The following is a 58802-nucleotide window of genomic DNA, read 5'->3' on the forward strand; positions in this document are numbered from 1 at the left end:
GCGAGGGGGGACCCCGAGGCGGCTGGGGGAGCGGTAAGGGTAACGTCGGCTCTCAGGGTTCAGCGTGTGGGGCTCGTTGCGCAGTTTGGGGGCGCTTTCTTCGGGCTATGAGCGCCTGCGCCGAGCGACAGCTCTTGTCCCTTGCAAACGTCTCGGAGCGGGGGGGAAGAGAAAGAGAGGCCTCCGCAGAGAGTTCTGTCGGCCCCACGCTGGCTTGCGCTTGCCCGCCTGTTTCATTCCTTAGAGCCTGCACGTTTTGTGTGTTAACGTAAAATAGTAGATTGTCTCCTTAAGACATTTTGGGGGCGTAAGTTATTGCAGTTGCTCTTACTTTGTACCTGATGTCTCCTGTTTTCCCTGCCCCTCTCCCACACTTCGTCATTTTTCCTCATCGTACCCATCACCCAACTGCTGTGGGCTGTGCCCTAGCTAAGTGAAATAAGGGGAAAAGTTGAGTTTCTGTACTGAAACTAAATTATGTGGGGTTTGCTCCTTTACCTTTACTGCGGTGTTAAGCAGCTGAGTTTCAGAAAAGAACAAATTTAATGAAGGTAAATTTTTTTAGAGAGTCTGGTGTACCTGTGTCTTGACAAATGCAAGAAGGTGAAAACGACCAAAGCGTGAAGTAGTCAAATTCCAAACGGATAATGAAACTAATTGCCAAAGGAAATAAGGGAAATAATGATGTATGGAATGGGGAAAAAAAAAATAAAAACCACCCAACTTTATAAATGACAAAAGCATTTAGAGCTGTCTTTGTTACTAAGCCTTAGAAATATTAAATCTCATGTTTCCAGGTTTAAAACATTCTGACTGATGCTGATGTGAATGTGTAGTGATTGCAGACGGTACAGAAGACACTCTGGGGTATTCAGACTGCTTTCAGAGATAAATGTTATCGCAAATACAATGGTCTTTTATGTTGGCATAATATACACAGGAAGTAAGAGGTCTTCATGAAGACATATCATACATAAGCACTTCTAACCCCCTATCTTCATGGTCGCTCTGTCATACTGAGGCGAGTCTCACTAGCCTTTTGGTTTAGTGGGAAGAGTTTATTCTAGGAGCTTGATCTGCAAGAAAGTACAGCAAGATTTGCACAGATTATTGGAAGGTGAAGACCACATAGCCCTCTTACTTGCTTATATTCACCTTTATTTCTCCTAATTATTTCTATCTTCTGCTCTAGACAATGATTGATTTCCAGCAAAAAATTTTAAGCTTTATGAAGTGTTTCAGAAGACAATGGCCTTTATTTTCAAACTCTGAGAGGACTACTGTATGTGGAGCAGACTCGATGCTGATGGTGTTACAACTGTCAATGGCTGAAGTCAATAAACAGGTTAGCATTCCTTCACCATTTCTTGGTGTTCAGGACTTCTCAAACTTGGTTCGCTTGCTGGACTTTTTGCTTAGGCACCTGCTCGAAATTTTGGCACTTTCATTGCTTTAGCTGTAGATCAGATACAGCAAGGCACTATAATATGTTTAAACACACTGTTAAATCAGGGCTTAGAAAGAGAACCGTAAGACAGATGGGAGGATGGAAGTGTCGTAGGTGTATTGCTGAGTTCTAAACATTAATAATAAATATTAGTGTATTTTTACTGATCAGATAGCTTCTATTTATTTTCATCAAATGTTTCCTCTGTGCTGTAGATCAGGGTCTGAGCTACATCTTTTCTGACAGTCATGCAAATGCTTTGGAAGTACACAAGAAGAGCATGTGTATAAAACTGATCTGGTACAGGCTGCATGAGTTGTGCTTGCAGCAGCCCATTGGCTGCTGTCTTTCCTGAAGCTTCAGCAGATGAAGACCTACCTATACATGCAAGTTGCGAGTGTGCACCCAGTACCAATAGGAAATACGTGGCCTTTGCATGCTCTTTCTTTTCCCTAGGGGTAACTAGTTTGTTCTACTTTCTCCTTTTTTTCTACTCCTTGTAAAATAATCTTTTCTTTCAGACATGATCTAACAAACATTAAAGGAATAATTTTCAACTCATTTGATTTGAAATATACTGCTTTTACTTCAAATCTGAAGAAAAACCAAGTCTTCAAAACCTAGGCTTTTTTTCTGATTATACTATTTGGTCCAGTAAGACGAATTAGCAGTATATATAAACCTTGTGTTGCATATGTTGATTAAAACTAATTTAACATTTGAATGTGCTGCCTCTGTAGTTCAATTTCTTCAGTTGGATGTCCATATAAATGTTTATGGTGTTATAGTAAAATATGGCTGGTTTACTTTGTTCAGTACTGAAACATCAAACTAAGATGCAGGTTATTGCAGCTGTAGGTGTGTCCCTTGTTAACTCCCATTCAAGTACAATTTTGTATCGTTAACATAACACCAGTAGAGTAGAAGTCTATGATGACAGTCAATTGCTACAGGAAAAATAATGATATTAACAAGCTATTGACTGGCTGGGTTGGAAAAAACCACACCACCCCAAACAACTGCCTTTTTTTCAGGAACTTGGACAATTTTAATGCATTTGATGTTTTTAACTTATTTTTATCTGCAGTAGGAATTAAAATTAACAAAGCTTTTCAGAGATATCTGGAACAATTTAAGTCTCATAATTTATTAGTTTTAAATTTCTCCAAGAATAAGGGTAGCAAATAGTGTGATAAACATTGATCAAATAGCAGGGATGACGGAGAAAACAAATCTGCTCTTTGAATTCCTCTGAAAATACTTCGGGTTGTAGCCATATGGCATAAAGACAAGTGGTCTATGGTCTGTGGTGAAAGTTAATAGCTTCTACCTGGACTGATTAGCGTAGATGTGAAATCTAGGAAAACTTTCAAGAAGAACCACTCTTAAGGATTGAAATAGAAATAATGATTTTCAGGTTGGAATTGAGATGAAGGTAATTGGTTTAAGTTGACTGTTTGCAGTTGTGGATCAGGAAGGGTAGAAGATAGGTTATCACAACAGATAATCACTTGTTTTAAGCTACTAGTCGGGGAAGTTGAGACATCAAATAAAAGAATTGTTTTTCCTGAGTCTGGGAGTTTCAGTTCTCAGACTTGTCTTTAATGTTTTGTAAACAAACATCCTAGCACTAGGACTGTGAGGCTGGAGACAAAGTGTCTCATTATTGATTTTAGAAATATGTTTTTATGTTTGTCTCTTTCTGATTCTGTATGAAATCACTTCTAGTGTGTGGTTTAGTTCTACCCTGTGCTTCCTTGAGTGTGTTTTGTACACCCTCTGAAGAATATCGTATTCTGCTCAGTATCCTGTATTTCTTGAAATGTTTTCTCAAATCATCTTGTAACCATGTTGGCAAATAAAGAAAAAGGCCAAGTTGCTTTACAGTGCTACACCCTTAAGCTGTTTTATCTGCCTCCCTTTCAGTAATGAGAGACTCTCACCAACTTTGTAGCAATTCTATATTACCTGTTGCTTGTAACATTCTGTAATGATGCTACTGAGAGATGTTGTCTTGGCTGCTTTTCACTAAGATTAATTTTTCACCGAATCACAGAGCAGTTGAGGTTGGAAAGGCATTCTGGAGGTCACCTCGTCTAACTCCTCTGCTAGTTTTCCAGGAATGTGTCCAGATGACTTTCAAATGTTTTCGAGGATGGAGACTCTGTAACCTCCCTGAGCAACCTGTGCCAGTGCTAAATCACTCTCACAGAAAAAAAAGTGTTTCCTGGTGTTCATAGGAAACCCCCTATGTTTCTTTCAGTTTGTGCCCATTGCCTCTAGTCCTGTCACTGGGCACCATATAAAAGAGGCTGTCTCAATCCTCTTTGTACCCTTCCGTCAGACATTTAGAACGGTCAGGGAAGATCTCATCAACATATATTCTCCAGCCTAAACAGCCCCAGCTTTATCAGCCTTTCCTCATGAGATGTTCCTGTCCATCATCTGTGGATGATTCACTGGACCTTGTGGGACTTTCCATATGTCAGTGTGTCTCCCTTGTACTGAGGAACCCAGAACTGGATATGTGGTCTCATCAGTGCTGAGTAGCCTTTTCTACAAGGGACATGCTCTTTATTAGAAAAAAGGCTGAAATTCTGTTAAAAAAAAAAAAAAAGTAATAGATATTTCATTGTTTTTTTTTAAAGGAAATAATATACTGAGGCTGTTTTACTGTCTTTCCTGTACCCTGTGCAACCAAGTCATAGGTAGTTAAGTTATTGTTTCTTGTATTTTTGAATGGCTTAAGAACTGTTGTTCTGACTGTGTTAAAGCTCCTGCTACTTGAGGCATCCTCCCTAGCTTAATGATAAGACTTTCTCTTATTTTCATTTTACTTCCCTTCTCTGTAGTGCTACAAGTTTATGTTTTGAGAGGTAGAAGGAGAAGCAAGAATATATTGTGTGGGGTTTTTTGTGTTCTTTTATTTTGTTTTTCTGTTGATGTTCTTTGTTGTTTTTTTTAACAAAGAGTGTGGTGAATTCTGTCTTTTTATTAACACTGTAGTGACAATAAAAGTTGATAGTGTTGATATTGTTGTCTTTAGAACGTAATAGTTTGTTGCTTGGATGAGCTCAGTTTTTACTTGTATATTTCAGGATCCTATTGTTGCAAAGAACTAACTGCTCTGCTGACCTATACATACTGTAGCTCTCCAGTCCTTCTTAAGGAGATCATACCTCTACTCTTTGTCCCTGGTCCTTTTCCCCTCAACACCATCTGCCCTATTCCCCCTCTTAGTGACCATTTCTTTGGAGAAGGCAGGAGAGAACATGATGGTGCTGAAATACAGATAACTTTCTGCTTTTAAAAATAATTTTCTGTCAAAATAGAAGCTGCTTTGCTATGTAGTTAGCCCTAGAAGGCTTGAAATACCTACAAAATATTTTAAAAAATAATAGTGTCTTTAGGCATGAAATGTTGCTATTGGACTTCAGAAGTTCTAAAATAAGAGTTCAAGGAAACGACATACTACGCTACCAAGAAGTGAAGATACTTTATAATACTTCATTGTTTCTCTGCCTGTGAAACCTAATACTTGCAGTGTCTATCATGGAATGAAAGTATGGAACTTTTTTATAAGCTATTAACTAGTTGGCCTATGCTTACTGCAAAACAACACATTATTTATTAATTTTAAAACTAGAGACTCTTGACAAATTGACTGCATGAGTAATAAAATAGACTGTCACAGTGAGTACCTGATCATGAAGATTATTGTCTGGAGTGCAATTTTATTTGAACTTAAAATATTTTTGCAGCACTAATATAAACTTTGCTAGTCTCTGCAGGTACTTGGTCTGGTGAGGAAAGGTTTTGATTTATTAGACACCATACTGAAGTTGTACTTTAACTGGGTACCCCTGGAGGATTTTATTTCAAAACAAAGTGAGAAAACAACTTTTTTTTTTCCTCCAACCTACTGCTGACATGTTTAAATTGGGTTATGATTATGTGTTTCATTTCAGCCCTCAAAAAATTAAAAATAAGTGCTTTTCAGAAAATAATATGCCATTTTAGTATTCTGGTAATCTGTGGAATAGCATGCAAGTTCATAGTGCTGAATTATTGTAAATTATGTGCAAAGTAGAAGTCGAAAAAGTGCTCCAAAAGTAATATGGATGAGCATGCTTTCATTTTTAATCCTAGTTCTTTTTCTAGACAACATCTAAATAGTTGATTTCCAGAACTTTGGAATGTATATTTAACCAGGTCTTTTGGGAAAGTTTTGTTACGTATGCTAGACCTTTAAATATGGATCTTTTGGGCTAGAACACTTTAACTGATTAACATTGCTCCTGACCTACTTCTCTATTCAGTTTTACATTTAGTTGCTAATAGCGTTTTTAATTGTTTTATCCAGATTAAAGTCGCTTAATGGAAACATGTGCTGAAATAAAATAAAACTTTTACTCTAGACTGGAGTTATCTGCTGTTATTGGCATAGCAAAGCAAGATTTGTCACTCAGTCCTAGGACAGTACCGTACGGTACTGTGGTTTTTTTCTTTAATTTTTTTTTTCCCCTAACATATACTGGGGAGTGCATTGTAGACTGAGAGTATAAACTCTGTTTCTTTGGTGAAAACTGGAAAATTTTGCTACAGTTGCAAAATTACTTGTGCATGTCTTCTGAAGTCTAATACATGGACCTCAGCTGAAAAAGTTTAACACCACAAGGTGAGGACTGGTACATAAATCAAAGAGCAGGATGGGGATGAAAGAGGAGCCTTGGTGTGAAAGAGGAGCGGATAAAAGCAACTGGTATGGAAGTCCCAGATTTCAGGGGAAGGAGGAAGTGGTGATGGGGATGATGTAGAGTATGGTAGTATGGATAAGTCTTCAACAGATGCGGCTAATACAATGGATGCTGCATAAGACACCAAGGTTTAGGAACAGGGTGGAAAAAAGCACAGAATATAATGATGTGTGTGTGTGTAGGGAGACTGGTAACTACTAGTTAGAATTTTGGAAAGGCAGGAAACAGTATAGAAGTGGAAGTCCAGGGTCAGTAGTCAAGAGATGAAAAAACAGGTTAACAAGTACTTAGTGACTAAAGGACCAAATTCTGAATTACAGAGGCCAGAAATATGCATGTAATCCTGCATCTCAAACCTTGTGTTTTCTGTCTGTTACCTTTAACTCAATCTAATTAGTAGCAGAAGTCTCTGCTAATATGTATTTTCTCACTTAAGCAAGTAGCATCTTAATGCAGTTCTTTCTTCCTGGGTATAGCTTGGTTTGCAGGGATTGAAATTGATTTTCTGGCGTCCACACTGTTGCAGTCTTTAACCATTGGCACTACATTCATCTCCTTAACTGGTAACCACAAGAGTCAGGCTCAGATTTTTTACAGTTCCTTGTACCCTCACGTTGAACTGGAAAACTTAATTAAAAAGTCTGATGCTCGGTGAGCTGATTTTGTCCTCCACCCCCTCTCCCTGCTGCCCCCATCCAACTGTGAATCACTTGGTTTGAAAAACAGTACTTCATTGACAGTAAAAAAAGACAATGTCGGAGATGAAACAAATAAGATTATGTATTGTACCTAATTATTTCTTTGAGTTCAGTAGTAATTGCTCTCTCTTCTATCTTCTTACTGACAGAACCGGATGGTAGCTGTCTTGCATCCTACTTCCTTCGGTAATACATCACTGTTTACGACTGAAATAATAGGGCTTTGTTACTTACGCAGCTTGTTTATAAATTTCTGTGAATTCCAGCTCAGCTGTCTGCTCCTGTCTGCTGTGACACTTTCACATTTTTGTCATTCGTCTCCTGCTAACGTACTTGTAACCTTCAACTGTGCCAGGTTTGCCAACAGCTTTGATTCTTTGGTTACTTCTGCTTCATAAATGAGATTACATATAGCATTGTAGACTACACATAGTCTTGCTCATTCTTAGTCTCTTCTGCTCTCCCATGTAGAGATAGCAAATAAATTTTTAAGAAAAGTTTTTTATCCTTCTGGTTTACACCTGCACAACAAAGCTTCAAGTTTATTGCTTTACAATTAAGTGTTCGCTCTTCCAAGAAGTGCTTAGGCAAGATTGCTTCATACACCCCTCCATATAAATAGTAATAGCAGATGTCTCCACTTGGATGTAAATCCTTTGAAGAAAACATGATAAACTAATATTTAAATTATATATGATTTTAGTCAACATTTTCTGCTACTGTTTGCCAGTGGTCAACAGAGCACTCATCTCAAGAGTTGGAAAGAAGAAAGGGACTTCTAACTGTGATACAAGCCTCTTAAGTTTGTCATAAATTTGAATTATTTTTTTTTTGTCTAAGATAGGGGAAGATTCTTCAGTTGCTACAAAATGCTGTTAGTTACTTTGCTACTTGTATTTGTTGTCATTTACCCATTTTATCTGCTCTTTAAAATTAACTCTGTTAATCTCTTAATTCTGCAAATTTTATGATAAGGGGTACTTTTCTTCCCTTTTTGGGAAGAAGGCAGAGGGACATGTGGAGTGTAATCTGATTGCAACAGGGAGAGTGGGCCAGAAGCTGCATATAAGATTGTAGCCTATCCTGTATAGTTAATGTTAGTTATGATGCTAGTAATGGATTGGTGTGCGTTGCTTCAGTGCATGTAGCAATGCTAGCAACATTATTCTAAAGTAACTGTACTAACACAGGAAAAGAGGTTTTTTTGTGGACATAGTGTACGTTTTCTCAGATTGCTGCGTGGAGCGATGTAATGGAGCTATATTTACCGTCTTCGGAATGTTAATGCCTGCCATGGTGAAAACAAATGCAAATAAACAACTTTATGTAGGCAGTAGTTCTGCGAAAGTCAATATGTCTTTTCTTGTGAGGAAACTTGGTATTTTAAAGATCAGGAATGAATACTGCATATAACAAAACTGAACTGTAAAGTCTGAGTGAGACTTTATAATAAATGTATATATTTAGATTATAACGTGTTGATTTTTTTAAAAAAATATACATATAACGCAGCTTATTTTAAAGCTATTCTTAAAGCTATGCTGAGTGAAAAACATAGTATTTTTTTCTTTTTTCTGTTCTACTAGCACCATGGAGATTTCACAGTATCACTTAGTGATGTATTGGAAACCTGGAAATATTTGTTACATGACAAACTGGAATTATCATATGACAACATGAAAGAACCTGAAAATTATGCTGACATAAAAAAAGCCTATCATGCCTTCTTGGCAAGAAGCAATATGTTAGATCTAATAGATATATGTCAGAAGTGCTATGGGCTTGGATTTGTATCTGAAGATGAATGCATAACCCCTGTAAGTATTTTGTTTGTTTGAACTCTGATATTGTTTTGATATATTTTTGGTTCATACTTGCTAGTATGTGCAGGAACTCTGAGTTATTCACAAGTTGCTTTGCTCTTCTGTTGGGGAAACAGATGAGTTTAAATTACTAAATCTTTTAAACAAATCTCAGAAATTATTTCTTCCATTGTCCTGCTGGATGGATGAGTCCCATAGCTCTTCTATGAGTATATCACTCTGCCAGAAAGGGAACTGCAAAAATGAAACTGCAGAGATTTGCTAAGACTGGAACAAAGCTAAACATGGTATAACACCTTACATGTTCTTCAAAACATAGGCAGCTACTTCTAGTGCAAGTGTATTATGTAACTGTTTGAGATCATAGAATCGTAGAACGGCCTAAGCTGGAAGGGACCTTAGAGATCATTTTAATCCGGCCTCCCTGCCGCCAGGGATGCCACCTCTCGACTAGATCAGGCAACACATGGGGACTAGACGGGAATCGAACCCACGACCTTAGTGTTGTTAGCGCCACGCTCAACTGACTGAGCTAACCGGCCCCCTTGCACATGATTTCTCTACTAAGACAGTTGTACTTTTGAAAACTAAAACCAAAAGTAGATTTTGAGGGCTGAGTTAACCTCAAAACACTAGTAAACTGGTGGAGGCATAGTTTCACCAGATTTTAACGCTATTTTTTGCTTTCTAGTCATGCTCATATTTAAGCTTATTCAAATCTTTTTGTGAAAGGTTCAGCTGATGGAATTTATTTCTGGCACAATGAATGCACAAGAAAATAATGGTTCTGTTCTTTCTACTTCTTCTACACCAGTCAACAGAAAGGACAAAGAGAACGTGAAGGTGGAAATTATTTCTTTTTCTTTTGTAATGTTTTGTATATATTGAAAAGATGAAATATAACATAGCTTCCTTTTCCAGTTGTTACTATTAAAATGTTTCTGGCTTAAAAAAAAAAGCAGAACATGTGTAGTCACATGCACACACCTACAATATAAAGTGCAGAAATTTGTGTTCTGGAAGATAGTCCTTTTATAGTAGGCACGTGGTATGGACTTAATCTACCTTGAAACAGCAAGGAATAAATTTTTCTACCAGTACACTATGACTCAAATGTTGTTTTGACTGAGAGTTAAACGACTTGCCCAGTGGTTCAAAGTGAAGTGAGTGAAGTAAACTTCTTCAATTTAATTTTATTAGCTCATACTCCATTACATATGGAAGAAATCTGAAATCTAGCTACTGTTGTGGTAGCTATAGCAAAACAAACAAGATTTGGCTGTCCCAGTAGAGGATTTGAGGACTTCCTGGGAATACTAGGATTTTCCCTTTACCCTTTCAACCCCCAAAACAAGAATCTCGGAATACTATATATAACAGTGCTTGAAATGCACAGTTCTGGGAGTGTTCTTAAAGGATCCAGAACAGTGCTGCAATATAAGCAGCAATCTATGTTTTGGTACTATGCAATTACAATCTATGTTTTGGATACTATGTTTTGGTTATGTTAGTGGATCTGAGTCACAATTTATGTCCAAACTGAATCAGTGGAGTTTCTGTGATTGAAACCTCCTAGGAGCTAAGGGAAAAAATACTGCATCTGGTGAGCTGTTGAAAATCTTAGCTAATTTGAAGTTAATGACAAATACTTATGTTGTTTAATAGAGCTCGTATTTTGCTTTAGAGTAGAAAAGGATCTGTGATGAGGTTTCTGAGTAGAAATTGATAACCAGTTTTCATAGCTGGAGATCCAACCCTCAAATATTTTGCGAATATTCAAGCACAGACTACTTAATTAATGTATTAATCATGCTTGCTGTTGTCAGTATTTCCAGAATTCCCATGCATAAAGTAACACTTTGAAATTATGCAAAGTGAAATTCTTAATCTTCCAAAACTCATAGCAGTATATTAGCTTTAAAATAACTTAAAAAAAATTGAACATAGTTTAGCAGTGGGTTGACCAGTTTGTGTGATACTTTCTTATACAGGTGGCAGTCCTGGCAAAGAAGTGTGTGTGTTCATATTTAAGCGTGTTGGTAAATTCTAAGGATGATCTGGCACTGGCTCATATTCTAAATGTTCCTGACCGAGGACTTGGTAGAGAAGCCTTCACCAGCCTGAAACATGCCTCACAGGAGAGAAATATGTCCATTTTCCTGGTATGTGTGTAAAGTGAAAATTGCTGTAGATTAAAGACAATGAAATACACCTATAAATGTTAAATTTTGCTTTAATCTTATATGCAAGATTGATATTTACAAGCCAATTCAAATAGCACCATAAACGTAGTTTCTAGGTTAAAAAAAGGAACAGATTCTATGTGAAGAAATGGATGTTTGCTTGGTCATCACATCTAAAGATGCCAGAAAAATAATTGTGTGCTTGTGTTAAAATGTGATATCATAAAAACATGCCTCGAGACTGTTCATTCCAAGCAGCTACTGAAATCCTGAAAAAGTTTACTGTCCTGAACATGGCTGTAAGATATGCTTTTTATTATTGCTCTTAATTTTGAAATCTTGGCAAATAATATGAAGTAAGATCATGAATGTGCATATTGAATCAGAAAGACGAAGAAAAGATGGCATTAGACTAGATGTTGTTGCTTATCGAGTACCTTTGAAAGCAACTGTGGTGGCTTTAACCTGTCTGGATGCCAGCTGTCCACCAAAGCTGCGCTATCACTCCTCTGCACAGCTGGACAGGGAAAGTATAATGGAAGACTTGTGAATTGTGGTAAGGACAGGGAGAAATCATTCAGCAATTACTCCCACAGGCAAAAAAGAATTAGTTTAATTTTTAATTAGAAATTAGTTTAATTTGTTAACAATCAAATCAGAGTAAGGTAATGAGAGATAAAACCAAATCTTAAAACACCTTCCTTTCCGATTTCTTTGTCTCTTCCGCACCAGCAGTGCAGAGAGACAGAGAATGAGGACTGTGGTCAGTTCATCACATGTTATTTCTGCTGCTCTTTCCACCTCAGAAGGCCTCCTCACATTCTTCTCCTGATCCAGTGTGGGGTCCCTCCCATGGGAGACAGTCCTCTACAATATGAGTCCTTCCCGTGGGCTGTGGTTCTTCATGAACTGCTCCAGTGTGGGCCTGCTTTTGGGACATCTCTTGTTTTCAGTGTCTTTATAGCATAAAAATATATATGGAAACTTCCAGAACTGGGTATCTGTGATGATGGAAGCCTTAACTGTTGTAATTTTTCAGAAGCTTTGAATATGCTTTTTTTCTTTTGCACCTCTGAAAATAAATGTACTACTGAAGTCAAGTTTTACATACTTATGTTAAAATTGTACTTGGGTTGTAGACAGCCCTCTGAACTTAAGAGTAGTTTTTGTGAGATCAGCATAAGCAGTTAAAGACCAGCAACAATGAAGTTCTATACAATATGTTAATAAAGGTGGTGTTTTGTTTTTTTTCTAAGCTGTTAAGAGGCCAATGTAAATATCAAATTAGCTGGGTCATTTTCACTTTGGCTTTTTTTTTGTTTTGAGTTTTTTATATAGTGCTGCACTATATAAAAATTGATGCTGCAAATATTAATACTGAAATGTAGAAAACTTGCCTTTAAGAGATATTCTGTTCATTTCAGTTAAACTATTTCTGCTGTCCACCAGCTGTTATACACTGTTTACAAATCTGTAGGAGAGGCCCACTTCAGCATGTGCACATTCTGCGTATTTCTACAGTATCATGTTTCTGAATGTTTCTCCTAATAGATGGCCACATCTTTTATCCGAACCATAGAACTTGAAGGACAAGGCCGTACATCTTCGTTATTTGATCCTTTAAAAGCGCATGTAAAGGGACTTTCAAACTTTGTTAATTTTATTGACAAGCTGCAAGAAATTGTTGGTGAAATCTTAAATCCAAGGTAATAGAATTTGTTACATTTTTGTCTTGTTGAGCACTTTTTTTTTCCTTGTGCACGTGTCTTGAGGAGGGTGAACAAAAGAAAATCTAACTGGTTACTACTTTAACAATTCAGGTTAAATTTTTGAGTTGTAAATGTTACTAGAAAATATTTGAAAAACTATGACAAGGTTATAGATTTTTGAGGTTATTCATTGTTTTAAGGTTTTATCAAATCAACGTGTATATGGCTATTTGGTTATTTCCCTAGCTGTAAATGAACTTCCAAAGATTTCAGTCTTGCGGGTCCGGTAGCTACATAACTTGTATGTACTGTCTTGCACATCAATTACTTCCTTTTAGTCATTTTTTTTTATATATATACCCTTATGTAAAGAAGTATTTATTGCTGAGTATATAAATGAGTATTTATTGCGAATAACATTGGTTATTTAGCCTTTTTTTTTTTTTTTTTTTTTGCTACAAAAGTGCAGCCTAAGAATTATTTCTTAGGAATGTGTTGGTGAAGTCGCTGATTTTTGAATGTTTTTGAAGACCTGAAACTAGTCTTTTGGGCAAGCTTATAAATATGGGATTCACTAGAGAGAAGTGTACATGTAACACAGGAATTTGATATGCTAAGTTCTGGCATTGGTACAAAGAGAAGAGAAATTTTCTTAAGCATTAAAGAAGTTAGTAAAGTTTTCATTTATAATCAGTAATATTTCTATACAAAACTTCAGCGAATCATCTGTAGTAGTTCTGTCCTTGATACTAAATAATCTTAATTTTTAGTTTGAATTGAGTCTAATCCACACAGTTGAAAATAAGCCATAAGCATTATTTAAATTACTGTTTAGTCATTGGAAGCGGGAAGTATTTCTGAAGTTGCTTTGTAGCTTTTGTTTTAGTTTTTAATTCAGCTTCCTTGTTCTTTCAACATCCTGGGTGCCATACACATGCTATCTGTACTGGTGATTAAAGATAACTTTTGACTCAATATCTAATGTATGCTTTTTGCTTTACTTGGCATTGTACACTTATCAAAATCTGAAATGGGAAAACATGTATGTGGATGAACTTTTTTAGGCTGGAAAGACCACTTTTTCAGGTATATGTGGTTTGGCAACTGTAACATAAAATGCTGTTATCTTGTTAATTACACCAGTTTAAGGCACGTGAGAAAAATTAGGTTGAGATAGTTGCTTGGAATTACCAGTTTCTACTTGGAAAAATTCTACAGAGCATGGGAAATCTTTTCAGCATTCAGATATTTATTCTGGGTTTTTTTTTTTCCTCCTTTACCTGCTGTCCTGTTTATTCTGGGATATAAATCTCATTAATCTCAAATTCTCGCATGTTTGTTAGGTTGCATGTGTGCATGTAGGTGGTATTGGTTGCATCACTTACCAAGAATGAAAGCTAGCAGTACTGTGGTTTTTCTAGTATCTATTGTACTCTATATATAACCTCATGATCCAAAATGCTACTGTTTATTGTATATGTGTTTACATAGTAGCTCACTGCTTACAGAAATATAACCATCATCTGACTGTGTTTGAAAGAATCTTCATTAGTATGCTGAAGTTCTGAAGTATTATAGGACCAGTATACAACTTAGAAACTGTAAGGGTCACCACACTGCTGAACAAAAAGGTGTTTTTCTTAGGTATGTGATAAGCCATAGGACTGTCTGTATGCCCTGCCTGTGATGTAACAGTTACTATGAATTCAAGAGGATGCAGTTTTACACGAGAAATCTCTCTAGTTCTGTTACTACTGCAATCCAAAGAGCAGAGGGAAAAAAACCAACAATGTAGCAAAAGCTTCAGTTTCTTAGTCTTTAGAAGCCTGCTGAGAACTCTAAGAGCAAACTGGGCAACTTAACTGTGGTATCGCTATTTCTCTAATATAGAGATTAGCCAAGCTGCAATAAACCGGCTCTCAGTATTTGCTATGCCACAACAAAAAATGCAGTGTTTTTATTGGTTTACTTAGTGATTAGAAGTCTGTTATTTCAGTTCCATGTTGTTGCAGTGGAGATCTCATGAAATTCGAACTTGCATAAAATAGAAGCTAGATAAATGCTGGGTCATTATGGAACATGTGTCAAAAAGAAGCTTTCTTCATCTGCCTGCATCAAGTTCTTTGCTTTGGAAACCAAGACAACAAACTGAAGATGTTCGTTGTGCTTAAGAGTATTTTGAACAGAGTAGGAGATACGGTGCAACCAAGTCCCTGCTAATTTATGGAGAACAACAATAATCCCAAGTCATTTGGCTAAGAAAGTGAACAGTAGATGAGATGAAGGAAGGGAAAGCTATCGGGTTGGAAATTTCCTGAAACTGGTGTTTTGAATCAAATATGGAACAAAATGTAAGTAGATCTGATAGCAGAAAAAGTGGAAAAATGTAACGAACTTTGGTAGTTTCAAGGTGTATTCACTGAGCAGAACAAATGTTCTTACAAATCTCTGTAATTTGAAATAGTTCAAGTTTGCCTCTCATCGTTCTCTAGATGTTTAAGATTAGAAGAAATAGCTAATCTTTCAAGAATCGATAGCTTTGAACATTCTTTAAAGTTTGGAGATGTTCTAACGCTTCTTATCCCAAAACTCTTTACAGATTAGACAATGTTTATGCAGTAAACAGAGATTGGATGTTCTACTTTTTGTGCCTGTTTCTTAACAGGCAACATATCCATGTTGTATTTCAATATATCAGTGTATGTCAGTGAAGTGGATAATAATTATACACTGGAAGACCTGAAAGCTTTTCTGTGGGTTTAATGAAAAAGTGCAGTACTAATCAATTTTTCTGGAAATCCTTATCTTTTAGTCTAGACAATAATGATTCCCATGTGTTGCCTGATCTAGTCGAGAGGTGGTGTCCCTGGCGGCAGGGAGGCTGGATTAAAATGATCAATAAGGTCCCTTCCAGCTTAGGCCATTCTATGATTCTATGATTCTTGTATCTGGAAAGAACTTACTTAATTCTATTGCTGGAATAATTTTTTTCAAGTTTGTAAAAGATGTGTGTAACTTAAAACTGAATTATGGAAAGGCATTCATCTTACTGGTTACTGCACTTGTTGGTTCATATATACGTGTAAGTACCCCCTGATTTTGTAGAGTAGCAAAGTTGGTACATGGGCAGTAAATTTTCTTCTTGAATTGGGCAGACTTTGCTGTAAGCACTCGCCACTAGGTGACAGTATTGCACAGCTCACATTAGTAGCTGTCTAAAGTTCGTTGTAGTGTTTCATTCAGCATGTTTGAGTGAGTGCGATGCTTTGGAGTGTGTCTTCATTTCAGGTCCCTGAGCATTTTTCTGCAGTCAATTGTAGAAGTTATACAGCCTGGCTTGATCACGAACGTGGATTAGTACATTGAGCTTTCCCTTGATTGGGAAAATGCTGTTTCTTATGTGTTGCCTTTGTGAACCTGTGATTGCATTTGGAGATGCAGTAGTATTTTGGAAGAGAAAGCATGTAAGATTTCATCTGGTTCTGTGCTAAATGTTTGAGATAATTATACAGCATTCATGCAGCCCTGGAGTTTTGTGTTCTAAAATTGCTAGAAAGTTATGCAAGCGCGTGCAAAACATGATCTATAGGACTCCTTGAACTTAGAATCATACAGTAATTCAGGTTGGAAGGAAGATCCAAAAGTTTTCAGTCCAACATCCTGCTCAAAGCAGGGTCAGTTATAGGGTCAGCCTAGACTAATCAAGGCTTTATCCACTCAAGCTTTTTGCAGTCTCCATCCTTGGAGGTTTCAGTCTCCTTCTTGGCACCCTTTTCCACTGCTTGAGTGTCCTTACAGTGAAAAGTTTTCAGTTTTTTTTCTTTTTTTCCTTGTATTGAGTTGGGGCCTCTCTTGTTTCAGTTTATGCCTTTTGTCTCTCTTCCTTCCACTAACTGCCAACATGAGGAGCCTGGCTCCATCTTCTTGATTATCTTCTTGTAGGTATTGGAAAGTGGTTAGTACATCCTGCTAAAAACTCCTCTCCTCCAGACTGAACAAGCTGTTCCCTTAGCTGCTTCTCAGAGGGCATGCCTGCCTGATCATCTTGGCAGCCCTCTGCTAAACTTGCTCCATTTTATCAGTGTCTTTCCCGGACTAGGGGGCCCAAAACTGGACACAGTGTTCTAAATTTGGTCCAAAGAGTACTGATTAGAGAGGAATAATCGCATTCCTCAGACTACTGGCTACGCTACTGTTGATGCAGCCAAGGATACTGTTGGCCTTCTTTGCTGCCAAGGCACACTCCTGGCTCACGGTTAGCTTGCTGAACATGCACCAAGGCTCCCAGGTTCTCTTGCACAGAGCTGCTCCCAAGCTTGTATCACTGCAAGGGGCTATCCCTTTCCAAGACTTTGCACATCCTGTTGAATTTCATGTGGTTCCTGTCAGCCCATTCTTCCCATTTATTTAGGTATCACTGCATGGCAGCTCTGCCCTCAAGCATATTGACTGTTCCATCCAATTCGGTGTCATCTGCAAACTTGATGAGCATGGATTTTTACCACTGAGTCACTGCCAAAGATACTTGAAAGAAAAAAACAGATTGCAGGATAGGCCCCTGTGGAACTCCATTTGTTACTGGCCTCCAGGTACAGTATATGTTTACTACCTTCTGAGCCAGATCATCCAACCAGTTTTTTAACTCCTTTAGCTGTCCATCCATCCAGACTGCAACATCCAAACTTTTATGTTAAGAGTATTTTCTGACAGTGTTGCTACCGTCAATGTACGTGGCATCCACTATTCTCATTTCAAAGGTGGTATAAAGTGGGCTTAGGAGGACACCAGCCATTTCTATTAGGGCTCTTAACTGCAGCTCATTTGGTTCTATGGACTTATATGGGCTCAATTCTGTCAAGTAAACCCTGACTTGATCTTTTTCCATTGCTGTCAGCTCTCCTCTGAAAAATTCTCTAATCAGAGGCCTGGGAGACCATGTTGGTGCAGACTGAGGTAAAGAAGGTGTTGTATCTGGGCCCACTGTTGCAATATCTCCTGCCTTTCAGCAAAGGTCCTTCATTTTCTTTGTTCAGCCTTTTAATACAAAAGCGTCAAGTGAAGCTACTTTAACATTCCTTGCAAGTCTCAGATCCAGCTGAGCTTTTGCTTTTCTGACAACATCCGTAAATGCCCAGGCAATATTTCTAGATTATATCCTTGTAACCTGCCCCTTCGTCATCCTGTGTGAAGCCTTTCTGCACTGAAACTCTGTTATCAGTTCACTGTTTAACCAAGCTGGTCTACTGATATTTCTTTGTTTTCCTGAGTATTGTGATGGACTGTTCTTGTGCTTGTAATGCTGTCATTAAAAACATGTCAGCTTTTCTGAGCTCCTTTGCCTTTTAGAAATTTCTCACATGGGTTTCCATGTACAAGTTCACTGAATAGGCTGAAATCTGCTAAAGTCACAGTCTATACTTGCTTTCCTCACTTGCCTGGGATCTTGAACTCCACTACTTCATAATTGCTACAGCCATTGATTTTATTTTATTTTTTCTCCACATCTCTGACCAATTCCTCCTTGTTAGTGAATAACAGACCCAGCCTGTGTATAACCCTATGTCGCTGCCCATCCAGGACACCTGACACCCTCTAGGGATCTTGACTACCTACATCCCATTGTGATACTCTTCCAGCAAATGCTGGGGTGGTGCTGGTGAAGTGCCCTGTAGGAACCAGGACCTGTGATACAGAGCCTGCTGGGAGTTGCTTTAAGAACACTTTGCCCCTTTCCTCAGGTGTGTTGGGTTGTCTATAACAAATTGACTCTGAATCACAAGCTGTCAATGAGCTGCTTCTTCATACAGAGGGCACTCCCCCTTGTCTTTTTGAGGAGCTTTTTGTATTCATCCTTTGCAGCAGTCCAGCTATCTGGGTTATTCCAATGGTAGTTCTGTAACCACGAGGAGCTTATTCCTTCTACTTGTTTTATTGGATAAATCTGTTTACATTGTTTTAGAGTATTTGCAATGTCCTGTTTCTCAGTAAAATATCGAGAACTTAGACATTCTAACCTTAGTTTCTCAACGTCATTGAAATGAAGAAAATCTTGATGTTTAAATATTTACACTGAAACTTACTGATTGTATAGAATGAACCAAATAAGACTGTATCACTGTTCTACCATGTTAACACTGTGCTTGTGACAAAATATTCTCACATTTTGAAGAAATAGAAAAATAACAGGACTTGCATTTGAGACTAGAATTAGATTTCTGCTCCCTTCATATAATTCTGAATAAAAAAAGGATAACTGTTCAGTTCTTATCAAGTTCTAAAGCAGCTTACTAAATCCATAACAAAGAAAAATGTGATCCTCTCCCACCCTATGATTACTAGGTGTTTGTAATCTAAGATTTGTTCTCACTATGTAAGTTAGATAGCAATATACTTGTCATCTATTTTTTTAACCTCTATTGGAGATGTTGAAATGACTGAATAAAAGTGTTGTCCTTAGTATAATAGAGTTTTATATATTCTTTTCTGTTACTGGAGTAGGCTTCCGGAGCTTGTTCTGCTTTTTATCAGGTTTTAAATATTGTCCGTATCCTCAACTCTTTTTTTTCCCCTCTTCTTTATGCAACTTCAGTGTTTTCCACAAAAGACGTGTTCCAAGACAATAAATAAAGGTGCTTCTGCATCATATTAACTTTGCACACTAAGGCTGCAGTTCTGTAAGAAGAGCTCTTGCTGATGTCATTTGAATTTTAGGTAAGCAGAGTAGCTTAAGTGATAATCTTGGTAGAAACAAAATAGATAAGGCATGTAATTTGTTTTTGTGAATTATTTACCTCAGCAAAAAAAAAGATCTGAGAGGTTTGATAAGGAAAATGAGATAGAAATAGATAGGCCTGGGACCCAGATGAGGTAAAGCAAAAGGGTGCAAGCAGGCACAAAATCTGAAAATATATTTTGTAGCAGCAACAAGTGATAGAAGATATAGTTTATACAATGCCTAGTTAACAGGCAGAGTTTTACATTGTGCTATTTGTTTTAAACTCCTGTTAGAAGCACTGGTGCAAATAAGGCATTTTTAGCATGTGGTTCACTTTGTGTAGACGTCCGTGTTTCTCTGGCTACAAGACAGGTGAGATAAATCCAACCTGAACTGTCTACTCTTCTTTTAGGTTCATGCTAAAGATAAGCTATTCCTTCTGTTTGCTTATCTAAAATGATTTGGAACTTGTAATTTTATTTTTTTTTAAAAAAGTTAACTAAACATTGTCCATAAAACTAAGCACTTGGAGGCTGCCAGCAGTCTTGGTTCAGTCACCCGAGATGCATGCACTAACGTCGTCTTTAATTGTATGACTGCATGCTTTCCTTTCACCCACTCAACCAGCAGTCCTTCCTTTTGTGGATAAGAAGCAGTCTAAATAGAGACCGTGTAATGGAAGATGGTAGTGTTTGTTGGAACCTTTCCATCTGATGAGACAAATGAAGAATAGTGAAGAGAAAGGGTTCTTGCTTCTAGATTTCTTCCTCTAGGCACTTTTTACTTGCCAGACATGCTGATGATCACATCTGCACTTCACTGAGTCCATTCAGTGGAAGATCACGGCTGTTGGATCCAGGGGTTTGTGCCTGAACATTCTCTGATGGACAGTGGAAGGTGGTTTCTTTCAGTTCCTACCTTTTGAACAAAGAAATACTGTTGAATATGATTCTGAACAGAAGATCATACTGTTAGTATTTTTAAAAATGTAATTGCTAATTTATAACATATGTCATAGTGGTAATTGACAGATGTTTACTGCTAGCTGGATTTGATAAGAATTCGGCTTCAGTGTGATTTAGAAGACCATGGCTGCAAGACGGAAGAGCTTTATCCTAGAATATTTCATGTCACCCACCTATGATCTGAACAAAACATCAGAGAAAGCCTATTAGCAGGCACGCTGAATCAAAAGGAACAAGGTGTCTCCACTTTTCTGTCCTCCTAGATTAATGGCGTTGCTTTGTTGAAGATATCAAGTTTATTTTTTAATTCTATTAGGTTTCTTGCTCATTTTTCAGAATTAATAGCTAAAATTCTTAACTTCTGGTGCTATAAAAAATATTTGAAGGGAGATAACTTTACCCATGTAATTCCATGTTCAAAACAAATCTTTGCTGCCCTCCTAGCTGTAGGAACTATGAAGTGGATAACAGTTTTTAACCTTATATAAGTTGATAAATCTGAAGTTTATCAGCTAACATTTTTGGTCTTTTAAATACAACTATTATGTTTACTGTTGAATTAATTTACAGTTTCATATTGTGTTTTTTGAACTGATAGACAAAGTTAGTTAGGACTTTCTGTAGTGAGCTTTGAAATATTCATGAAATAGCACAAATGAAGTGGATTCAACATTTTATATTTATATTCAACATTAATAAAATACATCTCACAACATAAGTTTTGTTATATGCTGATGTAAAATGGCATAAGCTATGGCACTGTGTTTCAGTACTAATCTGTTCACATTAGATCAGCATTTATGTCTTGGCCTGTTTATATAAATTCTACTTGAAGTATGATTAATCTTTTCCTTTTCTTTGCTCCAGTTAGTACTGTGTATATCTGATGGGGGACTGGAACTCTTTCCTGGAAAAGCAGGAATATGGGGAGAAAAAGAGATTAAATGAACTTTACTTCTAATAGCAAATATCCTTAGTTGGCATTGGATAGTAGAGGCAAAAAAATAAACATGAATGTTTTTATCACAGTTTGGTTTTTTTTTTTTTTCCTCAGTAAAAAGCTATGAGGGAATAGAGTCATATACAGAATATAGTATATTTTAATTAAGGGCATTACTATCTGAATTAATTGATGTCCAGTGCTATATGTATAATATTACTTTTTCTTCCAGCATACATACATGTATATTTATGGAAATATGTGTGGAAATTATTGTGAGATAGATAAGCTCAAGATGGATATGGACAATGGCATTGAGTGCACCTTCAGCAAGTTTGCCGACAACACCAAGCTGTGTGGAGTGACTGACTCACTGGAGGGTAGGGATGCCATTCAGAGGCACCTTGACAGGCTGGAGAGGTGGGCCTGTGCCAACCTCGTGAAGTTCAACAAGACCAGGTGCAAGGTCCTCCATCTGGGTCAGGGCAATCCCAAGCACCAATATAGGCTGGGCAGTGACTGGCTTGAGAGCAGCCCTGAAGAAGAGGACTTGGACATGCTGGTGGATGAGAAGCTCAACATGAGCCATCTGTGTGCACTTGCAGCCCAGAAAGCCAATCATGTCCTGGGCTGCATCAAGAGATGCATAGCCAGCTTCTACTCCACTCTCATGAGACCCCACCTGGAGTACTGCATCCAGTTCTGGAGCCCCTGCTACAAGAAAGATATGGGTGTGCTGGAACACTACAAGAAAGATATGGGTGCTGGAACACTACAAGAAAGATATGTAGGTGCTGGAGCGTGTCCAGAGAAGGGCCATGAGGATGATCAGAGGGCTGGAGCACCTCTCCTATGAAGACAGACTGAAAGAGTTTGGGTTGTTCAGTCTGAAGAAGGCTTTGAGGAGACCTTATTGTGGCCTTCCAGTATCTTAAGGGGGCTTACAAGAAAGCTGATGAGGGATTTTTTAGGATGTTGGGTAATGGTAGGACTAGAGGGAATGGATTAGAACTAGAGATGGATTGATTCAGATTGGATGTTAGCAACAAGTTCTTCACCATGAGGGTGGTGAGACACTGGCACAGGTTGCCCAGAGAGGTGGTGGAAGCCCCATCCCTGGAAGTTTTTAAGGCCAGGCTGGGTGGGGCTCTGGGCAACCTGATCTAATGGGGGATGTCACTGCCCATGGCAGGGGGGTTGGAGCTAAAGGATCTTTAAGATCCCTTCCAACCCTGACAATTCTATGATTCTAAGATATCTGTACACAGAAAGGGCCAAACTTGGCTTTTAAAGACAACTTCAAGTCAATCCTTTCACCTGTTTGTTTGTTTTGGAGTTCTAGGTTTAGTACAGTATTTTTCTCTTTTGAGGGGATTATTTTGGAAAGTATCAGTTTAGGGCTGAGAAAGATAAAGCAGTTTGGCAAGAAACGTTAGGACACTTGGCTGCACTTCCTATATGTATCTATGAGAGAACTATTCTTCGTCAGTGCTCTCTTCTTACCTCTTGACAAGTTGCACTGGATGATATTTTTCCTCCCTTGAACTTCTCATTCTCTTGTGGTTAGATTGAATTGTGGGTTTTGGAGCAGAGGTACACCAGGATTTTTTTTTTTATTTTATTATTTAAACCCCCCTCCCCCAACTATTCTTTCTAATATCTGAATTTTTCTCGATCTATGTTCAGAGAGACTTCACATTGTGACTTTTCTTTTGGGTAAGTGTGCTTAAATTTCTGCAAAGCACAAGTTTTTGTGTTTAACCAAGCTTAAAAATCTAATGTTAATTGAGTAATCTTTAATCTGTAAAAGTTAAAACTGAGAATTGTGTGGAAATATTTGGGTTTAATCTGGAAAAAAGTCCCCAAATGTTTCAACTTCAGGGTTTTTAAGTTATTTACGGGAGTCTTGTTCAGCCAGAATAAGCCAAAACAGCAAGGTCTCTGGCCCAGTTCCCTCCCTGTATTTTAAGAGGAAACTATATAAACAAACTAGTTTTCCTCTGACTCAATTCCTATTCTTACTTAGCTCTGCCCATTATTTTATATTTTATATGAATGTAGAGTTTCATTTGATGAAGATTCTCCCAACTAGAATTCTAACATTCATTCAGGAAATCAGTCTCATAACTGAGCTTAGCATCTCAAGAATATCTAGCTTAATTGGAGTATTTTTGTCAAAAACATGGTGATTGGAAAACTGGGATTTTTTTTGCTTGCTTTGAGATAATAACACTGCAGAGAATCTACATTATTTTAAGGATATGAAATGTAATTTTACAACTCCAAAAGAAGGATCCACAAGCACAGTATCTTGTCTCCAACGCTGGCAATAAACACATGCCTTGTAAGAAGAGAAAAGGCTTGATGCTTCTTCTGAGTGCTGTCTCAATTTCTAATTTCAGTTTATTGTATTTTTGTGAACAGAGTTCTACCTATTTTTCCTGGCAAGAAGTTTTTTTAAAGAATGGGTCCTTTGTGCCTCTTGTTTTGTTTTTATTTCTTTATTCTTGCCTATGTTATCAGCTGGTATTCAATGGTGATAATAACTTAGTATATGAAAAAGTAAGAGGGGAGGGAACAAATTTAAAAATCTCAGCATATAAATTAGAGCTGAAAATGAAAAGGCTGAAGAAAACAAGCATAAAGAGAATGGAATTGAAGATGAACTTGGACAGGGAAATAATGAAGTCCTTATGTGATGTTAAAAAAAAGGTAAATGATTGTTTGGTGGTGTGAGGGGAATGGTGAATATAATAAATTTGGTCAATCTGGATGATGGGTTCATGTTCTGAGAAGTCTACAGAATTAGTGATAAAGTTTCCAAACTGCATGCAGCTTCAAAAAGATTTGGGAGGAGACGTATTATGATGTAGGAAAGTTGAGTGTTTCTTGTAAATTTGTGTGTGGGATTTTATTATTTTATTTGCCCAAAATCGAGCAATAGTAAAACATACAGTTTTTCACTTAATGTTTTGTGTAGGTACTAGGCAAAATTATTTAGCTTTTAATTCAAGGGCTTTATTCTGTCTTTCACTGAATCTTGATTAAAGTGATTAAGACACATTTGCAGTTTCAATATTGGATTTGATCATCTCTGAGATAAGATCTGTGATTCCATAACTAATTTATTTAACTTGGTTCATAGTCATAGTTCATAGTGCCTCAAGACTCAAGATTCCTGTGGTCATACATCCATGCGGCTTTTGCTCTTAACACACATCACACTTGCAAAATGAGCAATTCACTACTAACACTGTTAAGAGCAGCACTTTCAACCCCTGAGTGGAAAGATGCACTTATAAATGGTCAGTGGAATTCTTGGAATTGTAGCTGCTTCTTCGCATTCTCCATGTCTGGGTAAATCAAGGTGTACTGTCACTGTAGCCATTTTTCTGGACAGAAGATCTTTGAGTTTTCTTGTGATTCTTCAAGTATGGATGTTTTATTATTTTCTTTTTACGTTCTCAGTGTAACATGGTCTACTTGGCAGTCTGTTATATTTCTATTTTTATAGAATATGTGGATCTTGCAAGTCTGAAGGAGGAAGACATGGTGTAGTTCTCTCAGTACTGCCTATTGAAGCATCATCTGTCCAGCTATAACTGCTAATCACACAAGAGTTTCACTGTTGAGAGACCTGTTAGTTCTAATCTAAAAGTGATCCCAAAATACCCTATCATGCATGCAATGTGGGTAATTCATGGTATGGGACCACAAAATGAAATTAACAGTGTAAACATAGCTTAGGTGAGCTTAAAAATGCCTTATCTTCCATAAGAAGATTCAATTGATATTTTTTTATGTCAGACTGCATGAACATTTCACAGTTAAACTACCAAGTTATTTTCTGTAGGCTTTTTTTCTAGTTGATGAGAAAAGAGATTAATAGTGGAAGAGCCTTTATGGCAAACAGTGATGTTCATCTAGTTTAATTACTATGTATTTAAATAAAATTGAAAGCAGATTGATATTTTGAGGCACTTTCAATGAAGCACAAAGAACTCAAAAATCTAACACACTATTAAATCGGAATGCATGTCCCACTGAAACATTTTGTTTACAATTATCAGCTTATAAGCAAAACAGTAAAAATGGGTTTAAAAAAAAAATACTTCCTTTGAACTTTTATGGAGAAGTTGATTTTATGTTGCAGCTCAGAGTATTCCTAAGTGCTGAATTCATTACCTTTCCTTATAATCTCTCTTTTTTTTTTTTTTTTTTTTAGTAAACTATTATGTTGGACAATACTGCTACACTGCTGTTTGATTTAAAAGATCAAAGATGTTCTCTGAAGAGTTTTGATTAACTGTGAAGACTGGCTATGTTCAACACTAATAGGTATACTAAAGTACTGCCAAGATTAATGTAGAGATGACCCTGTGCCTATTTTCAGAATTGCAGGGGGGCGAATACTGTCAGCAGTGAAGATGCATTTGATAAAAGGCCGAAGCAATGGGGATTCTTTCTGTCAGGCAGTAGAAGAAGTTGTACAAGATTTGGATTTGAAGATTAAAAATATTATCGATTCACGACATGAAGTCTTGACTGCCAGCAGTACTGGAATCAGTCCAGCACGGGTAATTGCACTTCTTTTGTTCTTTGCACTATTTAGCTTTACAAGAAAGCAAATGTCTTTTGCCTGTTTTGTTTCTTTTTTATTTCTTGAAGGACTTTCTACAGAGAGTGTTATCTTTTCCTAACATTACAGAGTATTGTCATTTCATGTACACTGTGGTTTTAAACTTGGTGAAAGACTTATACTTGAGGATTATGGTGTGGATTTCAAAAAGCTGGTTTACACTTAAACTAAACTTCTTACCTCAAAATTGTAAATAAAATATTTTTTGAAATTTAATTTGTTCAGGCAGTTGTTACAGATGTAGATACTTATAACTGTCATGTTTGCCAATTTCAAGGCAATAACAAATTTCCAAACAAACAACCCTCACAGAAGTAGAATTAAGATTTGAGAACATGTGTCAGTAACTTTTATTAAAACACACAGGTTTTAATTAGTTCTGCATCGAGTATTTCTAAAGATAAGGCTTTCAAAATAAGGTTGAATATTCAAGCAGTCCAGAATATGACAATCAATGTCTAAGTTTTCTCTTTTAGTGTTTAAAGACACTAATGAAACTATTAATGGTTTTAGTTTCATGGAAGAAATCAGGATATTTAAAGTTCTTTGTCAAGTGTGGAAAGCAGAATACAGGCTTTCTATTTGTAGTTTCTGTAATTTGAATCTACTTGGGTTTATGTTATGATGTGTCTTCCTGTGATAAAAGCATCAACCAGCTTTAGTTACTTTATTTTACATTGTTGACACATAAAATATCTGATGTCATGGAGTGTTTTTGTCTAGGAAACTTTTTAAGAATTATAGACACTTTGAATGTGCGTACATTGTTAAATGCTTTTGTGAAGTCACTGAGATTTTCCTGTAGTCATATAAGATTTTTAATCAGATTTCCAATATGCATTTTCTTTTTTCTAGGAGGGCTAAACGCAGCCAGACCCTAGTGGCTAGTTAAACTGGTTTAAATGTGTGTTGCCACTAAGCAGTTGGAGTATATATCTCATTCTCATGTCCTGTTTCCCCTGAATCTTTCATCACTATATTTCTCGGTTTCCCTTTAGTATCTTTCTCTTTCTTTCTCTACTCCATTTGAAAAATTCATCACTGTTATCAGTCCTGTCTTTATTTAGCTACTTGTATTACTGATAATTTTTTTTTTTTTTTTTCAAAAAATAGGTCATTATAAGCCAGGTAAAACTGTTTTATTAGAACTTAATTCTTTTGAGAAATATTGAAAATTGGTGAGGTTTTGGCAAATTTCTTCCCTTGTTTCTCACTTTTCCTGCAAATACATGTTTTATGATAATCTGGAGCTCCAGGAAAAGCTATAATTTCATTGCAACAGGAAGTGCTACTTTGCACTGAAGCCTTCACGAGCGACTAACAGGAATTATGATTAATTTATTCCTGAGAAAATTACTACTGTAAATGGAACTTGGCTGGTATTTCTCAAACTAACCAGAATAGTCTAGAATAGCTAATGTTTGCTACACTTGAAAGACTGATCGACTATTTTCCTGAAAAACTAATTTTAATCATGTTTTTAAACTTAGTAATAAGATTTTTATGACAGATATTGTCTTGCCTGAAGTTCTTATTATGCCTTGGACAGTAGGATTTTAGTCCACGGTTAGCACACGAGTCACTGTTGAAGTACATGAGATTTCTGAAGGTCATATTTCGGCAGTTTGGAGTTTATGTTATATTCTAAAGATTATTTTTTCCTTTGTGTATAATCAGCTAGGATGATGGCAAATTTGTACTTTTCTCATTAAGACAAATTTACCATGACACCTATGACATCTTATAAAAATCTGTGATGTGGTGATGTAATGACTGAAGATGTTCAGAATAAATTTTTGAGGAAATTAAATGGTACTGAAATAGGACAATTCTGTAAAGCCAAGTAACAACCATTTCGGTAATTGCTATTTCTAGCTATTGATTATAACTTATAGTAACTGACTGACATGTGTTGCTATGGTTTCTTGAAAGCTACATACACTAATTGATGTAATCAAATATATAGAGAGAAATAGAATTTGATCTTTCAAGATTCTTTAAAAGCAGTCAGCTGATTGGATAAATGCAATTCTTTACTTGTCCTTCTGAGCAAAGTCAGGCTATTTGATATATGTATATATAAGAAAGCCTATATTAAAAAAAAAAATCTACTACTATATATTAAGCACTAAATTTCTCTGCAGAACTCCTGGTACTTTTAAAGAAAAATTTAGCAAACTTGCGATTCTTGCAGTCCCATAGTGGCTATGGAGTTCTACATCTATACTGCTGACCGTAGTATTGAGCACTTCCAGATGTGGATTATTATTTTGTTTAAGGAATTCTTTATTCTTGTGGAAAATTGTGAGGAATCCATCCTGCTTCAAACAAGAGGAGATTGTGCCAAGTACCTCTGTTGTCAAATCTTGATGAAATGCTCAGCAACTGCTTTAGCAGATCCAGTTAGTCAGAGGTGTTGGACTTCACCAGAATGTATTTGTGCACCCCGTAGCACTTGAACTGGTTGTAGAAAATAATATGCTAATTTCTGCTGTATGGTTTCATCACAGATTTGTACATTTATCTGTGACTTGCTCATCAGTGTATGCCTCTGGCTGGCAGTGAGCTACACTCTTAATAATTGCTTGGCACTAGGAAGAAACTTTCCTGTGGAAGTTCACCATAAATGCTTACTACAAAAAGGGAAGGAGGGGATTCTCACACCTTGTGTTGATATGGGTTGCTTTTGGAAGTGAGATATTGATCTAGCTTGTTGACCTTTCCTGATGTGCGTTCCTTTAAATTTTATTTACTTTCAGCCAAAATTGCATTCAATAAATCATGGCACTGTGTATTGTGGCAGAGATACTGTAAAAGTGTTACTAGTTCTTCTGGATGAAGAAGCTGTCAATCCTCCTACCCTGAACAAAGCAGATCTATTATATGATGATGAAATCTTAAACTTGTTTGGAGTCACCTCTGTTTTGACACTTTTCAGGTAAGTACTAGGAGGCTGTTTGTGTTGCATTTTTTTGTTTTTAAGAGAGTGGCTGACGAAGTTACTAAATAGGTGTAAAGGGAAAGCATTTTTAGAACAGTCTCGAGTTCTCAAAATATTCTGTCTCTGCATTCCTATTTTCTATATCTCCAAGATACTTTTGTACTGTGACCTTTTTAAGCTAGTACATTTCTGGGCTGCACAAAACCCATGAAGGAATATCACTGCAGCAACCTTCACTCACCTCTTAAGTTGTTTGAACTCCTAAGTTCAAATACTGTCTGTTCAGTAGCTAATTAGATTACTCTTCAATTTGAAGATGCTTCTTTGTCTAGCTATGTCAAGAGATTTTTGGATTATATTCTGCTTTCTTCCTAGCTAGCATTTACTTTGTGGAGCTGTTTTTTAAATAGTTAAATAGTTTTTTTGTATCATGATCCAACAATCAGGATAGTATTGCACAAAGGACATTGAAACAAATTCACGTGCATGAAGATTTTTTTAGTAAGGTTTGTAGCTGATTGCATACGTTGACTCTAATGGTGAAAGTTGCTTTTTGGGGAATAATAAAATCAAAAGAGGAGGGAGAGGAGAGGAAAGAGAAAACTATCTCTGGTGGCCAGCTGGGAAGTAAAATAGTCAGGATTCCCAGAGAGTTGTCCTCTGAAGTACTGTAGTTGGTTTCCCAACAATGCTTTTGCCAGGGTAACTATATTGTGTTCATGAGGAGGAGCTCAAACCCCTTGTTGGCTGTCCCTGTGCTTGGTGTCTGTCATGGTGATTGGAGCATTTGTTCATCAGGGCAGGGGCTGCATTACCAGTTGCTTATTAAACTCTATGCATGTATGTTCTGGAGTTCCCTGACATAAAAGAACTACAATGCTGGTGTCAGTCATTTCCCGTGAGAGCCCACCATAACAATGCTGTCGGAGCGTGCAGGTGCAAGGTTGTAAGGGTAACAGCAAAGAAAAAGTGATATGTCCTAAAGTGGAAGATGAATGATATAAAAATCCAAAGAATTTAAGGGTTCAATTTCATTTACCAATTGACCTCTTTTATGAAACCAAAGGAGCAAGCACGTTCTAATAAAAAGCTTTAAAAAATAGTTACATTAATAAGAAATTTAAATAAACCTGTAATTTTTAATATAAAAGGCATCTTACAACAACATATTGTGGAATATTTCTCTCACCTCTCACATATGTGGATAGCTGTAGTTAGACATTTCTATTTCATTACATAACAACCTTAAAATAAGATACTGAAAACAGGGTTATTTTTCCATTACTTCAGATTCAAGAAAATTCATACACATTACTTTTTAAATTGTTTCATTAATTTAATAAACTTCACCATGATTATATTCTTACCAGAATGAAAAGGAACTTAATCAGATATTGGTTAATGCTCTATCTGAATGGAATTAAGACCCACCTGAATTCTTCTGAATTAAACACTGCTGTTATTCAGAGCTAGAAATCTTGGCATTATTTTTCTGAAGTAACTCTTCAATTGAAAATGGGTTTTAAACCACTTATTTCTCAATAAAAGTGCTTTGATTTCACTTACCTCATTTGATTTTTCAGTTGAATTAATTTTCTTGCATTTTCTCCAAACAGATAAGACATTTGTTTAACAACTTTGTGTTGAAGGTGTAAGCCAATACTGGTCTCTGGGAATTTATGTTTATTTCTAGACATGTCTTTTCCTTTGTAATTCTTAGTGGTCAATTTGTTTCAGATTTTATTTTCCAGTATTCTTTTTCTTAAAATAATACCTGTGTACTTTGATTTAGAAATAATTGCTTCAAATTATTAAATTCATCATAGGATACCAGGTTGGAAGGGACCTCAGTGGTCATCTGTCCAGCCTTTCTTGGGAAAAGCATGATCTAGATAAGATGGCCTAGCACCCTGTCCAGCTGAATCTTAGAAGTGTTCAGTGTTGGGGAATCCACAACTATTGGGAGACTATTCTAGTGGCTGATAGTTCTCATTGTGAAAAATTTTTGTCTTTTCTACTTGACTTCTTGTAAGAAGGAAGTCTCCATCTTCTTTGCAGCAATCCTTTAAATACTGGAACACGGTGATAAGGTCTCCCCTAAGCCTTCTTTTCTCAAGGCTGAACAAACCCATTTCTCTCAGCCTTTCCTCATGTTACATACTTCCCCATCTTTGATCACTTTTGTGGTCCTTCTCTGGTCCCTCTCCAGCCTGTCCGCATCTTTTTTGTATAGTGGGGACCAGAGCTGAATACAGTATTGCAGGTGTGGCCTGACAAGCACTGAGCTGAATGGCGTAATTACTTCTTTACCTCTGCTGGCCATGTCTTTGTGGATGCAACGCAGCATCCTTTTGCCTTTCCTTGCTGCAGCAGCAGCACACTGTTTACTTATATTGAGCTTGTCCATCAGGACCCTCAGGTCCCTTTCTGCAGAGCTACTCCCCAGCCAGGTAGTTCCCAACCTGTGCTGCACTCCTGGATTATGTTTTCCCAGGTGCAAGACCTTACACTTGTCCTTGCTAAGCTTCCTAAAATTCTTGTTAGCCCATTCTTCCAGCCTGTCCAGGTCTTCTTGAAGGGGTGGCTCTGCCTTCCAAAATGTCTGCTTCCCCCACTCAGTTTGGTATCATTGGCAACCTTCATCAGGGTGTACTTGATCTCATCATTAAGATCACTTATGAAGATATTAAACAGCGTTGGACCCAGTATTGATCCCTGGAGGACCCTGTTTGTGACAGGTTTGCAGTTTGAAAAAGAGCTATTTACCACCACTCTCCAGGTGTGACCTGTCAGCCAGTTCCTCACCTACCACACAGGCTATTTATGATCTATCCTAAATGATTGGTTTAGGAATCAAAAACTTTGCAAAAAGCAGAAATGAAACTTGCAAGCAACATCTGTTCTGAATTTTTATCAAATATTTGTGTTCTGCATTTGTTTAGCAGATTTACTGTACAGTTCCAATTGCTTGAAGGATGCAGAGCACCTTATTCTACACAGGATAGTAGCGAAGGTGTCACTCTGGTTTGCTCCTATATACAGGCACCTCTATGTGTGACACTTCTTTGCTAATGCTTATGTCTCAAATATTTGCAGTCTTTTTGCCACTGTATTGTTAATAGTAAATCTGGAACAGTTTACCGCATAAATGGCAGTACCTTTGGCACTTGGCATCACTGCACTTCTCAGATTCTTGTTGCTAATCTGATTCTGTGTGTCAGATTGTTGGTTGCCTCCTACAATAGTTATTGTTTTATGGGTTTTGATTACATGGTAGTTCTTGTTTTGAGTTTTTTTAAAATACTTCTTGTTATTTCTAGAGATTTCATTAATGAAGGTTCCCAAGACATATTTAAAGTTTCTGAGTAGTTTTGTCTGGGTTCTGGTCAGTTTGAGAGCACTATTAATTTTCAGACGAAGACAGCTTAAATGAGAGCATTTCTTCTTCAAAACTTTAGCATTTTAGGAATTTTTCTTGCTTTGTTTTAGTCTTCTTTTAATAAAATTCTAGATCAGTTGAGTAGGCTGATTTCTCTGCACTGAAATCCTGCAAAAATGCTACTTCTGAGAAGCAGCTATTGTGTTATTTTTTTTGTTGGCTTTATTTAAAAATATTTTCATTGTAATTTGTGAAATGAATGTGTATTTGGCAACTGAAAATATAAGCATCAACTATACATCCTTGATATTTTAGAACATCCAAACTAAGCTGACCTGTTCTCTAGTACCTCTGTCATATATTATCCTTCTGTAAACAACTCATTTCAATCTTCTTGAAAATATTATTTTTAGAAATGCATTATAGAAGTTAAAATAAAATTCTCTTGATTTTCTTTTGTATTTTGAAACTGCATGCAAGGCAGAAGTCTGATGTTTTTCCCATAGTACTTGTAATTTTTTTAAGCAAACATAAAGATATAGTGATGATACTGAAACCAAAGTAAGGTGTTTCTGATATAATTAGTGATATTATTTATGGTGTAGACATAAATTCTGCATGACCATGGATTAAGTATTTTCAAATCTTTTTGCAGTAAAGATTCTTTTTCTCTGGTTCTGCATGTTCAACAAGTATTCAGGTTTTGTTTGCTGCTGTATTTTGTATCATCCCCATTACCTTCTTATCCTATTAATGCTAAAGCCAGTCATTGCTGCTTGCTCTTTTCTTGCTTTTTCGGATTTCCTGCTATTTAAGGAATACTCATGTTGATCTGGTGTACAAAACAAAGAATTTCTTGAAAACCCATTTCTGTGGGCACTGAAAAGGGAACTTACCTATCCATGCACTGGTGAAGCAGTGATGATTTAATCAGTAGCTTATCCTCAGGAATCAGCAGCTATTGGAAAAATGGGATGCTGAGAATTTTGTCATTTTGGGTTGCAAAGAGGACTCCAGCATGCTCCCATCTATGCTATTGTTCTGGTTCTAAAGCTACTTATTTTGGCAATTTAAATAGCAAAGCCATTGCAAGGTCCAGCGCAAACAAACAGAAATAAGTAAAATAAAGACCTGAATTAAATAAACTGTATTTGTGTTATAATTGAACAGAACAAGCTAAATAAGTAAAATAATGAGTTATTTTTGAAAAAAAACCTGTCCTCATATGCACACTGGCTGTGCCACAAATATAAAGAGAAGTAATTATTTACAGATGCACACGTTAATTCTTATTTCAAGACCTAAAATATCTTATATGTGTGAACTTTTTGCATTACATGCTAATATAAGTATCTGTTCACATACTGTAATATAGCAGATTGGAAGTGTCTCTACTGAGAATTCTATAAATATGAAGAAAATTACTTTGGATGTCAACCTCTTGGGGGGGTGTAAGTAGAATCACACATAATAATATTGCAGAACTACAGTATTGTAAACATACTGCAAAACAATACCAAAAATTGGAACTGTAGGCTTGGTTTCATTGTCCTATCTTCGGTTGTCACAGCACATGTGGTTACTTAGGAAGGGAGAAAACAAAGTAAGGCTTGGAAAGCAAAGATACTTGTCTTCCTGTTTCTGAGGAACTTGATATGGTAACTATTCTTCTTAGGTAATTGCTTTTACATGTTCTCTATACTTCTTATCTCTTTTTAAAATAGATCTCCAGCACAATCCAATGGATCTTCTCCAAAACCTCTTAGACAACGTATTCAGAAATGTATGGATGAAAAAAAAATGAAGGTACTGTGTAGGTATTCTTACGTGACTTTCAATGCACTGAAATAACAATGTTAAAATGAAAATAATGCTGTTAAAATTCTCAAATATTTGGCTGAAATGTATCCTATAGCTAAAGAGATGTAACTGTGATTAACTTATGGGAATTGGCCAGCTCAAACATTGTTGTAATATGAATGGAAGTATCTAAAACTCCAGAAGAGAAAGGCTTTAAACTTAAAAATACATCCTAATGAACATCTCTTAATGGAGATATACTGAATTCATTTATATCTCTTCATTTAACCATCTGTGTATTTCAGGACTGTAGAAATAAAACTGAAGCTATGTGAAAAAAAATAAAACTGAACACAGGAATGTGATTTCAGTTCTGATAGTAGAGGCATTCTAAAAGTGCAATAATGATAATAATTGCATTTTTGGGCAAGTTATTTTTATTTGTAACATTCTGAGGACATTTCCATAACATTGCTATGTGAACCATAAAATAAAGATGCTAGTGTTTGCTGTTTTGTAGGTGAAATGGAGCGTTAAAAGAGTATGTTGGTGTTGTGAGTGACACTGTTCAAAAGAACAGCTTCAGTGGTTTTAAAAATTACAGTCTTCTGGTGTATTGCATTTCACATAGTCTTTCTTTTTTTTTGAATATTGGGACTATGGAAAGAGGCAGAGCTTGTATCTTCCATGGCATTATGACAGTCAGCTAAATAAAAGTTATGACTTAAGATTTTTTACAAATTTAATCTTGACAACAGGTAAAACTATAAATGTAATTAGTATATAAGGAAGAGAACAGAGGTGCTTTAAGCCATCAGAAATAGTTCTAGAGCTGCACAATGGAAAATATCTTTCTGCCACAGGACACGAGGGGAATTTTGGTATAGGACATGTCTGAGAAGTAGAAAGTTATTAAAAGGAAGTAAAATGAAAAGCACTGTCAGTGTTTCCAGCATGTGTTTTAAATATACTGCAAATTCATTCTGAGTGCTTTTTTTGGAATGGGGGTGGGATGAATGATGGGCATTTTGGATACATGCACTACTTATGGTGAAATTTAGCTTAAAACTCATAGGCAAATTGAAAGATTAAAGCTGATAAAGGTTCTTCATTTATTAATTCTGTGATAAACACTGTATTTAAATTACAACTTTACTCATACAGCAAAAATGTGATATGCTGTTTGGATAATGCATTGAAGTAGATAGTTTTCCTATCTTAGTGGAGATTTTGTAACCTGATTCATGAACAGCTGTGTTCAGTGTCAAAGTACCAAAATTATTACCTAAAAGTAATTACTTGTCACCTTTGAGACCTTTACTGGAAACTCACAAGTTTTTTGACAGAAACAATCAAAAATATGAGTCTTTAGGCTGATTCATATTACAAAACTGTTCTAACTCTTTTTAGAAATAATGTTTTGCTAATCAAAAATACCAAATTATCTGTCATAATTTCTGTGTAAATAGTAGTTCTTTCAGAGGTTTCAGAGTAATTGAGTAAGCTATATTTTGGGAGTAGGAGTTGCATGCAAAGGTTCATCACGACACAGTCCTGTGCTGCTTTTGCAGTGTCTGACTAATAAGGATTCTGTGACTCCTATGATCTTTGATAATACAATACAAGAATCTAACTTCTGTGGGACTCTTGTTCTAGTCTTGCTTCACCATGGTTGCCAAAATAAAATGTACCTGTGGCAAAATAGCATGAAACATCTGGTGTTTTAGCCAAGTCTTGAGATTTTCAGTGAACCTCTAAAACTGATTTGGATGCTCAGCAGGTGCCTAGCATAATTGGGGATGACTATCTTGAAATGAAAATGACCTTTTGTCTTAAGAAAACCAAAATTCAAAGAGAACAAGCAATAAGTCTAAAATCTGTGCTTTACGCTTCTAAATTTTCTTTGGCGGCTTAGAATACTGTAAAACTTGCTTATAGCATTATCTTTTGTGGATTCAATTTGTAATGGTGAATTCCCTAATTTAGCAGTGTGGATGGCGACGTGACTAACATGTTAAACCAAATGGCTGCTTGGGGCTGTACAACTCATATCTTAGAGCAAAATTGAGGCTCCTAAACTGCCTCTAGAAATCTCAATCAGTCTTCTTTATGGCTTTCTTCCAGCGTATCCTATTGTACCAGAGAGACAAAGTGCAGCATGGAACTGAGGCCAAATATCTCAAGATGTTTTTCCATTTAAAAAATGAAAATAAAAATCATGCAGTTCAGAGTGTTAATGTTCCTCAATTAGGTATCAGCGTAGAGTCACGTTATATTTGCAATTCTCTTCTCTCTGTATCAGTCAAACATTGCCATCTAAGCTATATTGTATTATTGTGAAGGCTGGAATTACTGTTCTTGTATTCCTGTATTCACTTTAGCCTTACATCTCCTTCCAGTCAACTAAAATTGCTATTGGCAAACATAATGACTTCTCTAACTAAAACTCAGATAATTCTCTGCCATTCATCCTTGGTCTCTATCCTCTTACATAAAATCCTGATTTCTTGAAAACACTTATCTTTCACTTTATCTTTTTTCTGTTTTTCTTTCTACCTTGCTACCAATTTTTACAGAGTTTCTTTTGCCTGTTTCTACTCCTTCCTTTTCTTCCTTTTTCTGTGAAGACTATATGGGGCTCTGTCTGTCTCTTTTCCTGTACCTTCTTTGATAAAAGGTAGAATATTTCTACAAACAGAAGTTTGGCTGTCGTCTTTAAATGAGCAGTTCACAGATTTATATCCGACCTAAGTGTCCCTTCTGTCAAAACTGACATTTGTGTTAATTCTATACCATTCTGTGAATACCCAATTGTTGATCTTGAAGTGATATGTCTGTCTTTCCTGATATGTTTGACACTGAGGATGGTATCCCAAACTGTTAGTTTTTCACTCCATAACAGCCCTGGAATATATTCATCTCTATCCATGTGTCCACTCAAATATAATGTATTAAGTATCAATTTGCGGGTTTTGATGTGCTGCAGTGTATTTTGGGGGGCTTAAGAGTTGCAGCTTTAGCCTATCTTTCTTCACTAAGATTGCCATAGAAAAACCTGTTATCAAAGTGTTTAGATACTAGATACCATCCTTCTGTTTACATCTCATTCTGTTAATTTCAGTTGCAGTATGTATGAGCTTCTTGCTTTAATCTACCCCAACCCATTGATTATTTGTGATTTGCTGCTTTGAGATATCTGTTCTTGCTTACATTCAGCCTGCTATACCATTCTTCATTGTTTGTTATCTTCAGACTAGCTCTTTTGACTGTCTGCTTTATATTGTTTCTCTATGGCTGAAGCAGTATCTGCAGAACTCATTATCCTCCTTTTAGACCTTTCTCAGTACCTTTAAATCAACCTCTCTCCAAAAGTTAACAGGCCTCCACCTCAGCACAAAGTACTGTTACAATGACTAATTTCAGTTCCTTTCTCTGTGAATCCATATATTTAATGTCTTAGATTGTAATGTCTCTAGGTAGAAATAAATTTTGTTCTCTATTTACTGTGCAGCACATAGCACAATGAATTCATTGTCCATGACCATAGATCTCAAGTGCTGTACTAGTATTTATCATTATTATTTCATACAACTATCTTGAAATATGTACAGGTTGCTTGTAAAATTTACAGTTCTAAATTTTGTTGTGCATAATGCACTCATTTTAACAACTGACTCTGAAGAGATAATGTACTTTTTTTTTTCGAATAAGACAATAGGGACATGGTGTTTCTCAATGTCGATGATTCTTCTGAGTTTCTTATGCAGTATGCGTGATGATGGCAATAGTTTCATAAAACTGAGCCTTTTTTGCCATGCTGCCTCTCATAGGGTGGTTGGATGGTTAGCCTACAGTCCAAATGCACAATCACTCATGAGACAGAACTTGTTTGTAAAAGTCTCCTTTCCCGTGATATTTGAGAGGGGAAGAACCCCATGGTAGTGATTACTTTGGTTATATGCTGAGTCCCATCAAGATATATGTGTTGAATAAAGCAAATCTAGGAAAATCTAGACAGTCAAAGGAAAAAGACTTCTCTAAGTTAAAGGAAGAGAGAGGAAACAATAAAATTACTAGGCCCGCTCCTTCCTTAAGAGGAGCTGATCTCACCTTTGGCAGAATTACCTGGAGGAGTGCAGACTGATAATCTTTAGACCTAGAGCACAAACATCATGTGTATGTGTCTAGTATCTAAAAATATGGAGAGTGGATAAAGTGAACAGGTAGCTATGAACTGGAATTGGTGTTTTAGAATAAAATAAATTTGTGGGTATTTCCATTGTGCCAAAACAAATTACTGGCAACAGTGAAAGACAAAGAAATATTTCTGTCTTTCAGTCTTCATTAAGTACTGGGAGAGGTGCAGAAAGATCACCTAACTATAAAAGCATTTGTTAGGAGGCAAAGCTGTTGCTCTTATTCCTTGAGGAGGAAGTCTGGGGAACTAGCATGTTTCTTTTTTTTCATTCCTTCCAGCAGAAGCAGATAAGAGTAATTAATAATAAGACACTCAATCTTCCTTTGAGAGACAATTTAGAATTTTGAGTTTATATATTGTTTGTGAAGTGTCTTTTAGTGAATGGTTTCAGAAAGGTCTATGGAACATCTATTGAATTATGTCTCTTATTGTCAGTTGTCCTTATCACTCCTCTCTGCTTTATAAAAATATGAGGAAACTTTAATTGGGCAGGAGAGAGGTATTTTCTCTGAGAAGGGTTCATCTAACCTTATGTCTGCTGCTTTGAATCATACTTCTATTTATCTGAAATGGGTAGATACCCTGTTGTTTGACTACCTGTGTTGTTGATTTCAGTGGGGTTATTGAAGTCTTGCTTGTCAGTGAGAGAGGAATAGGACTGTTACAATCACCTGCTTTGTTTAGGTTAGAACAACTTAAGACCACAAAAATGTGGCATAATAAAATTATTGTCTGCACAAGAAAGGATTAATTAGACTTTCAAGTTGTAGGTAAAACTCATCTTGAACTAATGGGGCTTGGGTGAAACCTAGAACTTTAGGAATTGAGAAGGAAGGAACAGAAGCTATTAGACTATGAGCATGCGATATATGAAAGAGTAACAGAGCTTTCTTTGTAAACTTAGGATTGTTTTGGCCTTTTGATACATTGTTTTAGAAATCCTGCTGCATTGTTAACACATTTACCCTGAAACAGCTGCAAGGAGTTTCAGTAGTTTGACATGTTTTTTTTTCTTAATGTAACTGGAGACAATCTTTCCTATATGAGGCACTATTTCCCTCGAGTTGGGAACATAACTGTAGTTTTAGTTTTAAAAGGAATTTGTGGCTTCAGAACTCTAACAAATCTTGGCATGCTTGAAGTTCATTGTAATTTTACTGTGTATAGAAATCCTTCCAAGTAAAAAGCTCCACAAAGCAAAAAATCCCAGTCTGCCTTTCTCATGTGACTTGTTCATGCCTATATAAAATGACTTAATATCTAGCTTCGTGCACTTCTGTTATTTTTCATTGCTTAGTCTTCTAAATGCTGTTACTTGAGAGAATTGTTTTGCCTATTTGTGATTCCAGTACAAATAAACCGTGACTTGGAAAACTATCAACAGGAAGTTATCAAGAGTTTTCTGTATATCCACAATAATTGTGAGCAGAAAATTCATAGTAATAGAGAAAAAACAATCTTCCTCAGGTAGTAGTCTCATCTATTGTAGCAGAAAATATTTATTTCTAAGTGGAATATAATTATGAACACTATACTGACTAGTAGTTTCAATCTGTAAGGAGTATGTTGGTTTGGTGATAATACTTATGATTTATTGTTTAGTTACTCTTCTCTTTGCAATTCCCTTCCCTTTTGCAACTTTGTCTCTCAACTTACCTTTACTTTTTTTTTTTCTAGAAGGACAATGGAGAAAAGACATTTTCTCTTTTTATCTATTTTTCTCTTCAAAATAGTACTCTAATTGTTTGGCTAGAAAATAAAAAGCATGTGTTTGTTGTTACTGATGTAGGTTTTCAAATTCTATTATGCCATTCCAGTGTATAAAACCCAAATTTCAACATTCTTGGTGACCAAATATTGGCAGTACTGTCTGTATGCAGATGCTGGGAGGAGATCTGGAATAGATTATCAACTAACTTTTAGAAATAAACAGAGCATGCACCATTAATATTTCATACAAAAGTGAAGGGTTTATATTTGCATCTTCAACAGCTGAAGAACTTCTACCACCTTGCCTTCTATATCTAGAGAATGTCCTGCTCTTTCTGTTCTTTAGGACTACTAATTGATCCACACATGCTGAAACACTCTTAAATTGTATTGTATTTTCTTCCAGCTGAACAGTGATAACAGCAAGCCCTTTCTTTTAAAATGCAGCAATATTTCTTTCTTTGTGCAGAGATAACAGCAACATCCTCCTTGCTTGTGAAGAGGAGGGGAGATAGTAAGTCTGAGTTCATTGCACGCCATTTGTGTGCAACTACTTTATTACCAAATTAGCAAATTGAGACCAGCATCTTTTTGGTCTCCCAGAACTGTGGGTCATTAGGGTGGTGCTCTCAAAGTAGTGGATTTCAGGGAATTTAATTTAAAAGAACTCTGATTTCTAAGAGCCGTTTCAAGCTGTTGACAGGCTTTGCTATGTGTGCTTCAATCACGTTTTAAGTTGATCTTTCTTCATTAAAAATATTCCAGTGAAGAATGTTTCTTTAAAGACATTCAGCCCTAGACTTGTGCTCTTTTGTTTGTGCTTCAGGCTATTAAAATTTACCTATTGCTACCTCACTCAATGTAATACAGTTGTTTTTACTAGGAAATATATGTTCCGAGACTAGCTGGGAAGTTCAACTGCTTCAACTAACCTAGTCTTGCACTCTTGATTCATACATACCCTCTAGATTAGTACTTGCATCAGCTGAAACTAATATTTTGTGGACCTTTGCATACTGTTTGCAAATGACTAATTGGTATGTGATGCAATGCAAAGTGAAGTTTTGAGGCATATTTTAAGCTTCAGTGAAGCTGAAACAAAGATGGATGTTTACTGCAAGTTTTTCTGTATTTGGAGTTGACTGCTGTCCTTTGATTCCACGTATTATGATTTGATTCCACGTTAGTGAGGTGTTGGATGGGAGTGGTAAAAAGCAGTCCTGATGTCCCCAAAAAATAACTGGATTTATTGTTGGCTATATAATGGTAACTATGCTTCTTTGTCAAGTTTGATGGGTTTTGTGCTGTTTAATATAGCTTCATCAACTCAGCACATTTTTTACCTTGTTTGCCTCTTGCAATATGAATTTGATGGAACTCTGTGCAAGTTATTGTTGTGTAATTTGTGATGTGCTACTTGCTGAACAATAAGAAATGAGGGAATTTTAAAGGATTAAGATGAAGTGCTTAAGAAATACAACAAATACAGAAAAATGTTTTTCATCATTATTACAGTAACCTTAAGCTTAAAGAATATATAAGCCCCTTACTGTACAATTACAATATTCAGAATATAAGATGTTGATTAAGTTTAAACTAAATTCGAGTTGCATTTTTAAGTGTTTCAAATTCTTATGTTTATTCTGTATTCTTAAAAATGCTTTCTGAAAAGTGTATGAAGTTAATGACATACACTTAATGATTTGTTGAACTAAGGCATAAACTTGAAGCACACAAAACCCTGTATATGTCTTTGTACAAATTCTTACCTTTTGGTAGATGTTTTAGTTACAGAATAGTAAAAAAGATTAGAACTCTGGAGAGTCAGACTGGGTACTTCTCCCTATTAAATCTGCCTTTCTTTCCCAGACTGTTATCTAGCCCAGCGAAATTGCATTTTGGAAGTGATGGACAAGTGGAAAAATCAGGTCTTTGTACTCTTGAAGTGAATACCAAGTTTAAAGTAAAACTATTCATGTACAGAGCTATTAAGTCAGAAGAACTAAGTTTCAGTAAATGGATATTTTTTTCCAAAAAGACTAGATGTGTTCACCTGACCAACTGCTGTATCACAAAGAGATACTTAGGTTGCGTCTCAGTGATGAAAAGCTGCTGGTTTATATGAGTAAAAACAGTATCTGATGAATGTGGCATAAATTATGACTGAATTTTGTGAATGAAAGCCTCTATGAAAGGAGGTTTCTGAGAACATAATATTTTCTTTCTGTCTAAAGCTGGGATTTTGAGTCAGGAGAAAAATATATCTGTAAGGGTCAAATTTGAACTGTAAGATTTAAACATGCTTGTGTTAAGAAGAAAAGTGGAATTGCATAATGTAAACTTTTTAATCAGAAAAGCGGCTGTAAATCTGTTATCTGATAAATGATTCCCATTATTTATATATATAGCAACTTTTCTTCTGTGACAATGTTTATTTTTCTTTTTGCTGATATTTGTGCTATGTTTAGCTCAAATTTATATGAATTCACCTGTGCTGTTGTAGTAGAATTATTAGCTGAAATCCTAATATATCACAGTTTTATGTTCTATGTTCTGTTTTGTGTTATTTCAACGTGTTTTATATAATCCAATAGACTTTCACATGGAAGTGAGGGCATAATTTGCTTGCAGAGTCTATAGCACTTATGATAAATTGACCAGAAAGCACAAAGCTTTTACCTGAAATTCTAAGCTGATGTGAAGCTGTAACTTAAGTATAAACTGAGGAAGTTGGACCTGAAACCCTTGATTCCATTAAATATGGATATATTGAATATATCAAAAATATCTATTTATTTTCTTTTAGTTGAGCCAAATATTCGGTTTACTTGTGCTTCCAAGTCTAATAGGTGGAGATGAACATGCTGAACCAGATACAGTAATGTTCTTCAATACTGTAGATTTCTAGCAACTTAAGTGGTGTGGGTATATTTTGACAAATATGGAGTTAGACATTGACTTTCAACAGGGAAATGGCTTTATTTTGTAAGCAAATGGCAAATTTGAAATTTGCCAAAGATCTGTAATAGTATTTTATATTTCAGTTTTAATTACAAGTATACTGAAGTTTAGTTTATATTATCTGGCATTCCTTTTTACTTTTATTATTTTGCCTTACTCTGTGTCTAAACTGGTTAAGTGGTGAGACTCATCCTGTAATTGGCATTTATAAACTGACCTCTCAGAGATGATGACCTTTACAAGTTTTGTTAATTGACTGTAGCAGCTATGACAGCTAATCAAAATGGAGACTGAATTCTGTTCAAAGAGGGAGGTAACTTTGACAGAAAATGTTACATTCAGGATTTAAAAGTTAATGCAAGTTAATGTGTAACTTTCTAGAAGAGATAAAAAAAAGATTAAAAAAAATTACTAAATTAGTATTCTCGAAAGCCTTTACACTTTGGAAATGAATACTTCATAAATATTTTTTTATGTGAGAATACTAATTTTTCAGGTATTCTATGTGTCCTAAAAGCTTTCAAGAAAGAGGAAGGGGACACTAATTTTACTAGTCTTACAGTAGTAAGTAGTCTTTTACTATTGTTAAAAAATAAAGCTAATTCCAGATTGCTATTTTCAGGTGAAACAATCTTTGATCAAATCTCAGTTTGCATGTACATACAAGAATGAAGTGAGTGAAATAATGGGTCAGCATTTCCTCAGCAGTGGCCAGGTTCCAACCTGCATAGATCCTGCACACAAGCAACATTTAAAAGCTGGATATCTCGCAGGTAAGCTGTAGTAGGATTGACTGAGCAAACGTGATAACTAATATTTGAAATGTTATCAAATAAGCTTTAGTAAATCTGAAGTATAAATGTTTTCAAGAAAAAAACAGACATGTCTCATTGCTCTGTGTATGCTATGATCAGTTAAATGTCTTTACATTAGAGTTATAATGCTAATGCTTTGAAAATATAAATCTGTATGAAAAGTATGTATTGATACTTTCTTGAGGTAAAAAAATGGGTGCATATTACATATGTAATGTTTTTTCTTATTTTACTACAGTAAGCTAAGCGAAATGTGTACTTTTGCCATTAGAAAATTTGGTTTACTCCACTATATACTGTATCATATATACAATTTCCAGGACCTTGAAGCAATATTTCCAATATCTTAAAGTTCTAAATCTACTTCCATAAGTTAGTTTCCATCACATGTTTTTGAGCAATGTCATTCTAAATTGTCAGCACACCTAGGAACCCAGCAAATGTAACTGCAATGACCTGCATAGTTTTGTTTTACTGATAAAGCACTAGCTTTGATTTAAAAAAAAAAATCACATGGCAGCCCTTTGATAGAAAAAAGATGAATAATCCCAGGTAACTTTTCATTTCTTCACATATGTTTTTGATACTCTTGCATGACAGAAGGTATGAATTCATGTCTTGATGTACCAGTGCCTGGAACTATTTCTGAAAATGTTCACCAGACTAGAAGTTGTACAGAAATGGGAAAGCTGAGTTGTCAGCCAAGAAACAAGAACTCCAGGAATGAACAGATGGATTTGAATAATGACAAAGTAATCTGTGATAAGGGAAGTGAACCATCTTTGATAAAAATTGCTAAGAGACCAAAGACTTCAAACAACTCTCAGGAGGAATTGGACAGCAAAATCGGTGGAAAAAGAATGCGCAGCGCAACTGCAAGAAAGATTAAGTTGATTGCTGGTCAGGCAAAATTAACTCACTTTTTTCGACTGTAAGTTTTTGTTTTGAAATATGTGCTACATTGCCTGGTTCAGAAGCTGTAAAATTTTGCAAGAAAAGGGTGAAATGAATGAATTGCTTCCTTTCATACTCAAATAAGTGGAACTTGTGTGTAATAATAGACAAATACTTATGAGTCTAGATTATGCAGAAGTTTTATTTTTTTAATAACAATACATCATAAGTAATTGCAGCTATGTTCCTTTTTCATAGTGAATTGCGTTTTCCTCTACAATGCAGTTGGAAAGTTTTTTTGGATGCGTATGTATAGCCACACTAACTTCAAGTTACATTCAACATTTTATTATGGATTTAATCTTCAAAGAAGGGGGTGTAGATCAGTAGTTTTCAGACTTGCCAACAAGGTCTGTAGACTCTTCCCAGCATACATCTGAGCACTAGGAGAAAAAAAAAACAACAAACAACCAAAAACCTGGATGTTTAAATCATCAAAGAACTAGAATTCTTTATGGCCTCTGGAAGTATTGATTTAACAAGTGCTTCTCCTCTGGGAACCACAATAGACATAGAGATTCTAAAAGAACTTTAATCAAATTGCTATGTAGATATTGTTTTATACTTTACCGGAATGAAATAATTTTTGTGTAAAAATGAAAATAGACTTACTGTCAAAATCTCTTCTTCCTATAGGGAATTTAGCTAAATTTTCTTCGTCAGGAGTCTCTCTTTCCTGTATTGATTCAATATTTTGAATTTCAGTGTCAGCTGGAAAAACCATGTCTCCCTTCAGTGCAAAATAAGGTAGTTGTTTTCTACGCAGGTTGATTGCCATAACATGATTTAAAAAATCACGTCTGGAACCTGTGTCCTGTTTTAAGACAAAACAAGAGTAGCAATTTCAAAAGTCAGTTGTATTCACTTTTTATACATGACTTTGTATGCTTTAGATTAGCAGTGCAAATATTTTATATTTCAAGATGATATTTTAAAAGTAATGACTTGCATTACATCTTTGGCTGAAATGGTTTTATGGTAAAGAATATGACAAAATAATGAGTCTTATATTAGGTGAAGGTAAAAACCTCTTGCTGCACAAGTTTTTGATCCATATAGCTCTGTAAAAAATGAATTTCATTTATTCAACACATTTAAAATCTTGGAATTAGATTCTTACAGTTGAAAATTTACTCTTGACTATAGTATGCTAAACTGATGTTTTGGCATTTTCGCTGGATTATTGCTTTAAATTATACTTTTTTTCTAAAGGGCTATAAAGAGAATTTTCACTTCACAATTAAGCCAAAATATAAAACTGAAAGCTCACCAAAAACTTCATGTTTCTGTCATCTTCTCCATCCAAAACGCTGCTGTCTTCAGTCATAAAATGCTTCAGCAAAGGTATAGCTCCTCTGTTTGCAGTTCTATCTCCATTTTGAAGAGTTTTTCCTAGATTTAATGTGGTTAGCAACATATCTTCATCTTCTATCTTTTGCAGAGATTTTGAAACTGAGAGTAGAAAACCTTGAGAAAAGAGAGAGAGAGAGAGAATTAACATGTATGAAGAGATACACATTCTTAGTTACTTGATGGTTGCATAGAAGTTAAGCAGTTTTCAAATTTTAAGAAAGCTTTTCTAGTTGTAGATTGATATGTTCATCTGTGCCCACTTTATATATTTTACTGATTGAATGGAAACTACTTCAATGGCTGAGGAGTTCACTCTTGTGAAATGACTCATATTAAGGAGTAACCTTTCCTATAATCCTTCTAATCCCATCTGTTGTTTAGAACCACTTAAACATTTCTTTAGTCTTTGCTAGTACCTAACACTCATGTGATGTGAAGGAGAGAGTTAAGATATTGAGCATGGGTAATTTGTTTCCTTTTATGTTTTTAGAGCAGCACAGATTAGTTCCTTTTGATGGATCAGTACAACGAAGTTCACAAAAGTGATGTCCGTGTTGTTTATAAAGCTTTAGCTCTAGTTAAGGCAATTTAAGAAAAGGAATTAATCTACATAAGTAAGAAGGACCGTATTGTAAAGGTGCGATCTCGTAGTTTTTGATCAAAACTGATTCACTAAGGAGTTGAAGAGCTTGAAATTTAACAATAGCTTAGTCTACTACTGTGTTAGAGCTGAAGTTATCAATTTGTATTTTGCTGTGCATTAGGTCAGGTTACATTATTCAGAGCTTATGTCTAGAAGCCTGTATTAAGACCTAAGTGATTATATGTCTGCATTTTCTTTCTGAAAATGGACCTTTCCCAGGTACAAATAACATAGATACGCTTGCTGAGAATGTAGAAAGAAAAGTAAACTTCAGATTTGCATAATTTTTTTTTTAACCTTTATCTGGAAATCAAATGAGGCAAGCTCAAATTCAGCTAATCACTTAATGTCAATGATACAAACCACGTATTCAGTAGCTGTATGTCTCTTAGCTGGTATTCATCTCCTAAGCCTATGTTTGTTCTTTAGATCAGTGCAGTGAACCAAAAAGCCTACTAGCCAAGGCAAGCCACTAGGAAATTGTTCAAGAAATTGACTGAGCAGAAATAGCACCAGTTCCCCTGTGTTTTCCTCCCTCTCTATTTTGTGTTTCCTGCTTTTTCTCTACTGTCATACATTAGGAACAAAATGTAAACTTTTCTTCACAACACCAATTTCTTACAGTGGTTGTGTTGTTTGTTGTTGTTTTAACTGGTGTTCTGATGGTCTCTGCTAGTACCTATCACTGATGTGATGTGAAGGAGTGAGATGTTTAATAGTCTAGACAAGCCTATAAAACATCAATGGCAGTCACAAACAGCAAGTATATATTTTGTCTTTCTACCTGTTACAAGAAATTCAAGGAGGAAATACGAGTACTGCTGAGAGGCATTGCATGGTCTTAGGGAGATATGTAAATAATAACAATTTCTGCTGAAAACAGGCAATGTTACTACACTAATCCACAGACTGAGGATGTTTCGTAGGAGAACTGACTGGTGTTGTTGGAACTGTAGTATTTTAAATGTCTATTCACTGCTAAACTTCCTGAAAAAGCAGACTGTCTTGCCAAAATAACTTCTTAGTAAAAAGTTTCATAGGAAAATGTCCTGCTGGACTAAACATATTTTTACTAAGAGACATTTTGAGTATGCCCGCTTTTCCTCAAATGAGGGAAGTGCATTTAATTCTTTCTGGGCAGAGCATCTCTGACAAATAGAATTTTTGCTTCTCATTTGTTTCATTTCCATGCTGTAGAGCTTGCACTTGCCTCTAGGCCATTAAAGTGGTTTCTTTGATTTTAATTGGCTGGCTACAGAGGAGACAGATTTGAAAGTAATTTGTATATCATTTTATACTTCTCATCCAACCTCCCTTTGCTAATTTCTATTCTTCCCTCACATTCAGTATTTTTAAGTTTTGTTCAATTACTAAACCAAAAGCCATGTATGCTCTGTAATGACGCTTTTAATTTAGCTCAGCCTAGGCAGAACAGGAGGAGTGCTTTGGAACTGCCGTTGACAGCAAACCTTTCTCTTTGTATGTTGGTATAGAATTGAGTGTTGGGGAACAAGCTATCCACCTAGTAATTGTGTATGTGACAAGAGGTTCCACTTATCTGAAGCTACAGTACCCTCAGGTATGCAGCATATGCCACACATGGCTTACTTTCAAATGCTTCTCTTTAATTTAATGCAAAGCATAGTTAAAATAAGAACAATGGACCTAAATCAATTAGAAAGTCCATGTACAGTGTCTATTTAGTCATCTGTGGTGTCTATAAGCTGATGTCTCTGGAAGAATATAATAAGATCAGGACAAACTTCTGGCAGTCCCCCCAGTATCTGCTAGTGCTTGTTGAACTGGCTGTTAATTTTTAAGGATTGCTAAAGATCTTTAGGTGGTCCTAGTGATAGTAGAACCTCTTCTGTTAAGAAATCAATAGCATGTGTGTATATATATATATAAAATCAGTGACTCTTCTGCCTATCCAAAGCAGTAGGTAACATTTGTACACCTGTAGATTTGCAATGTACTGTGTACATCAGATCATAATGCCTTTGGGAATCTAACACTGATATCTGCTTCTTTTTTTTTTCCCTTTTGATCTTGAAACTATCAATTTTATTAAAAATGTAAAATGTTTTATTATACCAGCTCCTATGTTTTATCATAGTTTATCAAATTGGCTTTATATTTTTATAGTAAATAACCTAATGCTGCTTACAGAGCAATAAAAATTATTTTGAGAAACTCATTTTGCTTCTACATTGTATCTCGTTACAATGAAATATGAACTTAACATCTGAAATCTGATGTATATGCGAATAAATAAAATCTAGGTGATAATGTACCTGGAGTTTCTCATACTCATTTTGAATTTTAGGAATCGGTTCTGAATCAAAATTGTAATATTTTTATTTGGTCTTGTAGCTACTGTAGTTGCCATGTATGAGTGTTTGAGCCTAATGCATGCTATTGGGTGAACAATAAAGAAAATAAGTGTATCTTATGCAAAAGCAAATATGTTTTTTAATATTGTCAGAAATTAAAACCTTTGGAATGCAAGAGAGAGTATTTAAGCAAGCTAAAGAAATAATTTTACTGAATTTTAACTTATTTTGGTTTTAGTTTGGATCTTTTTATTTTATGTAAACAATTTTATTTCAGTATTTCTAAGAGAAGTCCCTAGTGCACAAAATTATTCTGGATAAGCCACAGTCAATTTTTCTGAAACCAGCCAACAGGAGGAACTTCCTTAAAAGAATAATAAAGAGACTAAGAAAGACCAGGCGCCTTTTCTTTTCGGGCATGAGAGTATTTTAGACAAGAAAAAATACAGGAAAAAGCAGGAGGTCTAACTGTAATTTGGAACTTTGAGTATGTGATATCTGGGAGAGGTCTTAAACCTGTCTATCTGGTGCAATTCTGCTAGAATTGCTGCGATTTCTACTCTTCACCGTTACTGTTTATGCAGTGTTGATAGTGCTGAGGTGAGTCATTTGTTTTGCATAACTAACACTGAGGCAGGCCAATATCTTTAGAAGTATTGCCCCTTGAGGGTGCTCAACCAATGCTACTGAAACCATTAGTGGATCACACACTCTAAAGGGTAGTGAATACTGTTGCTGATATGCAGTGACTGGAAAACTGTTCATGGTTTGCATTTGTGAGGAGCAGCAGATCTTCTATTTGTGACTTTATACAAAAGTTTGGGTAAGGTAAAGGAATATTGTTACGCATTTTGTCACAGGTCTTATCCATAAATTCTACTGAAGTTGTATTTGGGTTCCACACATATGGAACAGGTTCTTTTAGTGAGTTGAATCCTCAGAGTCTGTTTGCATGATGAGATACTGCTCACATGGGGCTATAGGATGAATGGATCCAGCTCTACCACAATTCCTTTTTGCAGGCCAGGCACACAGTAATTCGTCACTTTGTAAAATTCCAAACTGACTGTTTGTTATCTGATTTGTTTTATCAGTAATGTTGTGGGGGTTTAGTTCTTTTCTACATTTCATTCTCTTTTTAAAAGAATTGCATTTTTATAAGTTGTTTCTGCTAATGTTTTGTTCTTATGACTGAGTGTAAGCCTGAAGTTCTAATAATCTTGTTTCCTGTGAAGAAATAATTTTGCTGTCCACAAAGCACTTCTACACTACCTTGGATGTGAGGTACATTCTTGAGATATGCTATTTTGTAAGTAGTTCTTGAGGTCAGAGGTGTTTGCAAAAAGCTGTGATGCTGAAAGAGAAGACAGAAATGCTCTAGTACACTTTTCATGTGGTAAGCTGAGTCACATATGTAAGGCTTGGGTCTAGTTTTGTCCTTCTGAGTCCTAGCACAAGGAACTGGTTGTCTTTCCATTCTGTTATTGTGAAGTGAAATTCAAAACCTATAAAGGACCTACAAAGGACCCAGCTGGTATACTCTCTTTTAATTGCCATACCAGTCCTTGATACTGACTGTTCTATCGTTTACTCCTACCCTTCATGTGGTATTAGCATTGTGGTGTACAAAACCTTAACAGTATTTGATTCCTTAATTAGAGCAGTAGATCAGTATTGCAATGCTTGTGATTGTTATCCAAGATCTAGGAGTGACATTATGATTTAGTGACTGTTGTGTCCTTGAAACACTTTTTCTTGATTATTATCTATGCCAGCAAACCCAGCCAAATTGAACCTGCTTCTGTTTTATCAATTACAGCTGGGTCTTTTCATCCCAAGCACGTGAACTTTGTATATGATTGAAACATCTGTCTCACAGACTCTGAGGAAGAGAAGTTGCAGGCTGTTAATCACACAGTTTCCACACTGTATTATCTTTGTTTGCGGATGAGACTATGCTACCATTGATACTAAAAAGTACAGCCAGATACTTATAAAAGTTTTCAAGAGTTACTGCACAGAATGGCAGTCACACTGGATATTTCAATGGAAGCTGTCCAGGAGAAATCACATAAGTTTCTGGACATATTATGCACCTCTATGCCAGCATGCCTTGTAATTCCCTTTAATGAGGGCCTGTTGGAGTCAGCCAAATTACTCTGACAGATGTCTACTTCTTTAGTGTTGACAGTCTAGATGGGTGGATGGGATTGTTATCCAGTGCCTTCAGCAACTTTGAACAAGCCTATAAGCTCTGCAGCCAGGGTTGTCAACTGTGGCAGCAGTCTACTGGACAGATGAGAGCCAAAGTCTACAAAATTCAATGCCACAAGATAAAGAATTTCACAAAGCTTTAGTTAATTGGAAGCAAAACCAAGCTTCTTTAACTTATATCTTTCTGGTTGTGAAATAATGCTATTTTGATCATAGATGTCCTTTGCATAATATAGCATGGTTGTCAGTGCTGTGTCAATAATTATTTGCGATGATATACAGTCATGAAAGGTTTCCCTTAGCAGATTTATATTTTGAGACGCAGTTAATTTCCCAGAAAAAAAAAAATTGAAGTGATTAGCCTAGTATGTCCCTGTGTTTAGCGCTTGATTAGCACACCTCATATTTTGAACATTAAAGGTCATTTTGCCCAGAGGCAAGAACCATCACCTGTCTCTTTGACAAATATAATGAATTTTGTTAAACATTATGACATCAGCTTGGTCATTCATTTGGATGCCAAGTTTTGGATAAAAGTACTGTTTGCTCTGTATCACCATTTTTGGGGGTGTTGTCTGCCATTTATCATATCCACATTGATTTGCATTCGAAGAATAGTTACTGACAGTTTGTCTCATTTTCTGAGATGTTATCAGCATGCATCCCATAACATATCCTGTTTTCTTTTTTGCCAGCCCTGCCTGCTATGGACATTGAGTTGTAAATGACTTCTAAGGGAGCCAGGGTTTTCTGCCCTTTATGCTCTACATTTGGGTATAAGACAGCTTGAGTACACATGATATTTATATACAAGATGTCTTTTTTTTTTTAAATGGAAGTGGTAGATTACAGTTTCAGCTGGATGACTCATTGCTACTTTGCATGGATAGTGATTCTTTTCGCAGTCACAGTTATTTGCCAGTGTTGTTCTACTTAGGATCTGAACTCAGCAATAGATTTTGTTCCTCACCATCTACTGAACCCTTGTTTACCGTATCACACTTCAAATTAGCCTTGAAGGCATATAAAGAAATATTTTAAAAATCCCCAGCGCTGTCTTAATTAGTATTATGTAGGGATGGTACATTTTTGAAATCTCATCTATATTTTTAACAAATCTTTTTCTTGACCAGAAGGGAAGACAGCTGTTGCATTTACCTGAGCCTAATTCAAAATTTTTGAAAATTTGAACTACTAATAATTTCACAGATTTTATGCTTAAAAATTGCTATTTAGGGAAATTTAAGCCATTGCCTATTTTCCTGAACTGCTAAGGTTGGATTCAGTTTAACTTATTTACAATTGCTAAGATATTGCTAATAGGCAATCCTGATCAAGAACTCATTTCCATTACCTTGGTTCAGAGATGCATTGTATTGCAATCATTGTTTTTTAAATAAACATACTAAGTAATTCCTGGCAAGGAACAATCAGGTTTTAAGATCAGAATTTATTGTATCATCTATAAATTCCTGCCTGCTGGAAGGGCAACACAGCAGGTCACAAGCAGTACAGGAGACACCTGGAGTGCACTGAGGATGACTTCTTGGCACAGGCTGACTGAAGAGCTAATGAAGAGAAACAGTCCAATGGACCTGGTACCAATAATTAGGAACTGGATCTGAAGTTTGGCTGCAGTGACCATGAGATGGTGGAGTTGAGGATCATGAGAGAAAAAGGTGAATAGGATCACAACTCTGAATTTCAGAAAAACAAGTTTTGCTCTGTTTAGGGTTCTGCCAGGGACAAACCCATGGGATGAAGTCCTGGAGAGAAGAGAGATCCAGGACTGCTGGATGACCTCCCCTAAAATCAAATCTTGTCAATCTGAAAGTCGAAGGTGGCAGGAGACCGACGTGGATCAACAAGAAGCTTCTGAGAAAAAATGTAATCATAAATGATGTGGAAGCAGAGACCTGGGAGACTACGGAGAGACGCTATCTGAGTGTGTGGGGACTAGCTTAGAAAAAACAAAGACCACACAGAGTTTTGTGCAGGGTGTGAAGGGCAAAAATGAGTTCTACAGCATTATCAACAGAAAAAGGAAGATTTTGGAAAATGTGAGTATGTTAATGAATGGGTCAGGGGACTGAGCACCAAAGGACACATAAAGGCTGGGGTACTCGATGCTAGTCTTGCCTCAGTCTGTACTCATAGGATTTGCCTTCAGGAATCCTACATCCCTGAGTGTGGAGGGAGCATGTGGAGTAATAAGGACTTTCCTTCTGTAGAGGAAGATCATGTATGTGGCCATTTCAGCAAATAGGATGTATACAAGGGAGGTGTCCCTGCTTTGAGCAACAGGTTGGACTAGAAGACCACATAATGTCCATTCTAACCTCAACCATTTTGTGATTTATAACTCTGAACTCATTTTTACATCTCAGTGAAATCTTATGTTTTCTAAATTTTAAGTTTCCTAAACATAAGTATACTATTAGCTTAACTTTCTTTTAATTTCTATCTCCTGCTTCAGCAGGTGTATATTTAGCCTGCATTGTTTTCCTAATTTATTAGTTCATCTATCAAAGAATCTGGAATATTCAGCAAAAATGCCTTTTTCAGGATGTAAAAGTGAGTGGAAACAAGTTTAATAGCAACATGATCTGTAAGTGATAATAGTGAACTGTTTTTCTTTCTGATCTTTCGTAATGAAGATTATTCTTGTTCATTTAATTAATGAATAAATGTCTGAGTTTAGCATAAGTATTTTTAACATGAAGCATTGAGCTTGTTCTTTCTGTCTTGCAAGTCAAAATTATCTATCTTGCAATATCGCTGGTTTTTGTGAGAATGATTTTAATCGTAATTTTTCTCGGCTTATCTATTTGTGACTTTCAATTTAAAATGTAATTACATTAATGTATTTTACATGAATATGTTTAATAAAGCCATGAATAGTCAAGAAAATGTAATACAAGACTTTTGAATATAGAAATGTTACATTTATTAGTGGAAAATAATGGAAAGACATATATATAGGCATATATTCATTGATGGAAAGTGGTGGAGAGCCATTTTTTTTCTTCATGTTTAATGAGTGGGCAACAAAGGCATATTTATTACATTCCCTAGGGTTGTTAAGCATAAATAGAAACAATTGGAGAAAATACAGAAAAAAATGCAGTATAGTACCGTGCTTTTTGACAGTTTTGTACAAAGTATATGACCTACTTGACTTCTGAATCTGACAATTTGACTTATGCCTAATATATATTCAGTTAGAACCAATATTACATATTATTGAAATCATAAAGTAAAACGTGATGAACAGTGTGGTAAGATATGAAGATGTCCAGAGTAGATGCCTCCTTGCCGCATATGTAAGTTGAAAGAAAAATTTAAAAATTCTTACCATTATTATGATATTTTTGTAGTAAACTGGTGCTTAAGACATCTACATATTAGTCTTTATTTGGCACTCTCCTTGCACCGTCATCTCTGATTACATAATCCCTTGAATATTTTTGTAAATGAAGTCATAGATAATCTGAAGAAACCAACAGTGCTTTGATGTTAGGAAAATGTATCAACTGCAATCGTTTGATGTTTTTTCCTTTTGTTGAGTTTTCTGTCATAAAAACAGTTCTAGAATGGTAAGGAAATTGTTAATCATTAGCATACTAAAACAGCTATATATAACATTGATTATATTGGAAAAGATCATCTCTGAAGGATCAAAATCGTATTGCTGATTAATTGCAACCCTTTAAATATATTTTTCATTAGAAATAGGAAAGCTCTAGATTTTGCTAGGTGTTGACATTAACTTTGCATATTTTTGTGGGCGCTGTAGTGCTTAATGAAAAATTAGTTTTAATTATCAAGAGAAGCTTCTGTAACATTTCCTTCCTATTTGAAACACTAACTTGTTACTTCTTATAATCATTTGGAGATGGCACTTGTCAAATCAGTAAGCATTTATCAACCAAGAGAGATCACTGAAATTAATATTGTAATTGGACTTAGACATATACCTATTAGAGGAAGCAGCAGAATTTGGCCATCAGATGATGAACTAGAATAGTGAAAATGTGGTGAAGTAGAAAGCAGTTTAAGAGTTAAAAAGTGAATGCAACCTTCTTGCATTCCTTTGTCAAAAACCAGCCAGAATAATGTTACTATTAGTCCAAAAGAGATCATAGGTAGAGCAAAATGAAATATAGAATCCTAAAATCATTAAGGTTGGAAAAGACCTCTAAGATCAATTCAACCATTAAACAAATGCTACTATGACTACTGAACTATGTCCTGAAGTACCATGTCTACATGTTGTTTGAACACCTGCAAGGGCTGACAACTCCACCACTTCCCTGGGCAGCCTGTTCCAATGCCTAACAACTCTTTCTTTGAAGAAATTTTTCCTAATATCCAATCTAAACCTCCACTGGCACAACTTGAGGCCGTTTCCTCTTGTCCTATTGAGATTAACTCCCACCTTGCTACAGCCTCCTTTTCTCCAGACTAAACAACCCCAGGTCCCTCAGCCACTCCTCATGAGACTTGTGCTCAAATCCCTTTACCAGCTTTATTGCCCTTTTTTGGACATGCTCCAGCACCTCTATGTCTTTCTTGTAGTGAGGGACCCAAAACTGAACACAAGATTTGAGGTGTGGCCTCATCAGTGTTGAGTACAGGGGGACCATCATCTTGCTAGTCCTGCTGGCCACATGATTTCTGATACAGGCCAGGATGCTGTTAGCTGCCTTGGCCACCAGAGCACACTTCTAGCTCATGTTCAGCCAGGTCTTGACCAACACCCCCAGGGCCTTTTCCACCGGGCAGCTTTTCAGCCACTCCTTCCCAAGCCTGTAGCGCTGAACGGGGTTGTTGTGACCTAAGTGCAGGACCTAGAATTGACCTTGTTGAACCTCATACACTTGGCTTCAGCCCATCGATCCAGCCTGTCCAGATCCCTCTGCAGAGCCTTCCTTACCTCAAGCAGGTTAACACTCACACCCAACTTGGTGTCATGCACAAACTTACTGAGGGTGCCTTCAATCCCAGCATCCAGATCGCTGATAAAGACATTTAATAGAACTTGCCTCAGTGCTGAGCCCTGGAGAACACCACGCAGCGTAAGACTGTAAGACTGGTTTATGACTCAGACATTTTTGTAGGTCTTGTTGTTGAGGTAAGGTTATGCTGTGAACTGAATGTAGCTTTGCCCTTTCAAGCCGATCATATGCTATGCCCTAATTGGGGAAACGTGCTTATATGTTTTGTTTGTTTGAGTTGCAGTGGTTTGTTTCATTACTACTATGCTTTTATGTTCGTTTATGGCTATAAGACCTTTCTTGATGTGACCCCTATATCCTGAGCAACTAGAAGCTTTCCCTGCTTGTTGATAGTACCTTTTACCTGCATGCCTAACATAATTTTCTGCAACTGAAAAGAGGACTATGGCTACTCTTCTTCATCTTCACAAAAATTATCATTCTCCTTAATTTTGCTTTAATCTTGTCTTATAAAAATAGCTTGGTTTTAAATTGTGTGTTTTTCTTAAGATGCACGGTTTGTCTGAAAATTAAAATCAAGCGTATTTATTAGCTCCAGTATCAATGGAACTGTATTTTTTTCAATGATATCCAGTTAGCAGGACCTGTAAGAAGAATATGCTTTTTGAATTGACGTTGGGTTGAAAATGCAAGATAACTCTGGAAGGTCATGGCCAGTGACTCTGTGCTTTTGGGAATAGGTGCAATATCAATACTTTGATAGATAAGTCTCAGTTAATTAGAGGTTTGAATAGGTACCTAGGCCAAATTATGAACATTCTGTTCCTTTAAATTTTCATATTAGGAAGGAGATTTACTTGGTAAACAATGAATGAAATGTAATGTCTAAAATAAAAAAATAGTACAGGCAGAAATATATTTTCTTCTCTGTTTTGATATACAGAGTTTGAGTAAGCATGAAGTACGCTATACAGGTTTCCATATGGATTCTTGTTAGTCGCAAAAGTAACAAGAGATCATCCTTCTTCAATCTTTGCAGTCCCGTGTCAACTGCGTGAAAGGGTATAAAAGAAACAGGAAACTGCAACCTCAGTTACCTAACAATCATATTTAATCATGACTGACTATATATTCAGCCACTGAAGAATGTATCCAGCTAACAGAAGAAGTACCTGCATAGGTGATTAGGTCCATGCACACGAATCCAAGAGTGTGACTGGAGTCCAATATTTGATCTTTTGTATAAGAGTGAAGAGAACAGAAACTCTATTTTTAAATCGTAACAGTAACAACGAAAACTCTACTTTTAGCGTTGTCTATTTGCCACAGAAAGGTATGCAAGAGGTATTAATTTTGGTTTTGCATATATTTTTCTGGTATACAATGTGCAAAAGTATGCTTCCAAATGTTATGAGCCATTCATTAACTGCAATAATTTCTGGTGGGATTTTTTGTGTGTGATAAAATATTGAAATCTCTAAGTTATTTCTGTATCTGCTCTAGTAACTTGCTGTTTAGCTAACATCTTTCTAATTCACTTTCAAAAAAAATCTCAAAATATAGGTCAGATTGTTTTAGCTATAAAAAAGTGAAGAGACACAGGGCTTTTTAATAGTTGCCTGTGTACATTGCATCTGTTTAAGTTATAAGGAACAGAAATTACAAACATAATTTTTAAAAGATAGGTATAATTTTTTTAAGGATATATTAAAATAAGATAAAAAGGGATTTGGTATGATAATTTTGACCAAAAAAGTTAGGAAATTATAGAACGTATTTTATTCTTCATTAATTCATTTGATTACCACATAATGTATTTGCAGCCCTTGAAAATATTAACTTTGTAGCACTATGGAGACTTTGATGTTCAAAAATAATGAGGCAGTGAGTAGTAATCCAGCTGTAAGAGTTTAAGCTATAAATTGAAAAGTTTGAAAGAGGACCTGGAGCTGCAGTTAGCTAGTAAGGCAAGCTTTGAGCTAAATCCTATAAATTCATCCTTTTAATTATAATTTTCCTGATGTATATGATGATCAGTTGGAACAAAAGAAGGTTATCAGGAATGGCCAGCATGGATTTACTAAGGGGAAACCTTGCCTGACTAATCTGATATCCTTCTATGAAGACATGATCAAATGGAATGATGAGGGGAAAGCAGTGGATGTCATATACCTCGACTTCAGTAAGGCTTTTGATACTGTCCCCCATAACGTCCTCGTAGGTAAACTCAAGAAATGTGGGATAGATGATTGGACTATGAGGTGGATTGTGAACTGGCTCAGCAACAGAGTTCAGAGGATTGTGATCAGTGGCACCGAGTCAAGCTGGAGGCCTGTCTGTGGCCAGTGGTGTTCCCAAGGGATCAGTGCCGTGTCTAGTTTTGTTCAAGATCTTCATCAGTGATCTGGATGAGGGGATAGAGTGCACCCTCAGCAAGTTCGCTGATGATACAAAACTGGGAGGGGTGGCTAACACAAAGGAAGGCTGTGCTGCCATCCAACGAGATCTGGACAGGCTGCAGAGCTGGGCAAAGCTGAACCTCGTGAAGTTCAGTAAAGACAAGTTGTTGAGTCCTTCATCTGGGGACGAATAACACCAGGCACCAGTACAGATTAGGGGTCATCCTGCTGGAAAGCAGCCCCATGGAGAAAGACCTTGGAGTCCTAC

The 58802-nt window shown here is 36.1% G+C and overlaps 2 protein-coding genes across 2 annotated transcripts; one reads left to right on the top strand and one right to left on the bottom strand.

Annotated features, from left to right (window-relative positions):
- The first annotated feature begins 1195 nt into the window (after nt 1-1195).
- Nucleotides 1196-44615, top strand: PARPBP (PARP1 binding protein). Its single transcript, XM_009878788.1, has 10 exons — nt 1196-1345; nt 8489-8719; nt 9458-9568; nt 10717-10887; nt 12460-12614; nt 25631-25814; nt 28636-28814; nt 33921-34002; nt 43488-43638; nt 44281-44615. Exons 1-10 carry the CDS (start codon nt 1196-1198, stop codon nt 44613-44615), a joined length of 1749 nt encoding a protein of 582 aa, XP_009877090.1.
- Nucleotides 44616-44967: 352 nt separating this feature from the next.
- PMCH (pro-melanin-concentrating hormone) lies at nt 44968-46153 on the bottom strand. The gene is made up of 3 exons (XM_009878789.1): nt 45905-46153; nt 45247-45448; nt 44968-45017 (listed from the first exon to the last, which is right to left on the bottom strand). The coding sequence occupies exons 1-3, from the start codon at nt 46151-46153 to the stop codon at nt 44968-44970; spliced, it is 501 nt and encodes a 166-aa protein (XP_009877091.1).
- Between the last annotated feature and the right edge of the window lie 12649 nt (nt 46154-58802).

This window comes from Apaloderma vittatum, unplaced genomic scaffold (assembly GCF_000703405.1).
Source record: "Apaloderma vittatum isolate BGI_N311 unplaced genomic scaffold, ASM70340v1 scaffold2411, whole genome shotgun sequence".
Classification (NCBI taxonomy): Eukaryota; Metazoa; Chordata; class Aves; order Trogoniformes; family Trogonidae; genus Apaloderma; species Apaloderma vittatum.

What these genes read in the sequence shown, in the direction of transcription:
- PARPBP (XM_009878788.1), top strand. Translation starts at nt 1,196, where the DNA reads ATGATTGATTTCCAGCAAAAAATTTTAAGCTTTATGAAGTGTTTCAGA. An exon ending in TGGCTGAAGTCAATAAACAG is followed by an intron (nt 1,346 to 8,488) that starts GTTAGCATTCCT and finishes CTGTTCTACTAG; the next exon opens with CACCATGGAGATTTCACAGT. An exon ending in TGGATGAAAAAAAAATGAAG is followed by an intron (nt 34,003 to 43,487) that starts GTACTGTGTAGG and finishes TGCTATTTTCAG; the next exon opens with GTGAAACAATCTTTGATCAA.
- PMCH (XM_009878789.1), bottom strand. Translation starts at nt 46,153, where the DNA reads ATGTGTATCTCTTCATACATGTTAATTCTCTCTCTCTCTCTCTTTTCT. An exon ending in ACAGAAACATGAAGTTTTTG is followed by an intron (nt 45,449 to 45,904) that starts GTGAGCTTTCAG and finishes GTCTTAAAACAG; the next exon opens with GACACAGGTTCCAGACGTGA. An exon ending in AGGAAGAAGAGATTTTGACA is followed by an intron (nt 45,018 to 45,246) that starts GTAAGTCTATTT and finishes TTTTTCTCCTAG; the next exon opens with TGCTCAGATGTATGCTGGGA.